The sequence below is a fragment of the Castor canadensis genome, chromosome 10 (genome assembly GCF_047511655.1).
Source record: "Castor canadensis chromosome 10, mCasCan1.hap1v2, whole genome shotgun sequence".
NCBI classification, from domain to species: domain Eukaryota; kingdom Metazoa; phylum Chordata; class Mammalia; order Rodentia; family Castoridae; genus Castor; species Castor canadensis.
This window is the reverse complement of record NC_133395.1, coordinates 374,137-430,072: the sequence shown is the minus strand read 5'-3', so window position 1 is coordinate 430,072 and position 55,936 is coordinate 374,137. Positions and strand designations below refer to the sequence as shown.

At 51.1% G+C, this 55,936-nt stretch overlaps 1 protein-coding gene across 1 annotated transcript; it reads right to left on the bottom strand.

Annotated features, from left to right (window-relative positions):
• Positions 1 to 2,360: 2,360 nt before the first annotated feature.
• Positions 2,361 to 37,162, bottom strand: Gas6 (growth arrest specific 6). The gene is made up of 15 exons (XM_020164483.2): positions 37,004 to 37,162; positions 36,305 to 36,471; positions 22,249 to 22,273; positions 20,861 to 20,923; positions 16,014 to 16,136; positions 15,151 to 15,273; positions 14,053 to 14,175; positions 13,043 to 13,164; positions 11,828 to 11,946; positions 11,405 to 11,594; positions 7,695 to 7,859; positions 6,530 to 6,698; positions 5,094 to 5,266; positions 3,769 to 3,997; positions 2,361 to 2,880 (listed from the first exon to the last, which is right to left on the bottom strand). The coding sequence occupies exons 1-15, from the start codon at positions 37,080 to 37,082 to the stop codon at positions 2,726 to 2,728; spliced, it is 2,025 nt and encodes a 674-aa protein (XP_020020072.1). The 5' UTR covers positions 37,083 to 37,162; the 3' UTR covers positions 2,361 to 2,725.
• Positions 37,163 to 55,936: the final 18,774 nt, after the last annotated feature.

Genomic DNA, 55,936 nt, shown 5'->3' with positions numbered 1-55,936 from the left:
GATCCACAGCACTGAAGGGGTGACTCCCTGGGAGCTCACTCTTGGAGGGGACTGCAGACCTGGCCTCTCCTCAGAGTAGATTCTGAATCCCAGCCTTCCGGGGGGTTCCCACTCACAGACTGAGGTCACAGACCCTGAGCTGAGGCTGGTGGGTGGGTGGCTCAGAGACAATTGTCGAAGTTCAGCTCCCCTCTGCATGGTCACATCAGGTGGGCACTGGAGAGCCTAGCAGGGCAGGGCAGGGTCATTGCAAGCAGTGCTGGGATGGACTGGCAAAGCAGTCAGGTGAGGCTCCAGTCAGGTGGAGGGTCTGGTCAGGTGAGGCTCTGGTCAGGTGAGGCTCTGGTCAGGTGGAGACTCATCAGGTGGCAGCTGTGGACCATGTGTCACTACAGAAGCCTGGCCCCACCTTGTTGGCCTTGCCCGTCTCACATGGCTCAGGTTCCACATTGGTTGAGAGCCCCTGAGGTGCCACCCTCATCTGCTACCCTGCACTTTCTTCCTCCCTCTAACAAAATTGCTTTATTTCGTGAAGGTCACCTGAAGTGCATGTTCTGGGCCTGGCTTCCTGTGCGCCACTTGGGGCTGGTGAGATTTGCACTCTGGTCACCCATTCTCTTGCTGTGTGTGTTGTTCTGTTTTTGAATGTGTCAGCTAAGCAGACACGGATTGTTTCTGGGTCTGTACTGCACAGCTAGCTGATGCACACGTGGGTGTGCTTGGCACGTGTGTTGGGATGTGTGCCATCCAGGGAGCGGTGCCAACTCCTGACATTGGCCTCTTCTGCCCTCACCAGACCAGCAGCGTCTTGTGGAGGGAACTGACTCGTACAGTTTGCCTGCAGGCTGGGAGTCGCTGTAGCTCTGATTCACCAAGACCTGGTATTCTGAGACAGAATTGTGACACTCATGGTGCGTCAAGGTCTCTTAGTTGATACTTGTGGTGCCTCGGGGTCCCTGTGTGTTCCCCCTATGTCTGCAGTTGGTGTTTTCCTTCCTCTGAATTATGGGGAGGGCCACTTGGCAGCAATGGCTGCTGGGTTTCCTTTTCTGCGGGGCCTGCCCACTTCCCTATTGTGTGATCACTCTGCCAATGGACTTGCAGGAAGCCATGATCCATTGTGGACATGAGCCCTGTGTTCCTGTGTGTCCCCACTACCTCTTAGGTGGAACTCACTGCCTTCCTTTACATTTAAATGCACGGTCTGCATTGTGTTTGGGTTATGGAGATGGGATCAAACTATCTGGCTTTAAAGCAGTGGTTTCTAAAAGGCGCCCTTGCTCCCAGGAACACTTTGCTGCTTCTGGAGATATTGTCCTTGTCAAAGTCTGCAAGAGGGTGCCATGCAACCTGCTGGGGAGACAAGGACAGCCTTCAAAAGAAAATATTGCAGATTTGCTAAGCATAAAATAAAATGAAAAACCATTAAGCTTCCTTTCTGAAGGAAAGAAAGAAAACTTTGAAGTCAACTCAGACCATAAAAGTCAGCACCGTAACCCATCCCATCCTCCTCCCCCGGTGGCGGGCACCTCCCTCCTCTCCCACAGCATGGTTGGCACCATCCACCCTCAGGGGAGCCCATGGCTGTCCATGGCCCAGAGGCAGCGAGAAACCACGTGACAGCCATCTGGCACGATGTGCTGCATTGTTTGGCCTTGTGGAGGTTTTTGCTTTGTTTGGCAGGAGATGGAATGAGGCCCGGTGCCCAGTTAGTCTGAGGAAGGTACGTGAGGAAACAGAGGTGTCTGAGCTCTCCCAGACAGAGCGTTGCTGCTCCCCAGGGAGGGCCATGAGTGCCATATATGCTGGCTGCACGCTGGTGTCTGTGTGGGTCTAGCATGGTCCAGCCCAAAGCAGGCATTTGTCCTCTGCTTTGACCTCCTGACTTTCTAGAGAGAACTGGAGCTGGATGGAGGGTGCGCCATGAGAACATTCCATGAGGACATTTCAGAGCTGCCTCCAAAGTGAAGGCAAACCACTGAAGGACAGGGCTGGAGCCAGATCTGGCCCCATGAGGCTCTCGCTTGGGGGCTGCAGGGGCAAAGCAGGGGCGGCATGGCGTCTCCAGGGCCCCGGGCAGGACTGTGCTTCCCATGCTTCTCAGAGCTGTGCCTGGCAGCATTGCTACTGCCCGACCTTTCATCAGGGGCCAAAGAGCATAGTGACTTCCCTTCCCCTCAACAGAGGAAACTGAGGTGCAGGGCACCCTGCCATGTGGCAGCCATCTTCCTTCTGCTACAAGCTGAGGCACAAAGACCTCCCTGGCTGCAGATCCATGGCATGCAACCCTTCAAGCTGGTTTATCCTGAGAGCCATTACACACTAAAAGCATCATGGAGCAGATACCAGCCAACACAGGGTTAAAAAGGTTTCTGTAAATATTTTATTTTTCCATATTTTAGAGTCAGAAAGAAGCATGTGGTAATAAAAATAACAAAGAATTATTTTCTTTAAGTCCACTCTGCTGCAAGCTGGCCCTTCCACACCCATCCCTGTGCCTGCAGCTCACAGGCTGAGTGACCAGTCGTGTGGCCTCTGACCTCCAATACCAGTCCCACTATGTACAGATATGTTACAAGGCAAAGAAAGATCTCAAAGGAAAGCAGCTGGCAAAGTCAGGTGGCCTGGCCCACGCCAGTGTTGGGGCGAGGCGCCCACCTCTCCCTTCCTTCTCCCTGGAGGGGAGCATGTGGGCCTCTTGCTTTTAGGTCCTGGGGCAGCAAGTCTAGGGAGTGGTGTACTCCACGGGTGGGCAGGAGTGTGAGGTGATGTCACTGTGCTTGTACTCAGCCTCATCCAGGTCCAAAAGCTTCCCGTTGACCTCCAGTGTCAGGCAGCCACGGTAGAACGCCGTGACGGGTGTGGAAGTCACCGGCACATCTGGGCAGTGGGAGAACAAACCCTGTGTGACAAGTCCAGCTGAGCTGGACCAGGGAGCACCTGTCGACCACTTCCATGTCCCTTGTGGCCAGCCCTGTGCTCCCTGTGGGGCGTTTGTGCCCTGTCTTCCTCAGGTTAGTGTCCCTCTCTGGAGGCAGACCTGAACCTGGGCATGAAGTGTTTGCTCCTCCACCCACTGCCCGGTTCTGGTGGACATCCCAAGGAGTGTGCATGCATCAGGCCAATCCATTAAAGGGCATCTTCTCAACCCTCCCCCCCAGGCTGGGAGATGCCCATACTACAGAGCTTCCAGCTTTCTCATTCTCCTCCAAGCTTTGGTGATTAAAACAATGGAGCCTGTCTGGTCACCAGGACAGATATTCTGTTATAAGTCACAACTAAAGATCAGCTAACAGTGGGAGGACTTGGGTTCTCGCCTGTACCCTCGGCTCAGGGTCACAAGTAGGGACATCCTTAGTTTAATTTTATCCCAGTCCCACACTGGGTCTGTGTGAGTGAGTGGGTTGCTGCTGGGTCCCCTGCTGGGCATAGGAATGGCCAGTGGCCCCTGTCAGTGTCAGCTGATAACAGACAAGTGACCTCAAGAAGAACTTGACTTGCTTCTGACCAGCTCTCAATGACTTCTGCAGAGGCATAGGGAGGGAAAGGCTGACTCAGCCCACTGTGTCCAGTCTTCTCAGAATCAGGATAGATGCTACACCAGTGCTCACAAATTCTGGGGCAGCTCAGAGGCCAGGGAATAAACCTGCCTCCTCTTCTTCTAACCCATCCTCTTCTGTAACCTCCATCAGAGCTGATGTGGAAAGCAAGTTGGCCCCATCAGCACAGGGGAAGCCCACCCTGGAGACCAGCACATTGAACCCCTACCTGGCAGGCCCCCGATGAAGGTGAGCATGGAGCCCTGCAGGTGTGCCTTGAGCGTGGCCAGCCTCTCTTGCAGCAGGGCAGCACTGACTTCACGCTGACCCTTGGTGCCGTCCACCTCCAGGGTGGCTTCGCCCTCCCTCAGGGAGACAGTGACCGAATGCTCTTGACCATCACACACTTTGATCTCCATCAGGCCCAGGGCAATGTCCTCAACTGCCAGGACAACCAGCTGTAGGGGTTGGGAACACAGGTGCAGGGGTCAGTGTGCCCTGCGTCCTGCCAGCTCTGGTCATCACAGGCCTGTGGATGCCTCCATCCTTCTTGGAGGGTAGGGTATCCCTGTGGCCCTGGGTTTGAAGGGGCCCAGCAGCCCTGGGGGCAGTTGGAAGGTGACAGAAGGAGATGGTACAGCAAAGCCCCCAACTGGGGGGACTTGGGCCACCCCTACCCACCCTAAGGGACTCACTGGCCTGAACTGGCTCCACTAGAGGCTTAGGTATATTGATGATATGATGAAGGACACATCTCACCCTCTGCCCCTTGCTGTCCCCGGGCATGGGTGGCCTAGGCTTGGTTGTTTTATTCCACATGATAGGGGTGGGTTTGGAAGCCAAGAGCACGTGGCCTGGCCCCCTGGGTGGCAAGAATCCATGCACACTGAGTCTGGCAAAAGTAGCCAGAAGCCAGGCAGGCAGACTCAGGGAGAGGGACTGTCTGCTTTGACCCACGTTCTTTTCCTTGGGATAGAGGTAGGGGAGGAAGACCTAGTTCCACGAGGAAACAATGGGAGTCAGTGACTCGAGATCGTCCACCTGACATGGGAAGCTACTGGGCATGGTGGGGACTGTGTGGGAGGATGGTTGTGCTCAAGGGGCAGCTGAACCCAGGGCTTTGCCTGGTGTGGTCAAGAGAAGAAGCCACTGGATGGCAAGGCCAGGTTGCAGGCCTGACTTTGAGAGAAACAGGAAATCTGCATTTGCTAGTGACACTCTGAGCTTACATATGAGAAGCTAGTTGACCATTCTGAGCACTGTGCTGACCACTGTGTAGGGGATGCCCGTGCCCACTGGCCAGCAGAAGTTCCTGTGCAGTCTGCTGGTTTCAAACCCTGGCTGTGCCACTAGCCACTTCAGCCAGCAGCTTGCCTCACAGTAGTGACATGTCAGCCAGAGGGCACATGCCAGGTGTGTACACTTGGGTGGAGGCTCTGGGCTGGGAACACCAGGTAACTTGACTTTCGAGAGCACAGCTAGGACAGCTCTCACTGACTGGTACCCCAGTACCAGTGGGTGTGGATGCCGAGGCTCCACTCATCACAGCCCTACCTGCTTCTTGAGCTTCTTTGTGGAGTGGTAGTCAACCAGGGCCACAGAGAGGGGTACGGTATGGTCATCGGCCACCAGTGCGAACAGCACCCCTGTGTCGGTGGCAGGGCGGATCCGAGCCACAACTTGTACTTCCCAGGTGGTTTCTGTCCCGATGTCTGGGGATGTCCGAGCTGCAATGAGAGCGGCACATTACAAGGCAGTGCAAATGGTGCAGAGGACAGAGTGAGTGGTGGGCAGACAAGCAGAGGGTCCCCGAGGGACAGCTCCACGCACCTGCTCCTGGCAGCAGAGGCACCGCCTGGCAGGCAAGAAGGCAAGTGGGGGGTACACCATGACAGCACTGAGTCTATAGGACCTAGCATCTCTGCAGACAGCCCACAGCCAGGGGGAGATGGGATTGCCAGTGCTGGGCCCAGGCTGCCCACTCCAGGACACTGGGGTACCTGAGGATGGCTGCTTCCACTGGCCAGGCCAGCACCCTACTTCCCAGCATCCTATAAGTGACTCCCAGGCTACAGACTTGACGGAGGGGGGCACAGGGCACAGGCTGGCGTGAGGATCACTACCCACCTTCCTCCCAGATTTTGCCTGTCTACACCGTTCAAGAGTTCACAAATCGTGTATGTTGCAGGCTGTCATCCACCCATGCTGCTCCTGTCCACCTCCAGGCAGTTCTGCTAGGGGGAATTTCACTGAGAGCTCAGAAGCCCATGCGAGCCGAGCCTGTGAACTCATTCCTCCAGCAGGTCCCTAGGCAGGCAGCTTGGTTTATGGCTCTAGAGCCTAGTCGGGTGCTTCTGTACACACAGTGCAGCTGGGTCACACAACCCATCTGCATCGCACACAATGCGCTTTGGCAGACAGGCAGATTCTGGCTCTCCCCTACTCTTCCCCATGTTTAAATCCCAGGAAGCCTAGGAGACCTTGCTCCCTTGGTTTTTAAGTCTCTGCCTTGCAAAGAGCTCCAAAGTGCAAGGAGCTGTGTGGTGCAGTGAGGTGAATCGAGGTCTGTGCAGACTTGCACTCAGCCCTGTCCCCTCTGCAGGCTGGTTGGCCGAGGCGAAAAGCCAGCCTTCCTCTCACCTGCCAAATGCAGGTGAGATGCACTTTCGAGAGTTGATCCGTCGGCTCGGACACAGCCAAGCTTGTCCTGTCTCAGACTTCCTGCCACAGACCTGAGACCTTCTCAGCCTATCAGCCTGCCCCTTTCTGACCATTGTGTCCTCCCCCCTGGCTAACTCTACAGGGAGAGCCAGTGGCCACGCTGGGACCTGGGCCTCACGATGAGGCCCTGATCCTGGGGGGGACGCCAGTTTGTCTCCAACAGTCATGGAGAGAGGAGCTGTTTGCCTGCCTGGCTACTCGAGTTTCACCATGTAGCTGGCTGGAAGTCCTACTACAGCTGCCCAGATGGGAGGGCCAGACCCACTTACTGTAGCCAAGGCTGTAGAAGGCAAACCCGTTCCCTGGGAAGAAGGACCCTTTCTCCGTCAGGGAGAAACACTGCATCTTCGTGTTCGCCTTCACCGTTTCTTGGATGGTGCCGTCCTCCCCGTTCAGCCAGTTCCAGCTCCTCATGCAGCCATCCAGACGAGGGTTAATCTGGAAAGACGTGTAAGTCCTGGAAACCAGACTCGAGGAGAAGGCTACGTGCCTGGTGCTACCCGACCTGCTGGGTGATGCCCTCCTGACTTAGGCATGGGAAATCTACAGCAAATTGGGTAAATCCTCTTGTGGTTATTTCATAAAAGGGTTCTTCACTTTTGCCAATGGCTATATCCACACAGGACAACATGCATTAGGGGCAGCCTGCCTACTTCATCTGTGTCTGGTCTCCCTGCTGAAAGGCAGAGGTGAAGGACGGTTGCCACCTGCCTGCACATGTTGGGAGTGGCACTTTACAGTGGCTGTGTCTGCCCCTCTCCTGGCGCCTGGGAAGCACAGCTGAAAAAGCTGGTCAGGCTCTGGGGATGCCAGTTCCAACTCAGCCACAAACTCACTATGCGGCTGTGAGCAAGTCAGGCCACATGAGTCGCATGAGGGACTATGAAGGTGACCTGGCTTCACGCTGTGCCCAGGACACCCCCTTCAGCCCTCCTGAGTGCTGACCTTCAGACTTATTCTATCCAAGCCTATTTTCTATCTGGTGTGGACACTGCAATCCCCAAACCATGGGTTCTGGCCACTGACACCAGTGAACTGGGAGACAGAGACCAAGGTGCAAAGGTGTGAGGGGCGGAGAGAGACAGGGAAAGGCAGAACTTTGGAAAATGACTAATGCTGTCTCTCATAACAGCTTTTTCCCCTATAGAAATCCTGGCAGGGCTAACAACCCAACATGTTCTTGAGAATAATCCAAAAAGTTCAGTATTCTTTTTGTTAAAAATAAGACATTTTCATTATCAATTTGGATGAAAACTCAAGTAGGCCTCATAAGAAGAGATGGTGAGATGATGATGCCTGGGAATGCTCTGCCCTCCTCAGGTCCACTGCCAGACTTGGGCAATGGGGAGGACCAGGTGGCTCAGAGCCAGACTTCTTCCAGCACGTTGAGTGAGTGCACCATGTGCTGCCCCTGCAGTCAGGGACGGTACTTACAGGCTGGACAAGGTCCTTCTCCTTGAAGGGAACACCTCCCACGGTGAGGTTCAGGTGATATAGGCCCCTGTCCTGCTGAAACAGCTCCCCAGCCACCGCGATCTTCATGACTGCATCCTTGTTGACTTTGATCACCAGATTCCGTTCCAACTCCTCAATAGAGATCTGAAGGAGGTCAGTGCTGTTAGGACAGGCAGGAGAGGTATCCTCTCCTTCTGACCTGTGGATGTCAGGCCCATGACACTTGGGCCAGGAGGCACCCAACCTCAGGCAGGCCACAGCTACAGTTATCTGTGTCCAAGAGGTGCCTAATCCCATGAGGCCATGCTCACTCCCACCTGGGCCAGTACATCTGTCCCTACTCCTGCCTGCCATGCTGTGTGCAGGAGGCCTTGCTGCCACCACTGTGCCTGTCCTTGTGAGCTCTTAGCCAGGGCTGTGAAAAAGGAGTCATGGTCCCTCCAATCTGAAGAGCTGATCTCCCAGCACATTTGGGAAAATAGGATTGTTACACAGGACCTCCATAGAAAGGTTTCATTGCCACTTCTGTCAGTATAAGAACCCATGAGCCAGTGTGGGCTGTAGATAGAGAGATCAGGGCTGCCCACAGTCAGGCCCCGGCATGTCTCATCCAATCCACACATCTTCAGAAAAGCGACATGGGAGACCTGCTCATTCTCCCTCTTCTGAGTAGTTGTTCTCAGCATCTGTGACTCTGGACATTGTAGACTGGGAGGAGCCATCCTGCAGAATAGGTGTGGCTGTGTGGGGAACTGTAGACCACAGGGTGGAACCTGCCCCCCGCCAAGTGCCAAGCCATAAGCCAGACTGAGCCCTAAGGCCAGCTCCATGTTCAAACCCTTCTTACTGCACAAACACAGAGACGTCCATAGCATGCAAACATATGGCTCAGAGGACTTTTACAACACTAACAGCCACACCCCGACCCCCACATGCTCTCCCCAGCTCCCACCGCGGAGGGGCCTACAGCCTTTGCTTTTATTTATAGATTTCTCACCAAGCTACAAATCCCTGAACAGACCAATTTTTTCTCAGTTTTGACCCCAGCAAGTGCAATTGTGAGTGTGCTTTCCTGCTCTGCTGGACCCTGGGGCAGTTAACACCTGGACCACCACTGTCCACTCAGGGTTTGTTTGTGGCCCTTCAGCTGACTCAAGGCTAGAGCAGACCCACATAAGGCTGATAAACTCTGTTGTTTCTGCCCTCTCGCCAGCACATAGCACTGTTCCTTGTCACCCAGGCGTCCCCAGGAGCAGCAGGGCCAAGTCCTTGCCTGGCTCTTGGCCCACATGGCCTGGCTTCACTCCCCCCTGCCCCACTCCCCAGGTTTTGCTGACCCTTTCTCTATGGAGTCCAGAATCCCCTCCTCTTCTCTGGCTGCGTTCCGACCGTCCCTACATGCATTCCCCTTTCTGAAGCTGCCCTGATGCCCTCACAAGGACAGTGCCTTCCTGAGATCTCAGAGCACTGGGTATGCTGGCCTGCCCTGGATGAGGTCTGTGTGACCTGCATGGTCTGTGCACTGCAGGGCCTGGGCTGGTCTAGTCTGTGATGACAATGGGTCCTTTGCTGCCAGCAGAAGGAGCAAGTCAAGGATGAGAAGAAACACAGTACTAGGGTACCTCATTGAGCCAATGCAGAGCTGGCACCCACTGGTGGGTACCACTGTCCCTCGGTGTGTTGTGCAGCCATCCCTGGAATCCCATGATGCAACCTTTGAGCCCCTGCCCTGATCTGGAAGACCCTCCCAACCCATCCCTACTGAGGCCAAGGCTGTTACTGCTGGGTACGAGGCGGTCTCAGCATGTGTGGTGTCCTGTGCTGGGTGCCAAGGTGCAGTTTATTTCTCACAGTTGCCTTTTGAAGGTGTGGTCTCCACTGTGTGCAGAGAAACTGTGGCTCTAGAGAGGGTTAGTTAACCTTCTCAACCAGGACAGAGATGAAGCCCAGCCTGTCCACCCAGACAAGTGACCCACCTGGCTGGCAGGGCTGACTGCAGCCAGGAGCCTACCATAGTCCACACATAATGTCCTCACATGAGAAGAGTCCACACATAATGTCCTCACATGAGAAGAGTCCACACGACTCCCTCACCTCCCCATAGCCTTCACTGGCTTCCCACCTCACCTCCCCATAGCCTTCACTGGCTTCCCACCTTCCATAGGAGAAACCCCCAAATCCCTCAGTTCACCCCAGGCCTAGAACACCAGCTCACCCTCAACTTCCCATTTGTGTGCCTTCAGGATCTCACACCTACATCACCCATGCCACTCCCACCTCTGGCTCACACTGCCCCTGCCTCTGTGGCCCACACCACCTCACACCGCAGTGGCCCATACAACCTCCCAACTCCAAGGTCCACACCACCCCCACGTTTGTGGCCCACACATCTTACACCTCCATGGTCCACCTCTCTCCACCTCAACCTCCCTGCCCCCTCATAGTCTGAGAGTGGCTTCTGGCCCTCATGCCCCTCACAGTGCTGCCTCCTCCACCCACACTTAGCCCAGCGCTCACTTGGAGTCACTTTTGCTGTCTTGGCATCTCGGGGCCCCACTCTCAGCTCCAGCTGTGGAGCTGCTTGACATTACCCTCCACACCAGTGCCCTGGTCTCCACCCCTCAGCTACGAGTGGCTGAAGGCAGGAGAACATTTATTTCTACATTTCTAACAGTTAATTCAGTGTCTGGCACAGACAAATGCTGAATGAACAAATTCCTCAGAAACATTCCATGTAGGGGACTTTGACACCTGAGACTCTACACATGGGACACCTCTCCAGTCTCCAGAGCAGCGACAGTTTCCTTTTGGGCTAAGGCAGAGACACACCAGGTGCCTGGGTCTGATCCAGTTGGTGGTGCGTGGTGGGCAGTGCTGTGGAAAGGGAGGGATTGGTCCTCATGGGCTGCCTTGTTCCTGAGCCACTGGCCGGGCATCAGGACATAGTCTCCCATGCAGGACCCATCACAGCTGCTGCTCCTGACTAGCAATTCTGCCTGGGACCACAGTCCCTGGCCTCATTCCCCATTTATGCCTCTGCGACTTGCTGGGGATGTACTCCAGTCACAGAGACTCTGGTCCCTCTAAGGTAGGAAGAGGCACTGATGGGACTTGGTTGGCTGGGGATGTGATAGATGCTTGCCGGCAAGGCTCAGTGCAGGTTTTTCCATTTTTGTCTTCACTGCTAAGGGAAAGACCACATCTTTCTGTTTCTCTTCCACACGTGGATTTCCAAGCCTGTTTCACTACAGACTGTTTTGTTCATGGCCTGAGATGTGGGATATGAGTCCAAGGTCAAGGAGCTGCTATCTGGCCAGAAGGTGTCTGTGTCCTCTGGAGGCCCATGTAGCCTGGCGGTCACAGAGGCCAAAGCCCCAGGGCAGCACCTGTGCTAGTCAGAAGACTTGCAGCCTCGTGGATATCCTGCAGCCCTCGGGCCTCATCCCCGTTCACAGCTGTCCTTATGTCCTCTAGGCAGATACCACTGTGCTCTCACTCCTTTGTGGAACCACATTTTGTCTCTGATGAAGTAAATCAGCAGCCCACACTGAGCCTCGAGGGTGTAAACTAACTGGGGCTTCGTGTCCTGCTCATGGACCCCCAGTGTCAAGCCCAGAGTCGTGTCCACTGTCAAGTAACAGAGTTAATGCCAGACCCAGCTCAGAGACAGCCCTGGGTACCACACTCACCGTCTGCCACATGCCATGATTGATGACCGGCCCACTGCTGGTGACGCGGCCCACACCATTGTAACGCAGTTGCAGCTCCAGCCTCCCGGCCCGCAGACCCAGGACGACCCAGGTGCTTTCCAAATGGCCTCCAGCAAAGAGGAGGATCCCTTCTGGGTCAAAGGTTCGGAAGTCAAACTCAGCCACCAGCCTGAGAACAGAAATAGACTGCAGTTGAATGCAGGTCAGGTGGCACAAGCTGCCCAGCACAGGGCATTGGCTAACCACAGGCTCACGTGAGCCCTCAGCCCCACAATTCTTTCCAGAACATGGGCACTTGTCTATGGGGCAGCTGTTGTGTGCCCAGGCCCGGATGGCCCTGGACTCACAGAGCTGCGGGGCCTAACTGGGTTTTACTGTCTTGTGATCTGCCTTCTCTCTCACCTGGTAGGTTGCAGCCTCTTGAAGCGTAGTCTGATCACAGGTGTCCCGCTGAAGATGCGGCCCAGGTACAAGGACTTCATGCTCTTGGCCATGCTGAAGGGCACACACGGCAAGATGTCCTGCCACAGGACAGGCAGGCACATTAGCTAAGGTGCCCCTTGGCAGACTCTCGTCTAACCTCAAGGACTCCACTCATTCTTGAAATCCCAGCATCTGGTACAGTCCAAGGCACACATCAATCAGGCCTCCAGGCAGAGAGCTGGCATACCATGGTCACCGTCTGCACAGCCTACAGAGCTGCTCTGTGGCCTTCCCTTGCCTCCTCACCAATTCTGGTTTGCTTGTTTTAAGTTATTAAGTGCTTCAAACCCAGGAAAAAGTAGGGGGCTCATTAAAAATAATCACATATGTGATATTACCAACTGAACAGAACACAAAGGCCTACAGAACTGTTTCTAGAGTGTCATCTACGCCAGCTTCCCCTGCTGTCCTGTAGGACAGGATCAAAGCCGATGGAGCTGACAGAGACCTAAGGTTGAGGGGTCCAGCTCTGCCCACACTGGCTAGTTAGGAGCTGGACAAAGGGCTGTGGAGGTGCAGTGGCCCTTGCCCTGCAGCCTTGGGAGGACACCAGCCCACACAAGGGGAGGTTGAGGCAGAGCTGCCAGATGCCCTGGACTCCTGACCCAGAATTGGGAACACCACTGCTGTGTCCTGCCCTGCACCCCGAAGTCACTGCGGTCTGGTTATCTGAATCGCCCTGTTCATGAGATAAAACACTTGCAACCCTCATTGCTATGCAGTTCCTTGGGCCTGACCCAGGGCCCCAGGTGAGTGTGTCGGGGGGAGGGGGGTAAGCACAGATGCTGGGTACCTGTGGCCCTCTGAGAGCACTAGATAAATGCTGTGTTGCACAGCAACTCACTTGCTCCAGATTGTGGCAGAGGCAAGAGCTTTGCACAGTGTGCACACCTCACGCTTCTGGTCTGCACAAAGGCCAGCCAAGAGCCAGGCGTTGCTATGGAGATTTCATCAACACAACCAAACACCTCCACAGCACAGAACCCTCACTATGTGACTCTGGGGAATCCCAGAGTCCTCAGCCAAAGCTGAACTTTTGGAAGCTTTTCCCCATAAACCCATCATGCTGAAGCACTGAGATAGGGCCCTGTGTGATGCACAAACAGCCGCTTGGTGGGCACCAGGGTCACCCACCTCACAGGTGTCCATGTCTGGAGACAGCTTGAGCCCCCCACGCCCGTCACAGTGGCAGGTGTAGCTGCCAGGGGTGTTGACACAGGTCTGCTCACAGCGTCCCTGCTGGCATTCGTCCACATCTGCTGGACAAAGGAACATGTGGTGGGCATGGAGACTGCTCCAAACCATGCTCTGTCCACCATGGGAAATGTGCAAAGTCTGAAACTTCTCCCTACAGGAGAGCTGAGACTGCAGCTCTGCCCATTCCTGGAGGAATGAACAGCCTTGTGCTGTCCATGGAGAAACAAAGGGCTACGGACATATGAGGATGGGACTCCGACTGGCAGTAGCCTATTCCCCTTTTCCCCCTACTCTGGTTGCTGTGGGGAATGGTGGGGAATGGTCAGAGCCAGAACCACCCCATCTTCTTCTCACTTTGGCTGTTCAGCCCTTAGGGAGTCCTCTCAGGGGCTCCATAGCTGCCCAGCAGGGGTCAGTTTCCAGAAAGGAGTAACATAGAGGGAACATTGTCCCTCAGTGCTCTCAGGACATATGGGCCTCTGCAGTGAGCAAAAGGACCTCCAGGCCCACACTGAGTGTGGCAGTGTCACATAAGGGTCCAGGGCTGGGGAGAAGCCCATGTTGGCCAAAGGCGCTCAGAGTCATTGGTATGTCTATGTAGGCTGGAGAAGGGTGGGCATGAGTGTGCACGTGCATGCATGTTCACATGTGCACATGTATATATGCGCACATGTGTTTAGGTGTGCACTCAGATGTGAGAGCAGGTGTGTGTGGGCAGAGGTAGGTGAAGCCACTATGGAGGTTAGAATGGGTCCTCTTTGACATGGACACACAGGGTAACTCTGGAAGGTGCCCTGGCCTTCCCCAGCCCTCCTGCATGTACAGTGGCTTCCGAGAACACTGGGCCGACGGTTGTCACCAATGCAACACACACTTAGGCAGTGACGTGTGGCTCTAAGCTCTGGGGCAGAAGAGGAGGTAAACTGGGTGGCTGTGGAGTAGGTTACCTCGGCAGGCCTTCTCCTGGTTGCTGTACGTGTAGCCCTTGTCACAGAGGCAGGAGTAGGAGCCCTGCAGATTCTTGCAGCGTGCCTCCCCGCAGGCGTCTGAGTCTATACACTCATCTATATCTATGAGAAAGCCAGACAGCCAGGGCTATACAGATCGGCCCAGGACAGCTGCGGATCTCTGCAGCTGGCTGCTGGGGCTAGCAGGGTGAGGACAGCCCAGAGACAGAGGAGGGTGGAGATGAGGAGGAGGAGGGGCCAATGCCTTCACCAGGGCTGTGGTGAGCCTAGCAAGCATAGTGTCCGACACTGCAGATGTCATTGTTTGGGGTCCACTTAGCAAGGTGCAGGGGCCCAGTCCCTTGGCCAAGACCAAGGTCAGAGTGGAGATGGGAGGGAGCTCCACTCCAGGAGTGAGGAGGATGCATTTCCATGGGAACCACACCAGCTGGGCAGGGAAGGAGCTCTAGGTCATCAGAGCTGGAGCTGTAACATGGTGAAAATGGGACCTGTGTCTCAAAGTGGGTAGTGGGATGCTGTCCCTGTCCTCAAGCTTCTGGTGCTGTCCCCATCCCCCAGCATCCATCTGGGCTATACACACAGGCTGCTGCACTGTGGGGGGCAGGAGACAGTCACTCACAGACAGTGGGATACCACTCCTCTACATCCTATGTCAACACCAGGAACAGGGGTGAGCATCTCTGAAGTGGCCTTCTGGGGTGTCCTCTGGACTCCGAGAAGCCCTGGACTCTCCAGAAGTGGGAACAGGCAATATGGAGGGCAGAGTGGAGGAAGCCAGTAGCTGAGGGTCTGAGAGAAATTGGTGGTGCACAGGGGATGCACGTCTCCCTGCAGGTCTGGGCCCTGAGGGCCTCACAGGCTTTCTGCAGGCTCCACAAGCTAGAAGGAGCCCAGCAGGGTCAGCATGTGTGGCCCCACTAGCTGGAGCAGCCACCCCAGTTCTGTGGTGCTGGGCAGCTCCCTGCAGCTCATTACTGGGCTGGGCTGCCTCCAAAGGATGTTCATCCTCTCCTAAGGACTGGAGAGAAGAGGAAGAGAGAGGCACAGGAGGTGACAGTGGGGCCTGGTGGGCCTTACCTTGGCAGGTCCTGCCGTCGGGGGCTAGTGCAAAGCCACTGTGGCAGGTGCAGTGGAAGCTGCCTGGCTTGTTGTGGCAGACCTGGCTGCAGCCCCCATTCTGTTGATCACACTCGTTGACATCTGGACACAAGGACGGAGTGAGGTTCTGAGGGGCACACTCCCTTACCTGAGCATGCTCCTCCCACAACTGCCCTTCTGCAGGCCTTGCAGTGGGCCAAGGGGATGGTGGGAGGACCTTGAAGGGGAGACCTGAGCCACTATTGGCAGGGAGAGCTGCAGACTCAACTCCAAGGGTCTCCAGGTGCACCCAGAAGTGGGTGGAGGCCAAAAGGGACTCACTGGCCAGTGGGTCCAAGGACAGACATTACCCACCAAAGATTGCATCCGCACAGAGCCTGATCAGAGCCCCAGTACTGCAGATGGACCCATCCCAGACCACTTGCAGGGCACAGCCTGCACCATAGACTGCTCTGAGTAAAGGGCCTCACCAACGTCTGGCCTCTCTCCTGCAGGGCTCTTTACTATGCTGCTAGCTTGCACTCGGATGAGTCAGGGGAGTATCCCTCTTAGTCAGGGTGCTGGACCTATGTAGCACTTCCTTCACTCCAGCCCTGTTCCAAGAGCAGCTCTACCTTCCCCCAGGTCTCTTTAGGAACTCTAGATAAGCAGCACCTCAGGGGCTTTTCACATAGCATAGGGTCCCCACCCCAGACCTGCAGCCTGAAGGCAGCAGTCCCAGAGGAGTGCTGAGGTTGGCCTTAGGGGCCAGACTCAGTGGGGTTGGAGAGTGGGGAGGGTAGGGTAAGAAGACAGCAGGGATGCATGGCAGCCCCAGCCGCATCGTAAAGCTGCAGTCTCACCTTTGTCACAGAGCCGGCCTCCCCAGCCAGCTCTGCACTGGCAGAAGAAGTTGCCCATGAGGTCTTGGCAGACTTGGGTTCCCTCCCTGCTGCAGGGGTTTGGGGTGCACTGGTCAGGCAGGTCTGAGTTGAAAGACACAAAGGAGAAATTAGAGCTGTACCAGAGCCCCTTGCACAGCTGAGGATGTTGGTCAGAGCCTCTACTGGGGCCTCAGCAGTGCTGAGGGGTCTGAGGCAGGCTTGGCTTGGAGCAAGGGCCCCATCTCAGGGCTGTGGAGATGGCCAGGGCCTGGGGCCAGTTCCAGGAAAAGCCAGAGCAGCTGTCCATTTAGCCAGGTGGGGAGAGACAGAGGGCAAAGCAGCAGGACAGGCTGAGGCCCACTGGAGCCCTTAGCCACCAGCCTCAGGTGCCTTCCTTCCATAGGGCATGGCCTCAGTGGAGCCCACATAGGGTGGGGGACCCCCAGGCCCAGTGTATGGGTCTCTCAGCATGAAGGCCTCAGGTCAGGTGTGCATTGGCCACCAAAGCAGGGCACAGGAGATGGCTGAGCTGCACAGCTTCAGCCTGTGGTTTAGGGCCTATGGGTTAAGAGACTTCCAACATAGCTGCCCTTCAAGGACCATCTCTCACAACAGCTGAGGCTTCCAGACAGAGCCTGGATGGTGCCTTGGGTGGGGGCAGGAAAGTGCTGCATGTGCATTACTAGTTCTGGGGGAGTTGCAGAAAGAGCTATTATTATGCCAGGGCTCAAAGAATCCTTTCACAGGCCACTGGCCGAGCAGATGAGGGCATGGGCCTGTGTGCAGAGGGTCAGGCCCAGGCTCTGCTCTCTTCTGGAGGTCTGCATACTGTCTAGCTGGGACGGCTCCTGTGTGCCAGCAGCAAGTCATGGCAATGACAGTTCGGGAGGCTCTGGGACATCTGGGGAGGTGCAGAATACCCAGGGACATGGGTTCTGGAGACGCATGAGTAGAACCAGTTCCTGGCCCTGATCAGTCTCTGTCCTGACCAGATGCTATGTCCAGACCGGCTTGTCGTGTATGCTACTGTTCCATCACACAGACAGTATATTAAATATTTCATTCCTTAATGTTCTCTTGTTTCCTTCTCCTCCCTGGGTGCAAATCTGCCCCCTCTAGAGTTCAACACTGAAGGCTGGTGTTCACTGTTAGAGGATGTGGAATGGAACTGACTCTAGACAATTTACCCAGAACCCTGATCCTGGACTGCTCGATTTTTGGGGAGAGGTGACCAGCCTCATTTTCCTGTTGTCTGTGGTCATCTGCCAACTGGCTACCCAAATATCAGGCCTAAGTGACAGGAGGCCTGCAGCAGAGGGCACAGCTGGGCTAGTCCTGGGTCCAGCATGGCTGGGACCTGGCCACACTTGCATCACTCAACACCAGCTCACAGTATCCTCACACCAGCTCTCAATCCTCCCCTTGGCCAGCATCCACCTAGAAGCTGTGGACTGGCTGGGCCACTCTCCTTTCTGTGTATGAAAGCCTGAGACTGCACCACCAAGGACATGTGGCAGACGGTGCTATTTCTCTTGGGAGGAAGCTGGGAGACTGGTACCTGTTTCCTCCATTATTTCTTCATGGCAAACCTTAAGAACCACACAGTTCTCTACAGCTCTGATTCCTGGCAACCAAACCGATGGCTCTGACTGTCTCCTCTGCCCACTGCCTGTGGGGACTGAAGATGGCCATTCATTCCACCTTGGTCATGGGGAACAGGTCAGGCTAACTCAGCAGGACCTGAGGGGTACCGTGTGTCTGCCCTGGGAGCCATTCTAGCAGGACCCCATGGGTCTGTCAGGACCACCCACACCAATGTGTGTTCCATTCCTGGAATGGGCACTTGTGCCAGGTTTGGAGTACGGTCTTTCCTCCACAAGTGGACTCCTCTTTCTCACATCTGAACTCTGGACAAACCTGGTTCCTGCCCACCTGGTAGGTGCCAGAGTGGCAGGCAGGAGGCAGGGAATGGGCCTCTGATCTCAAAGCTACATTCCTTCAGTTCATGCAGGGTTTGGGGGCCAACCCATGCTTTGGCAGGTGCCACCTGCACCATGCCAGGCAGGGCTGGGCACCAAGCTTGCCAGTAGGCTGAGCCAACAAGTCCAGGCTTCTCAGAGAAACTCCACAATGTGTGGGCTTCTTTTTGTGGCCTCTCCACAGTGTGCCTCAAAGTCTGCTGGTTTTGCACAAATTACAGCCAACAAAATGCTTATGAGTCTTGAAGTTGTTTCGAGACACTGTTCCATGGTTTTTGGTTGTTTGCTGTAAACGCTGTTTATCCTTAAGCATGCAGGGGTTGCATGGTGGTCAAAGTGCCAGGGAGTGAGAAGTGGGGTCAGGGCTCTTCACCATGCACAGCTGCTGTGGCCTGGCAGATCCCATCCCTACTGCTGGCCTTGGCCTCCCTCACATACCACCTTGGCCAGGCTGCACTCAGGGACTGAGGCCATAGGACACTTTGGGACAGGGTGAAGCCCAGCTCACAAGAACTGAGAGGGAGGAGACAGACACACTGGGTGAGCAGGTGGCTCATACCTTGACACTCCATACCACACCACACAAGTCCCCAAAGGGCCCATGTGGGAAGGAGTCTGGATGGTGGTGTGCATTTCAACCACCATTTGCTTAAAGGGTTAAAGTTATTTCTTAAGTACACCCCTGTAAATTTAGCATGAAGGGCTGGCTAACTTGGCCTTGAATTTGCCTGGAATGGCACTGTTGCTCCTTAAAACTCCATCCCAAGGCCAAGAGGCAGTGACATCTTCCACTGGGGTGTCCCCTATACCAAGGCGATGCCACAACACCGGTCCTTCCATCCCTAGAGGAACCTGAACCACCATGCATGCCATTTCTTTCCTATTAGATATCTCCAGGACAAAAGGAAAGACCACATCCAGTATCTGACCCTCAGCAGGTGCCCAGCCAACTTCTGTGCAGTGAGGTTGACACATTCCAGAAAAGCAGGAGCAGGGACAGACCTTGCAGCCCTGAGGATGTCCGTTTAGCCACCCCTCTGGGCACACACAGCAGAGGGCGCCTGCCTGCAAGTCTGCTGGGGGGACATAATGGTTTATCTTGGCACCAGTGTGTAGCTAGGGTGACCATCCACAGCTTGTCTCTCCAGGTGGCAAGTCAGGACCCGGGTGCATGCCCTGTCTACCCAGGCTCTTCTTTCCTCCAGGGGCAGAATCCCAATGGCCGGGCTTCTCAACCACTGCCTGACGCAGTCTGTGGGGAGCAACCTTCTTGGGGACTCACAGGCCAGAGGGATTCCCACTGGACCTGTTGCCAGTGACGGTGGGCAAACACAGAGGCAGAGAACCCTGCACGGTCCATGAAAAAGGAAAGAAATGGAAACTGAGGCTCTTCCTGGCATTCAGAAAGCAGAGTCCATGCTCAGTCCTTGGTGTCCTTCCCGTCAGCTCCAGTCACTGTTGTCACCATGTTGGCACCACCACTGGCTGCAGGGCTCCTGGAAGACAAACTAGTGGCCAAGCCTTGTCTGGGGCTGGATCTGGACTCCAGCAAACTCAGAAGTGGTGTCTAAAGAGCTGCTGCTATAACTGTAACAATGATAGACTATCAAAGAACTCAAGAAGTGCCGTGTGCCCACAACACCCAATAAGACCACCTATGAAGGAGCGAAGGAGCCAAGGAGTGAAAGGCAGCAGCCTGGATGGCTCCTGTTGGGCTCAGGCTGGGGCAGCATCTCCCTGGGGTTCAGTATGAGGAGGTCTGACAGGCAGCTAGCAAGTCGTCTGGGCTCCTTCTTCATGCCAAGAGTCACAAGGGGTACAGACAGCAACAGCCCAGCACATGTGGCTCCAGGTGGGCCCCGTGGTGGGCAGCGGCCAGGCAGGAGTCAGCACTGTGGACAGGGGCTTCATCATAGCCTGTGCAGGGGGCAGGTGAGGCAGCTGGAGAACGCACATGGCCCAAGGCCTATTCTCTAGTCAGCTCAGAAACAATCCTGTTCTGTTCCAATCCACCTGCCCCCAAAGGAGCAGTCAAGGGCCATCCATAAAATGTACAGCATCATTGTAATTTGAAACATCTCACATGGCAACTGAAGCAATCAGCTAGGCCCGTAAGGAGCATGTACAGAAGTCAGTCACTTCAGATACACAAATAACTAGGTCTAATGAAAGAAGTACCATCAAAACAGCCAGAAAAAAACTTAGAGGGAAGGGCTAGACCAACCTGAAAACAACATCCCATGACAATAGCAAAGGCTTTTCCTCATGGAAACGAATGCCTGAGCTAGGGAGGAAACCTCTGTCCAAGGGAAGAGTGAGCACAGGCATGACTCCGGACTCATCTTATGAACCTACTCTGCAGATTACTGGAGGTGTGAGGGTCAGCAGTCACAAGGTATCACTGTAGTTTTGTTTGGAACAATAAAAACTGGAAAAAACCTTGAAGTCAGTCAAAATACACAGGCTGAACCAAGTGTTAGGGTGACTGAAGTCTGACAGGTAATGCACATCCCATTAGACAAAGGATTGAGGAGGTACAGTGCAGTGAGTGAGCAGTATACGAAAGACTCCATGTGCACTTTCACGTGTAAACAGGCAGCTAGGAACTGTGTACTACAGTGGTCTGCCTGGACAGTTGGAGGTGGACGAGCATTTACTTCATAGCCTTGTACCACATGCACTTACTACTTACTATATAAAACCAAAATTTACTTTTTTAAAAAGCAATTTGGTGTGAAGAGAGCAGATGTGGGAAGGCTCAACAGCTCCTTGCTGCTATAGAAATACTCAAGAGCCTCTGCCAACCCAGCTCACAGTCCTGGAGCAAGACAGACAGGAGACACTTACTCTGAACGCATGTGATGAAATCTGGGTCTTTGGTATATGGAGATCCATATTTACTGATGCACTCTGCAGAGAGAAATGGAGAGCACTGTCACTTATCATCCCCAAGTGGGCCAGGCATCAGAGCACACACCAACAGTTGCTGGGTGGCTCTGGGGACATGGGTTCTCTTCCCCTGGGTGCTGCCATCCTCCAGTGACCAGGTGGCCTGGATGTCAAAGTATGAAACACTCAAGGATGACAAGGGAGAAGCATGGCAAAACTCTGTGCCCAGAATCGAGGGAGCTGGAGCCACCCACATCCATCACACAAAACACTGATAAATGTTCAGAGAGCTTCTGACTGTGATCAGAGCTGACTGTTAGTGTTAAGGTGGCTTCTGTTATGAGACACTGCTCTTAATCTGAAAGTCTAGCTGCTCCCAAGCCTCCCTCCTACCTCTGAGGTATTGGGCACAGCTGCACGTGGGTGTCCTAGCAGGGACCCTGGATCTGTGCATTCAGGGATGACTGTGTGAATGGTACTGGCCACTCTATCTGGTCCTTCATTAGGACACTGTTACTTGTCCACGTGTGGGAAGATGGCATAGATAACATAAGGTACTGTGAGGATAGACTCATGGGCTGAGTGTCCTTTGCATCAGCACTCAAAGCTGTCACCTCCAGGAATGAGGTCCCTGGGCTTTCCAGGGCCAGACATGAGTTGCTTTGCTGGCTGCCAGATACAGGCACACAGCAGGTGTCTCTGAGAGAACAGAAGCCAATAAATGTACCTAATGTAAATTACAAGTTAAAAGGGCCAGGATTTCTCTCTCCCAGACAGTACGCATCCAAAGAACTCTGGAGTGGTGTTAACTGAATATGCACTTGTGAGGTGACCCAGGGCTTCTGTTAGGGAGTATGTGGGGTCCCCAAGATTAGGATACCATTTTACTTTTCTCTCTCTCTCCAGTCCACCCCCATGCCTCACCCTCATTGCTGTGTTTGCTTATGCATTCCTGTTCTTCAAACCAAACAGAAACAATGTTTGCAATTTTAATTAATAACGTGGAAAATGTCAATAAATACAGCCTACGTGAGTCTTTGGGGTCCTCAATAATTTCACAAGGACAGAGTCCTGAGATCAGCAACTTTGAGGACACTAAGCTGACCGTTTTCCCAACAGTGGGGGAGTCTGGAATCAAGGCTGAGAAGACACTGCAAGTGATGGCAATGCACCAAGATTCAGCCAATAGGGCATGAAACTATGATGCAAAACACCAAATTCATGTTTTTGACCTGCACGCTCTGGATAGTTCCAAGCCCACCATCTTCCCCAAGGAATAACTTGCTATGTAACCGCAAGTCCTCCTGTATGATCAGCAAAGATAAAGCAAGAGACTTAAAACTTACCTAGGTATCGTGGATAAAAATAGTCCTGTGGAAAGAGAGAAAAGTTTAATGGCACAGTCTGAGGCTTCTCAAACATCATCACAGCTGGCTAATCAACCTTGGAGACAGGGACCCTGGTGGGGCAGGGTTGAGGGAGGCGAGATTGTCTGGCAGCTACTCTTTCACCAGTAGATGCTGCACACAGAGCCACTGCCAAGAAGCAAGATGCTGTGTGGAGCCAAAGCCAGAGGTGGCTTCTGCTGACCTGGCTTCTGTAACGCATCGGTGACCATGTGATCACCTTCAGAAACAAGCAAATCAGTCACTGGAGCTACTTAGGAGGTGCTGTTGGAGTGTCTCAGAGGAAGGCTTACTTAGGAGATGGGGAATGTCTCAGGTGGATGCCCAGTCTTAGTGCCACGACACAGGGTCCCTTGATCCATGGACTTCCTATGTCTAATGCCTGGGGGCATCGGTTTGAGTTCAGTATATTGGTAAAACAAATGTGCTGACCAAGGCGTGAGTCTATACACAGGGGGTCTTGTTCATCCTTGAATGCACACAGTGGACTGTCGAATACCAGAGCCACCTGCCCACATAAGCCAGCACAGAGCCCAGTTGGTAACCTCTTCAGAGTCCTTTGCCACAGTCCACAGCTCCAGGGTCATACCTGATTAAAGCAAGCTCAGGTGTGCAGCTTAGGGTTCATTGCATCAGCCTCAAAAACTCCCCAATTGAGACTTGGTGACCACAGCCAGGAGCAGCAGCTTGTGGATGTGCAGGTGCCAATGGGCTTTGGTGCCTCATTCTACCAAGTCTGCACACCCACCCTCAGGAAGGTCTTTCGAACCCCACTGTGGCAGATGAGGAAACCCGGGTGAAGACGATGGTGGAATTTGCTCCAGATAACCAAAGCTGGGAAGGCTAAGGACCACCAGCTGCCCTTAGGCTCTGGACATCTTACAGAATGACAGGTTGAGGCCTTTCCCTGCACCAGTCCCTGGTGTGCTTATGGCTTCCTGAGCAGGCTTTGCATACATGCCTGCTCCCCCTGCCCCACATACACCTCAGCTTTTGTTCATCGAGCCGGCAGGGGCACCACAGGGGCTGCTGAGCAAGCTGTCAGGAACTGCAGACATTTTGAAAGATGCACTCATGTGTGTTTAGAAAGTTAGGTTCTAGTAGAAATGCAATACTTTGAATTCTTGCTTTTCTATAGTAAGGCAAAGGTCAGGGCAAGCGGGTGTTTCTATTTATGCAGCTGTTGGCAGGTGGCACTAGGAGAGGCAAGGCTTGTGAGGTCTGGGCCTCAGGATTGACTGGCCTGCCTGCCCCTCACTTCCACTTAGTCACAGGTGGCAAACTGTTAGAATAGGAAAGGAAAGCAAGGCCAAATGATTGTTGTAAACTCTGGAACAGGGGTTGCCTCTCCTGGGGAACACACAATCAGCAACCAGGGGCTCATCTCAAGGGGAAGGCTTTGGTTTTAAATGAAGGATTTTGGATGGGTGCAAAAGTGCCTGCTTAGGTTAACCCAAGAACTATATTAGAAAGAACTGAAAACAATGAAGTACATTGAAAACACCCAAGTATATGTAAGTCTTTGCATTACCCAACTTCCGAAGGTGAGTTCTGATTTCCAAATCATGACTAGCCTTATTGGCCATGTACACTCTAACAATGAGCTCTGTTGTTGCAAAAAGGCTGATCTGTGGGAGTCCAAGGGCTCTCAGGCCTCCAGGCAGTGCATCTAATTCTTGTGCTTGACTGTTTGGGGAGTGGGCAGGGCAGAAAGCATGTGCAAATCTGCCTGGCATTCCAGGGAAGGGATAGCTAAACCCTGATTAAAAGCAGAGTTCAGACAAACACACCTGAAAGTGCTACATACCCTCCCAAGAAAAAGACACTCCTCATTGTCCTGAGAAAGCCCTGACATCCAGGAACGCTGTGAGGAGAGGGTGGCCAGTAAGGCTCCATCTGACATGACAGACCAAAGCAAAGCCCTTTGCTTTGGTCTTTGCAGTAACCATCCACCTGCAATGTAAGTTGCTCAGTGCATGCACCTCACTCAAGTCCCACAGGGGTCTGCTCACCCCCAAGGTAGAGGGACAAGACAGGAGGCTAAGACTGGAATCAGGGACTGCCTGACATACCTACTGACCCTCTTTCTTCTGGACCAGGAGGAGCAAGAATGGGGTAGGTAAACATAGGGTTAGGATGGGGCTTTGCCCAAATAGCTAAAGATAGCAAAGTCACTGAAATCTCAGGCTGCAGCACTGTGAACTGATATGGCAAGAGAAGAAATGCCATAGTCAACTGCCTGGCACCGACCCTGGTGCTGACTGTCCCCAAGAAGCCTAGGGGTCACCGATGAACACACAGATGTCATAGATGAATGACAGATGGGCAGTGCAGGAATGAGTGGATAATGGATGGATGGGTGGGTAGATGGACGGATGGATAATAGGATGGACAGATGGATGATGGATGATGGGTAGATGTAGGCAGAGGGATGGATGGTGGATGGATGGATGGATGGATGGACAGTTGAGTGTGTAAAGGAATGGGTAGCCAAGGTCAATTATCACTAAATTGGACCAAGCACTGGATTCTTTATTTTATTGATATCATAGAAAAGTAGCACCCTGGGAGGAAAAAGACCAATGCTCTCAGCTTGTTACTTTTAACAAAATGGAAGCCAACTCAATTTAAAAACATGACTCTCACTGTTACCTGACATTCACCTTAACTTTACTTTGCACCTGGGAAATAGCCATTGAGGGTACAGGGAGGCCAGCTGACCTGCTCTCATCACTGGCTCAGAGTGGTCCTAAGATGCAGGGTTTCCCTGATGGGGGCGGGTCCCTTGTGGATAGCATACCAGCTCCTCCCACACCTGTCCACCACCTTCTTGTGCACTGGGGTTTTGTAACCTGAGGGGTTCATGTGACATAAGTGCCTCCCAAGGAGCCTTATCAGGGATAGGGGTGTAGTCCAGGTGGGGTCTGACAGGAGGCTCTGATGAATTGGCTCCCAGTCACAGAGCCCTGGCTGCATCTTGTTGCCTCTTCTTACTGACCAATCATCACCCACATAGCCCCTGGCTATGAGGGTAAGTGAAGGGGACACAGGGCATAGTGATGTCCTTGAGAAATCCCATTTGTGGACAGACTTCAGCAGCCCTGTGCCCACTCCTCTGCCCTATGCTGACACCAGGGCCTCACTAGCCTGGAAGGGGTTTTGCCCCCCTACTACTGCTGCCCATGTGGCAAAGACCAAGAGTAATGGGGCACCGCCATCCCAGGGCTCAGGGATTATGAAAGCCAGTCCACATGGACCCAGGGTCTTTCAAAATCTTCCTCTACTTCTCCTCCTCCAGGGTGCCACAGTTCAGAACCAGGCAAATGACTCCGTTGCAGGATCCAGCCCATGATGACCCCTCCACGTGTCACTTGGGACACTTTCCTGGCCTCCTGTGGTTAGATGGCCTTCAGTGACCTCTTGATTGAAGTAGGCTTGAAGACAGACTCGCTCTTCACAGCCAAAACCCACAAGAGGACAACATCCAGCATGTACATTATGAAGATGGAAAAACATTTGAGCCCAAAGTGGGCTGAACTGACACCCACTCCCACAGCTACAAACAGGACCCTAGTGAGCTCAGAGACTTCCAAGATGAGGCAGCTGCTGCTTTTGGAGTTTCCTGCCCACTTTCATCTTCAAGTCTGCTTGGACCTGGGGTGGGAAAGTGGACTGAAGGCTCAGCTTCCAGTCCCACCCTCACCTTGTTCATGAAGCAGGAAGCATAGCAGACAAAGCCCTCATCCATCTTCTCACCATGAAATGGCCTTCACACTCACCCACTGTGAGTTCTGAGCCGATGGAAAATGCCCACAGACTCTGCCATGTCAGCTCTAGACACAGACTTTCCTTTGGATGTCTACAATGTAACAAGCCACCCTGTATTACAATGTAACAAGTAGTGACTACTTTCATATAGTACTAAGAAGTCCCTTTACTAAATCACCTCCTTTTGTAAGTAACAGCCTAAATTTTGTTACATCACCTCACAGCAGAGACTGGAATGACTTTAGTCATTATGAACACAATAACAATTTATGATGTTTTTCATGGGAAACAGCCACAGGAATTCACTAATCCCTTGACTGTAAACTGGTTTTGCCAGCAAATTGACTTCAGAGCATGCAGCCCTGGCCCGGCTGTCCTCAGGCTCCAGGTGGAGGCTTCATGTTGTCAACAGCCCTTCTGTAGATACCCCACTTCACAGAGGAAGACTCACATACTTCCTGAGTGGATCACACAAAATCCTCTCTTCCTTTCTCCTCCAAATTCAGCCCTAAGTTTCTCCACTTGGCTGCCTGCTTATGGCTCCACAGAATAGAGACAACCACTGGCCACCCTGACCTTGTGTTCCAGGGCTCCACCCCTTTCTCTACATTCAGCCTCAGGGGCTCTGCTGGTCACAGATGGGCAAGGCAGTATCCCCGTAGTTGTGACATGGCAGCTGGGCCTCCTTGTGTTCTGCTGACAATTACAGGATCCCAGCTGACAGGGACACCAAGAAAGGGACAGTCACAGGAGCAACTGTCACACTGTGAGTTACTTGCTCTTCTTTTCAAAGTGCTGGTAATGCACTTGGCTTTGAGCACACTGGCTCTATGGGGTGGCCACGCCACTTGTCCCTTCAATGATGGCCTCTCCTTTTGGCTACTTGAGCTCCATGCCTGCTGAAGCTGGACCAGCACAGTACTAACTTGGGCCTCTGATCATCCAACCCCTTGAGCTATGCCCGGCCTGTGCATGGGGGAAGAGCAGGAGGCACCTGCCTGCTGGCTGAGAGCTGCTCTTTTGGCTCCTGACACTGAGAAGGATCAGGCATCACTTAATACTCATTCGCCTCTGCTCAAAAATGCACGCGCCCTCCCTGAATCCAGCCCTGAGAGGCCAAGGACGGCTGGTCCCTCCACAAACAGAGAGAAGGAACAGGAAGATAGGGAGGCACTAGCAGAACAGAGCCAGTGCCAGGGGTGCAAGACTCCATCTTAACGCCCCAGACACCCACAGCCTGGACCAACAATTAAGATATTAGCCCTAAATTCTTCTGGCGCCTACTCTCCATATCAAGGTTAAACTGGAAAAGGCAAAGAGGATCGAAGGTGCAGGTATAAAAAGCAAAACAAACAAAAACCTGGGCAGCCTCCCTGTAGTGGACAGACAATTTGGGGAGAGCCACAAAGGGAGGACCCTGATTTTGTGCCACCTAGCAGACCCACCCTATTGGATAAAACTCCAAGCCCAACAGCCTCCAACTGTCGATCCTTATCTGCTGGCCTGGAGCCTGGAGGTACATTTCCCCTGGGCTAGTAACTCTCTCCTTGCTGTTTTCTACTCTCTGTGGTTCTTTTGTTGTACCTGGGCCAGCGTCTTAACTGAAGAACATCTGGACAACAGTCCTGCTGAACCAGCCACATGGAGTCTTTGTCTTCAAACATCTCCCTCGAAGCAGGAATCTGTAGCCTGCTCCACACCCCACATTCTCTTCATACTATTACGGACATAGAGCTGCACACAAGGTGGCCTTGTGACTGAATTCCAGCCAACGAGGGACAAGCAAGCGTGACTGAGTAAGGAAAGTTGGTGGAGGCTGGTCTCCCACTCCTTGCTGAAATGTAGACGTGATTAGTGTCTACATTAGTGCTGGTGCTCCAGCGTCTTGTACTATGCGAAGAGGCCTTGAAGACGAAGGCCTCACGCAAGGATAGTGGAGTACAGGCTGACGATGTGAGTTCCAGGCCACCACAGAGTAGCCCTGGTCTTCAAGTTGGGTGCTAGGGACTCACATCTGTAATTCTAGCTACTTGGGAGGCAAAGACCCTGTTCAAAAAAGATGAAAACAAAATGTGCAAGGGACATGGCTCAAGTGGTAGAGCACCTACCCAGTAAGTGCAAGGTCCTGAGTTCAAACCCTAGTACTACCCCCCCCCCGCCAAAAAGTAACTTCAATCCCACTCTAGTTTGTGGTTTACACAGCCCTAGATTCCCTCTGAATTTGACAAATGACTGCAAACAGAATTGTAACCACCTGCAAAGTGAAATTATAAATCTAACAAGAACAAAGATTTCATTGTGGAGTGAGAGTGTTTTGGGACCCATTCGTGTGAAGACACTGATAAGTAATGATTTAGGCCCATCAACAATAAAAGAACAGAGCTCGCAAGTGTAAACTTGTTCAAAGGAGAATGGTGGCCAGTGGGAATATGGATGAAGCAACCAAACATCTTTTGCAAAAACACTTACCATTTGTGGTAAAGAAAATGTTAGGTGTTTTATTTATTTATTTTATCACTATTGTTTCGGGAAAATTATGTCTTACCCCACACCAATTCTTTCTTTCTTTTTTTTAATGATTCTGGAGATTGAGCTCTAGACTCCTTGTGCTTGCTAAGGTTGGGTGCTCTACCATTTGAGTCATGCCCCAGTCCTTTTGCCTTTTTAGTTTGTTTTTCAGATAGGGTCTTGCTAACTTTGCCTAGGCTGGCCTCAAACCTCCATCCTCCTGCCTCTGTCTCCCGAGTAGCTGGGATTACAGGTGTGTAGCATCACGCCAGCTAGATTGTTTTCCCCTCCACAAATTCTTAATCCAATCTTTCTTTGTCCTATAAATTTCATGCCTCAGTGCACTTACAACCCACATTTTGCAAAGCAAGAGAGAGTAACCTTGTTTGTGTAGCTTACAGTCCACTTCTCAGGGCTGTTATGTGTCCTTGCTGTGTGATTTTAATCTCTGCTCTCAGTGGACCCACGTCACCTGGCCTTCTGGTACTGACTGTGCTCCTGCCATCCCGGTGTTCCTGACATGAACAGCTGCACTCGCCAACACCTGGGCTCTCAAGGACAAATGCAGCAGCTAGTGACCACCTAATCATAGTGAGTGACCACTCAGAGTAGGAGCCAGGAAACAGCGAAGCCCTCGCTGGACACCCCTGGCTCTGCCTCCTAGAAGAGACAGACTCACACACGCAAACTGATGGGAACTGTATCAAATGTGGCCATTGTTTCTTGATGGACTGCTAAATGCCAGGCTGTTTAAGGAGCTCTGTAAGAGGTGGGCAGAGCAGACTGGCAAGGATCCTGTCTCTCATGCTGCTTGGCAAGGGCACTCAGGTTGCTGGCCAGCCCGCCTGGTGAAGGAGACAGTCCTGGATTATTGGGCAGGCACAAGGTCATCTGAATGTGGAAGGGGGGCTGAGAGGAGTCCACCGAGGCAGTAGTTCAGGCAGCACTTGCTCGGCCTTGCTGGAACTGGAGATCTCCAGCTTGAGTACTGGAGATGGTGGTGGCTGGAGCCTGGGACAGGCTAGGAACAGTCTCCCCAAGTCCCCAGACTCAGCTCTACCACTCTGCTTTCAGCCCCAGGAGATCCACTTCAGACTTCTGACCCCAGAGCCAGAAGACAATAAACTTGTGATGTTTTAAGTTACTGAGTTACTGATGATTCAGCAGTATTCATGGACACCCCAAGATACAGATATCCTCTTCTGTGTGGGAACCCTGGCCACAGAGGGAAGGTCTGAGTCTTTCCATACTCTCAGCACCAGGGTTCTTGGGGAAGGAGGCTGTGTGTCCTTCAGGTCCAGGAAGGAGACCAGATGCCCAAGCTCCTCAGCAGCAGGGCAGCACCTGCTTTGATGACTTGGCAGTGTGAACAGGGACAGAGACAGCCTAAGTAGGGACAGGGTGGCTGTTGACAAGGGACAGGATTGAGGGAAGCTGGTGAGGGAGGAGAGAGGACAGAAAAGGAAGGGTGAGTAACCACAGCACCTGCCTGGCTCTGTGGCTCAATCTAGGGGTCACCCTGTACCCAGAGGGAACCCAGCCACCAAAATACCCACTATATGTCTCTATGTCTGTGTGTTTGAGAAAAACAAAATAATGCATTTTCTTAGTGTCCAAAATTGCAAAACAAAATGCTGATGGAGTGCAGGGATCACAAGGAAGCATTAGAGCCACTGCGCCAAGAGCCACAGGTGTCTGTGGACCACGTCCACCTCAGGAGGCCCCAATCGCCACAGTGGAGCACAGTGTTCATTTGCACCTCCTCAAGAGCTGACAAGGGCAAGTCCTGAACAGAATCCTGGGCCTCAGCTCAAGGAGGCACAGGATGGAGGAGCCTGACTCGGCTGACCTAGGGCTCCACGGTTCTGGGACAGGTGTGACTACAGCATTCATACCTCTCTGTGGCTTGTAAAGGAGGTTCACGTGCCTCTGGGGGGTCCCAGCAGTACTCCCATGACCAAGCTCTGGTTGCTGTGGGGTTTAAATGGGCACAGTCCCCTTGGAAGGTCAAGGGCAGCACCCAGCACAACTCAACACAGGGGCCCAATGTGGAGGCCAGGCCTGGGGCATACAGGGCTCTGGTTGTGATGGTTGCAGGGCCCTCAGTGCCCCAGACTGGCCTGCCCCGCTGGTTTGGTGAAGATGACCAAGAGTCAGGAATGCCACACCAGCCAAGTGCCATGTCCTGGGCCATTAGTTCACAATGTCCAGCCAGTCTTGTTCAAGCTGAGCGCTCATGCACCAGAAGACAAGGACCTCACAGATGGGATGGTGGTGTGGTCGAAACGCTTGGACTCCTCTGTCACGGTCACATTGCTTTAGCGAGTCGGCTGACTTGAGTGGTAGTTGGGGCTGGGGCCAGCTCTGTACAAAGCACTTCTCATGGACTAAGTTCACTAGATTTATAATTTGCTGTCCTGCACATGGTTCCTGCTCATGGGCTGACTTCATGTGAATGAGCACACAGAGGCATGGTGGGATCTGGGGTACCATGGAGGCCACCATGCCACTAACCTGCTGCAGGGAAATTACAGATGGAGCTAGATGAGCTGCAGCCCTCGCACAAGCACAGCTTGTGTCTATGCAGTCTGTAGGGCGGGAACTACATAGCAGCTTGGGGTACAGATATTAAAAGGAGAAAACCCCTGTATATACGGGGTACACTGCCAGGATGTCCAGACACACACATCAACCACATCACAGCTCATCCACCAGTACAGACACACTCAGTGTCAGCCTCATCATGGTTCCTCCTCTACTACAGACACATTCAGACTGTTCTAGGAACCCAGGAAGCCCATGGTGATCAAAGTCTGATCCTATTTATTGTTGGTTTGAGGTAAGTGTTCTGTGAACACCTGTGAGGCAGAAGTAACCAGGACTTTGCACCAGAGGCTTGGGAACTTTCCAGGCACACAAATTCTACCATCCTGTGGCCCCCAGGGTGACCTTGGAGAACACTTGTGTGGTGATCCCTTGAAGGAGGGACCAGAGAGTCCAACTGCACATGAGCACCTCCCAGCTTCTCTAGGGACATCAATCAAGCAATTCTAAAACAAGCAGTGTTGGGTGTTGGGTGTAGGTCACAGAAACAGCCCCAGCTTCTACCTGAGAAAAGCAAGAGGGCGTTGCAGCAAGAAGTCAGGCCCTGGCTGAGGACTATAGGGTAGTGATCTGGGAGGGTTTGACTAGCTCTGGCCCAGCTCCAACCTCAGAGTCTTCCCTTAGACACTCCAGAGGCAGGAATGGAAGTTGCACTTCCTAAACCTGAATTTTGTTCGTAAATAGAAGGGAGGTACTTTGCATTTTTTGAATACAATAGTCAGGTTCTAAGAATACTGAGCCCAGCCTGGGGCAGGGTGTTGCCTGTAGTGCCCAGCACTGTGCTGTTACAGTACAGAGCTACCAGAAGGGCCTGCTCCATGCCTGGAAGTGCCAGGACTGCAATGAGTGTCCAGGCAGTGTGGGCACAGGCACGTGACTGGATCCCTGATTGCCAGGCTATCTGCAGGGCTTGAGCCCTAAAGGCCCTCAGTGGGAAAAGGCCCAAGAGGGAACAGCCAGGAGGCAGCTACTAGAGGAGTGGATGCTCCAGAGAGGAGCCAGGGAAGAGAGTGTGTGCAAAGTGTGTCTGTGTGCATCTCAGTGTGGTTTTGTGCGTGTGCTGTGTCAGTGCCTACTTGTGAGTACAGGTATACATGTTTGTGTATGAACGCATACCTGAGTCTGGGTGTCTACATGCTTCTGTATGTGTGTGAGTACATGTGTGGATGTGTACTGTATGAATGCCCACGTGTATGTCAGTGTGTCTGTGCAAATGTCTGAGTGTGTGTATTGTATGACTGTGCAACGTGTCAATGTGTGTATGTGTGTGCCTGTGTGTGTCCATGCGCCTGCATGCCAGGTAGCTATCAGGACAGGGTAGGGTGGGTGGCTCACCTGGACATCCCCTCCCTCACAGGTGCCCTATTCAAAGTCTCTGAGGGTACCTCCTCCTTTTGCTGGGCCCTTAGATCACCCCAAACAACTGAGCCCTGTCCCTACTCAGTGGTTGTCCCCAGGGGGAGGGCCGTCCATCTCCTGAGAGACAGCTCTCCCCAAGCTGCCCCTGTCAAACCCACAATCTCAGAGAAAATGTTCTTAGAGGGTAAATGCTGTTTATAACCCAAGGCTTTTAAAACTGACTGTATCCCAAAGTCCCACCAGAGAATTCACCACCATCAGTGGGGAGGGCCACCATACCTTAGGGAGAGTGAGACAGAGAAGCAGAGAGATAAGAGGGGGGCAGAGAGCTCAGAGAGACAGAGAGGGAGAGGAAGACCTTAGCTTAAGCTCAAGTGGTAATCCTACAGGTCTAATCCCACAGGTCGCCAGTCCTACTGTGAATATTGTACTTTGTATCTCACATAAAACCAGGTGCTAATCAGGAACGGCCCAGAGATTTTCTGTCTCCTGGCAGGCATCCAAGTGCCTGGCAGCCACTATGCTGTGGTTAGCCTCCTGACCAGGATTCTCAGGAAGCAAATGGAAGCAAACATCCTATCCAGACCACTAGGACTCAGTGCCTCAAAGGATTCAGCAAATGAGTCAAAGGTTGCTCTCTCAGAAGTGCGGAGGACAGAGACTGGACAGGGCTAGCAGGACAATAGCTGTGGAGTCTCTAGCATGGGGCCCCTCTGAATCAGCAACTCTGGACAGGGAACCCCTGCCAGGGAGAGTGAAATGTCCGGAAGAGACAGTAACAATGAAAAGGGAAAGGAGATAAGAAGAAAAGCCTGGGGGAGAGGAGGGACAAAGTGATTACAAGTGGCCAGGGCTGGCTGCCCAGGGCTGGCTGCCTGGGGCTGCAAAGGGCCAGGAATGTGGGCGGAGGTGCCATAGGAAGTGTGTAGAGGGAGGACCCTCCCAGAAGAAGGTGTGTGGGAAGGGTGCCTCACACCCACCCACCTGCCCTGGAAGACGGCTGTTAGGTCAGGCACTGTAACTTGGGACCCTCAGACTATGCAGGAAGACCCTGGGTAATCCCAGCACATAGAACACAAACAATTCCTTGAGTAATGGAGCCCGGAGCCCAGACACGAGCACAGAGCTGCCAGGACCACCCAGCTGGAGGGCAGGACCACTCCCTCCCTGGGCTCTGGGAATGGCTGCATTTCACTTTCCAGTCCCCTGGGAGGGAGGTAGAAGTGGGCAGGTGCCCACTACGGCTGGGCAAGGTGTCTGCAGAGCCACAGTGCAGGCTGCTGTCTGCTCCCAGCACTCTAAGTCCTGGAAGGCAGGAAGGAGGAAGGGAGGATCAGTCCCCAGGGGTGGAACCTGCCGGTTTGGGCACTGTGTAGGTCTGGTAGGTGGCCCATTGTTTCACACTGGAGCCTAGGCCACACTCTTTACCACCCAACAGCCTCATCTGAAAATGTGAAGTGAACAACATTTCAAGGTAAGGAATATTAAGCTGATACTTCTCAGAGAGAAACATTTTGCCTAGGAAGGTCTCTGACCACAGCAGGGTCCTGCCTCTTCAGCCATCTTCCTTCCTAGGGGCAAGAGCAGAGTAGTGTTTGGGGAACACCCCTGGATTTAGGTCTCCCCAAGGGTGTGGAGCAGGAAGGACTGGAAACAACGACCCTTGAAAGGTGGCCAGTAGCCACATCCAGAAGCCTAGCAGGAACTCTGCAGGGAGGCCAGGCCGCGGTTGGAGTCTAGGGCAGATTCTCAAGCAGCAGGGAAGCAGCCCAAGAGGGCTGTCCAGTTGGGAACTGAGTCATAAAGGGAAAAGGTAGGTGTTATTTGAGAATGGGATCTGCAAAAGAGGAGAGAGTTCTCCAACATTACAGATGGTTCTGATGTGAATAGGCCTCTGCAGACTCCTGATGGGACAGAACTGTGACAAGACAGGAGGGGACAGTCCTCCTAGCATTATAGCAGCTGGGCCTTAGTGCACACACACAGATGGGAAAGGCAGAAAGCTCCACTGAAGGAAGAGGGGTTGTTTAAGTAGTGAGCTTCTGAGTGTTTTTCTCTTTTTCATGCCTTCATTTCTATCTTTGTAAATAAAACTATAATCAAAACATAAAATCAATTTAAATCAGAGAGGTGTGAGTCAGGGAAGAGCAGCCCTATGTTGGAGCAGCCAGGAAGGCCAGCACAGACCTGTCAGTCCTGGCAAGCAGGGTGCAGAGGGGCAGGGCTCCCTGGGCTGGGTGGTGGCCTTGTAGCTCCTACCGCTTGTCATCACAGGCCCCATCCCACACTCTGCCCAGCAGAATGCTCTAGGTAAGGAGGGGGATGGAGGGCATTGGGCCAGTCACCCAACCCTGGGTGACAGGGGCATGAGAGCCTTGCCCTAGGCTTTGAAAGAGACCTGCCAGCATCATCAGAATTCACTTCACTGGGCCACCAGGATCATCATCAAAGAAACAGGAAAACTGCTGGAGGTGTGGTTCAAGTGTTAGAGTACTTGCCTAGCAAGCTTGAGGCCCTGAGTTCAAACCCCAGTACTACAAAAAAGAAAAGAAACAGAACAGCAAGTTTAGAGAAAGATCAGTAATCTGCTTCCTAAGAGGAGCAAAAACTACACCGGGGAGAGACAGCTTGTCACCGCAGACACAGCTTTTCACCGCAGAGACAGCCCATCACAGCAGACATCCCCATGGGGCTGCGGCACTGGGCAGCTGTGCCAAAGCAGCAGCAGTGGCACTCAGTAGTTCTAACACTTGTGTCAGGAAAGCAAATCTCAAAGGGATTGACCAGTCAACCGATGAGAAACACAAGTGAAAATAAAGGCCCACGTGGGCCACACAGATCCACCCTTTAGTGCATGTGATATCTGTTTCATCCCAGAAGAATTCTTTAAAAGAAAGAGTCCAGTAGAACCAAAAACTTAGCTGACTTGATAGCATCAGGTGACAGGATGTCCACACAAGTCTAAAGCCAAGTGTCCCCTAGAGCCCGAGGGTCCTGCCCACAGCATGTTCGCACCATGGCCCTCCCCCAGGCTCACCTCCTATGGAGATCCAGTGCACATGTGGGCTGCTGTCTGCAGTTGGCGGCTGGCCGGGAGCCCCAGTCCACAAGGAGATTATTAATAGAAATTTGTCCTAGCCAGCACAGCCAGTCTCCCGCAGAGGCCGGGTCTGGGCCCTTCCCCACTTTCCTCCACACCCTCCTGTGTCCATATTCTTTGCACAATTCTATAATCATATTTTTGGACCTGCTGTTGCAAGCAATTCCAGCCCAGAGACCTTTCAATTCCTCTTTCAGGAAAATCCTCCATCTCTCTGGAGGAGCTCCAACCCAGCTCCAGGGAGGGGGCCCCCTCATAAATGTTTGGGATTTTTAACCATTGTATTTCTTTTACACTTTGAAACCTGCTCCTTTTTTTCATTCTGGGGGAGAGCAGGCGTTTTATTTTGAACTTTTCCTTTGAAAGTGCCGCTGTCAAAAACTGCTCCAGGGCCTCCACCCGCTCCAACCCAAGGGCCTGGGGCTGCCGCTGTGAGGGGGAGGGCCTGGGGTCACCAGGAGAATTCGGACTCAAGAGGAGTGGAGGGGTGAGGGTAGGCCTAGGGCGCCTGGGACCCTCACCGTGCCCAGCGGCTCTGTCACCACGAGGCTCCCCGGGACTCCGGGTAGGCGTTAGGGGTGCCGCAGTCCCCGGGTCCCCTAGCCTGAGCTGGGTCGGGAGCCCGGACCCCGCTCGCCCGACCTCGGCGAGGCTTACCGTCTCGAGGTCGTTCTCGAACACCTCCCGCGCCTCTTCTTTGTTGCACAGCTCTTCCACGCACTCCCTCTCCAGGTGGCCCTGCTTGGCCTCCTCAAAGACTTGGTAGGCGCGGCGCTGCCTGGGCCTCAGGAACTGCGCTGCCTCGCGCGCCCGCAGTAGCACGGCTGCAGGAGAGGGGCGCGCCGTCAGCCTGCGCCGGGTAGGGTAGGATGCCCCAGGTTGGGATTCACGGGGGATTGCCTCAGGCCCGGATGCCCGGGTGGGATGCCCCAGGTTGGGGTGCACAGGGGATTCCCCGGGCCGCGGTGCGTAAGGGCCAGATGCCCTGGTGGGATGACGGAGGCTGGGGTGCACGGGTGTGATCTATGGGTCCGAGGTGCCTGGAAGCGAGTGGGATGACTTGGGGACAAGATGTCTAGGGCCCGGATGCCTGGGGCAGGGATGCTCCGGTGCCTGGAGGTCGGGACGCAGTGGGGGAGGAGATGCCCGCGGCCGGGATGTCTGAGACCCGGATGCCTGGAGGCCGGGATGCCGGAGATCGGGATGTCCTGGGCTCCGGGATGTCTGGGGCCTGGACGCTCGGTGGGATGCGGGGTGAGGATGCCCGGGGCCGGGATATCATGGTCACGAGGTGCCCGGAGGTCGGGACGCGCACGGGGCGCGCTTTCTGGGCCGCGGGTCCGGCGCGGTACTCACTGTGCGCGGACTCGGAGGCCAGAAGGAGCAGCAGCAGCGCGGTGCCCAGGGCGGCGGCGGGCCCGAGCGGTGGCGGCATGGCGGGGCCGGGCCGGGCCGGGAGCCGGGCAGGCGGCCGGGAGCGCGCGGTCAGGGCGCCCGGGAGGCCGTGGCGAGCCGCGGGCGCCGCGGGGCAGGGGCTCCGCTCATCCCGTCCAGGCAGCGCTGAAGGTCACATCCCGGCGGCGGCTCCCGGGCTCTCGCGACCGGTCTGGGCGGAGGCGGCGGCCGCGCGGCGGGAGGCGGCCGGGGGCGGGGCCGGCGCGGGCGGCGACGCGGGCGCGGGACGCGCACGGGCGGAGCGCTGCTGGCCCGGCTCCGGGGGGCAGGTCGTGCGCGACTGTTCGACCCATGTGTCCTGCAGAAGGGCTTCTCCGCGTCAGACCGAGCTTCTTTACTCGGAACCGGGGAGAGGGGAAGCAGAGCAAACCGGACCCGGATCCACTTGACCCGTTTCCAGTTACAAGGTGGAGAGCGAACCTTTTCCCTCAAAGACATCCTTTCGGATTTTTCGTTCTTGGGCACATTTTCTCAAGGCAAAAAGCTCACCAAAAATAGATAGGTCAAACCCAATCCCACTAAGGTCCAGAAGAGAGGTTATGTCATTTCCTTTTCCATAAGGATGACATTTAAACCTTGAGGTTTCCCAGTTGGTGTTTAAACTCAAGGCAGCATCCTGGTTGTCCTCAGAGACCAAGACTTTCTGTCTCTTGTCTCAGGACATTTTTGCAAAGTCAAACATTTAGCAGACAGACAGACACGACACACCACCCCTCAGACCACTCAAGGAGATCTAGCAGGCCATAAACCTAGGGCTGCCATCCCCTGGGAAGAAGGGCTCTGCCACTGAGATCCCAACACCCTCGAATGGTGAAGAAGGGCTAGTGAGTCATCCGCAGATCCTTGGGAGTAGGGAATGTCTTTGGTGGTGGAATTCCTTAGGTCATCGGTTGGAAGGTGGAGTCATCAAGCACGAATAGTTAATAAATGTTGTGGGAATGAGGAAGAGAATTAAAATCTGAATAGATAAGCCATCTGTGTCTGTGTCTGAACCAGTGCAGGCACTCCCAGGAAATCTCCCAAACTCCCTGGGCCTCCCTGCAAACACCTGGAGCTTGGAAAGAACCTTTATCATGCTAATTTTCCTGCTGGTTTTCAGATCTGGGTGGGTGATAATGATTTGCTTCTTGGCTGCTCTACCGCCAGCCAGGCCATTCTGGGCATTTCTGGCATTTCCTAGGGCTCTGAACCAGGGGCCATGGCTGGACACCAAGGAGTGTGTAGACTCCCAGAGATTGTCTTCAGTGGTTGCCTGCACATTTGTGGGATTTGAGAGAAGAGTTTATAGAACTCCTGATGTTCTATTATTTGATCCACTTAAGAGTGAGTTAGTGCTCTGTGTGGATGTGATGACCTTCCTGGTCATGAAGCAGAAATTTGGGGGATCCTCTTGCCAGGGATAAATTGGGATGAATTGTAGAGATGGGTGCAGGTGAGGTATTGTAAGAGGTGCTCAAACTGCTTTTGCTGAAAAGCACTGATTCCTTACTTGGGCCCACAAATTAACTAAAAACAGGAGAAACTTGGCGTCCCAGACTCCATTTTATATCTGTCTTTGCTCTAAGCCATTCTCTTTACAGTCACTTTGCAATCACCTTGGATTTCAGAAAGGACAGAACTGATAACATCTTTATGACAAGGAACCAGAGCCACCTAGAGCTGCCACCCTCCCAGTGAGAACCATTCACATCCCAAGCCAGAGTAATGCTCTCAGACAGGAACCAGATTACGCCCTCCAGAAGATAACTTCTCAAAACTGGACCAAACCACCTGCTGACCAAGATTGTGGGCTCCACCACTCAAGAACCCACCAGACCACCTCCCTGACCTAGACTGTTCTGCCAGTCACACCACACCTGGGACTGGGACTGATGAACTATGCATACCTTTGTTCCCTGCCCCCAGTTCTTTTGGCTATTTAAACCCATAACTCATGTCTGTACCCCAAAGATAGCTAAAGATGAGCTGAGGGCTTACTCTGCCTCTTCCCATGGCACGTCCCGAGCCGTGTAATAAACCTCCTTCTCTGCCTTCACCAGGCCTCTTTATGTGGTGCTTAGAGGTGGGTGGCTGGACCTGGCATATGGAATCTCAGGAGTTTGGGCCTTGGGTCCAAAACTCCAGTTTCAGCTTTGGGGTGAACAGTAAAGGTGGGTACAGGTGAGGAGTTGGGGTGAACAGTAGAAGTGGGTGTAGGTGAGGCATTACAGTGAGTGTAGAGGTGGGGTGCTGGTCAGTTGTTGGGATGAAGGTAGAAGTGGGGTACAAGTGAAGTGTTGTGGTAAACAGTAGAAGTGGCTGTAGATGAGGCATTGGGGTGCATAGTAGAGGTGGGTGGGTGCAGGTGAAGTGTTGGGGTGAAGGGTAGAGGTGGGTGCAGGTGAGAGGTCTGAGGGAACAAAGCTCGGCCCTGTCCCCATGATTCCATAACAAGACCAGCCAGTCACTTTCCACTGGATGCACGGGAGCCCACGACCTGTTCTCTTAGAAGGTGCTGTGCTGGATGTTGACCAAACCAATCACAGCATCATGTTGGATTTCTGTTTTTCTTTTCTTTCTTTCTTTTATTTTTTTCTTCCTGTGATGCTGGGGTTCGAACTTGGTTTTGAGCTTACGAAGCAGGTGCTCTACTGCTTGAGCCATGCCTCCAGTCCATTTTCCTCTGGTTATTTTGGAGATGGGGTCATTTGAACTGTTTGTTTGAGCTAGGATTACAGGTGTGAGCCACTGGAGCCTGGCTGATTTCTGTTTATTTTTGTTTCCAGCAGGTATATTGATGTCCAGTGGAAATAGTTGCAAACTGCACTAACAGGATAGATTCTGACATCTCTGTATGTGTGCATAGACCTGAGAAAACATCACAACCATATTAGAGAACAGCCATTATCCAAAAACATGTCCTGTGCTCTTTGCTAATTCTTCCTTCTGATATTCCTTGCCCTTCCCTAAACCCCTATCCCAGGAAGGCTACTGACCAGCTTCCCATCACTGCAGAGTATTTTCCATTTTCTAGAAATTTACATAAAAGGAATCACATAGGACATACACATTTATTTTCAGAGTTATCTGTATTTTGCATCAGTTGTTTCTTCCTTTTTATTGTTCAGTAATATGTCATTACATGCATCATGTCACAATTTATCATTCACCAGTTGATGGACATTTGGCTTGTTTCTAGTTTTTTATTATTACAAATTGGCTGTGAACATTCATGCACAAGTTATTATATGCAAATATGCTTTTGTTTCTCTTTCTGAAATATCTAGGAGAAGAATGGCTGAATCAAGTGTTTTTTTTTTAAGAACTATCAAACTGTTTTCCAAAGCAATCATACCATTTTGCATTCCCACCAGGAATGTATGACTTACTGTGGTCCTTCACCTAACAGCTAATGGTTTTTAGCAAAAAAATTTTTTTTCTGGTACTGGGGCTTGAACTCAGAGCCTACATCTTTTTTTATTATTATTATTGTTTTATTATTCATATGTGCATACAAGGCTTGGGTCATTTCTCTCCCCTGCCTCCACCCCCTCCCTTACCACCCACTCCGCCCCCTCCCTCTCCCCCCCATCCCCTCGATACCCGGCAGAAACTATTTTGCCCTTATCTCTAATTTTGTTGTAGAGAGTATAAGCAATAATAGGAAGGAACAAGGGTTTTTGCTGGTTGAGATAAGGATAGCTATACATGGCATTGACTCACATTGATTTCCTATGCGTGGGTGTTACCTTCTAGGTTAATTCTTTTTGATCTCACCTTTTCTCTAGTTCCTGGTCCCCTTTTCCTATTGGCCTCAGTTGCTTTAAGGTATCTGCTTTAGTTTCTCTGCGTTAAGGGCAACAAATGCTAGCTAATTTTTTAGGTGTCTTACCTATCCTCACTTCTCCCTTGTGTGCTCTCGCTTTTATCATGTCAGAGCCTACATCTTGAGTCACTCCACCAGCCCTTTTTGTGTGAGGTATTTTCAAGATAGGGTCTCACAAACTATTTGCCTAGGCTGGCTTCAAACCTCGATCCTCCTGATCTCTGCCTCCTGAGTAGCTGGGATTACAGCTGTGAACCACTGGTACCTGGCTGATTTTTAGCAAACTTTAATGTGCTTATTACCATCTTAAATATCTTCTCTGATGAAGTATCTCTTCCCTTCTTGTTAGGGTGAACACAAGGACCACCATGTTAGGACCATACCCCCTCCCCGTCACAGGCAGCTTACTACAAACTCCAAACCACTTACTGGAAAGATCACAACTGGCCCCAAAGAATGATGGAAACCCACATTACACCATTGTCACCAGGAGCAAGTCAGTTAAGTAACCGACTGACTTAATTACCAGGTATCTCCCTTAGCTACCCCCAGCAGCAAGTCAATCACAAAAGTTTTCTTGGCCTCACTGGTTTCCCAGAACTTCCCCATTAACCTCCTATATCTACCCCCAGTCTCCAGCTTACTTGTGAATATGCCTTCCCCGGTTTCTTCTACCCAATAAAGCCTGTGTTGAGGTGTTGAGCCATCCTTCTGTTCTTCAGTGTACTCCTCCCTCCCTCCCTCCCTCCTAACCAACCTCCCTTCCTTCCTCCCTTCCTTCCTTTTTTCCTCCTTCCTTCCTTGCTCTCTCCTTTCTTCCCCTCCCTCTCTCCCTCCCTCTCTTTCTTTCTTTTTGCCTGGGATGCTTGCTTTCCCAATTGTTGAGTGTTAAAAATTCTTTAAATATTCTGGATACAGGTCCCTTATCAGATGTGTGATTTGCAAATATTCCCAGTCTGTGGCTTGTGTTTTCAGTCTATTAAAAGTGTCTTTCAAAGAACAGAATTCTTAAATTTGAAGTAGAGCTTTTGATGTCATAAAGATTTTCTTCCAGAAGGTCTATAGATTTACATTTTACATTTAGGGCAGGATTCATTTTGAGTCAGGGGAGTGTGATTGTGCCTGCGCTCTTTACTGAAGACTGCTTTTTCCCCAGTAACTGACCTTTCAATCACCATCAATAATCAATTGACCATATATGTGTGCATCTGTTTATAGACTTTCTATTCTTTCTATTTTGTCTCTTTAAAAGAGAATACCACATTGTCTTCACAACAGATTTACAAGAATTAAAGTCAGTAGTGTAAATACTCAGACCCTCTTCTTCCTCAAAGTTGCTTGCTTGTTCTACTTCCTTTCCACTTGCACGTGAATTTTAGAATCAGCTTGTCATTTCTTATAAAAGACCTGTTGAGATTTTGATTGGGATTGCATTGAGTACAGACCAATGTTGGCAGAATGAACATTTTGACAATATTGGATCTTTTGGATATGGTACCTACCTGCACTTGTAGGTCTTCTTAAATTCTCTCAGCATTATTTCATATACTCAGTATGCAGGATCAGCTCATGCATGGTAAGATTTGTTCCTAAATGTATCACCTGTTGAAAATGACATTGTTTTAACTTCAATCTGAGTTTTGTACATTAGTCATGCACCATACAACTTTGCTTAACTCAATTATTACTTTTGATGCTAGTTTTTGGAAGGTTCAATAGGATGTTTTACATAGGCAATCACTCTGTCCATAAATATAAAATCTTCAATGTGTCCTTTACCATTCATGTGCTTTTAACTTCTTTTCTTGTCTTATGGTAGCAACTTCCAGTACCACATAGAAATGCTGACAGAGCATATCCTGTTTTGCTTGTGATCATAGAAACAATTCAGTCTTTCATCCTTAAGTGTGATGTTAGCTCAGAGATGGTCACAGATATCAGGTTTAGTTACCTTCTGTTGCTAGTTTTCTGAGAATTTTTCTTTGTAAAATTAGGAACTTGGCAAATGCATGTTCTGTATGGTGGTCATTTGTTTTCTTTCCTATCCATTAATACATGGGTCACCTTGACTGATTTTCAGATGTTAAATAACCCTCTCATCCCTGGGATAAGTCCACTAGAGTATGATGCATTATCGTTTTAACTTGTTAAGTTTAATTTGTAAGAGTTTTGTAAAGAACCTTTGTTACAGCCAGTGTGAGACAAGACGTAGCCATGAGTGTTCAGTAGTACTTTTGTGTGGTTTTTGGGGGAGAGCGGTTTTATTGGGGTCTGGGACATGTATTTGATAGTGCTGTGGGCCAGGTACACTTGCCTTCTAGGTGCTCACACACTCAAACAGGTAGCAATGGTGCTGAGAAAATCGCAGTGAAAAGTTGTGATAGACCAAAATAAAGTTTCTCATGATTAAAGAAATGAGTGCAGAGCACATGACCCACCACTAATCAGTTAGGAACTTCAGCAATTATTATTTGCTCCTTAAGGGTAAGATTTTACCCTGACAACCTGAGACTTACTATGTCGAGTGATAAGCATTTTGAGAGTCTACATTTCAACATTCTTTGGCAATTGAGGGTGGTCTTGGGCAGGCAAGAGCGTCAGGTTTATGATCAAAGGATTGAGCCATATCTACAGCCTTGAGGAATAGAGTTTGCCTTGCCTTCTAACTTCCTGTTTCTGCTCCTTACACTAAGCAAAATGTGACATGTAGATTTAGAGGAGAACATTTTATTCAGCAACAAAGAAGCAGGATTCATTCCAAAGAAAAGATGCTGTACAGCGAAAAAGCCAGCTGACTGTGTCTTGTACAGGACTTCATCCTCCTTCCCACAAGAGAGAAGTTAGCTATGTCCTCAACCTGGGCAAGTATTCCTATGGTGGGGCTGTGATATTGCACAACGCAGACTTAGGGTAGAGGCAACGAAACCACAGCAATGTCCCTTAAAGACCACTTAGACACTTGGGTCAATGCAACAGCATTTAGTGACACTTCGAATGCACACTTACAAGGTCCAAGAGGCAGTCATGGCACACAGTTGGTCACCTCACCTCACAGTTAACGCTTGTGTTCCACAGGGGAGCCCCACCAAGCAGTCAGTTCATTTGGGCTGAGATTGCCCAGAGCTTGATCCACTCTGGAGGGAGACCTCTCTTACTCAGAGAGAGAGTTCCTCTGGCAAGGAGAGGTGCATGCAGGAAAGAGCCTCTTGATGCTGGCGTACGTTGCTCTTGCTGGTGAGTGTCAGAGGACATTGGAGAGCGCACTTTGCTGGGTCTTCAGCAGGTACCCAGCAATATCTTTTTCCTCTAGGGTGTTCCCCTCTTATGTCATTTAGTCCTCTGCTGATTGGCTTCACCCTTGGGTGTAACCTGAATGGGGGTCCATGGCAGGCTGCTTTAGATGTCATCATGTCTTAGCATGAGTATCACCATATTGGGCATTTCTTGGCTGCATGCATTATCAGTCCTGTCCATATAGACAGAGTCCTGGTGTTGGTGGCAGCTGTTTATCTATAGTCCAGAGGTCTGATAGTTCACTGATTCTAAACTGCTCTATACCCAAAGTACAAACTTTGCAGTTCATTAAGTAAGACTTTTTGATCTCTGGATTTTTCTATCTTGTCAGGTTTTTCATACCAACAAAGAACAGTTAGCATATTTATAAAGGAAATCCAAGGCCATGTTTAATAACCAAGGTCCAAGAACCTTTAAGCCAAAATTCACTATAACTCTTGATCCTCAAGACTACATTCCTTGGAATAATTTTTCTTATCTGTTAAGAATTTGAGACCCCAGATTGTGTAGGCTGGAGTGTGTTGTTATTTCTGCCTGTGTGTTGCCATTTCCACAGAAAGCTGATACTTTATAGTCCCTTCACTTAGGCTGTGGTTCTGATGTAAGAATACGTAAAGACACTAAGATATATTGAATATATTGAATACATTGTGCTGTTGAGGCTGGGGACAAGTATATTGTCATTACTTCCTGTATCAAATGAGATATATTATTTTGCTGCAAGCACAGTGTGTTGGTCAGCTTTCTGTGACTGTGACAAGTACCTGAGATGATCACCTTATAAAGAGAAAAGGTTTCAGTCTATGATTGATTGGCCCCATTGCTTTAGGTCCTGTGGCAAGGCAACATATCATGGTGGCAGTGGGGTAGAGCAAAACTGCTCACCCCATGGCCAGAGAGTTAAAAAGAAAAAAGACAAGCTGGGCACTGATGGCTTACGCCTGTGATCCTAGCTTCTCAGGAGGCAGAGATCAGGAGGATCGTGGTTCGAAGTCAGTCCAGGGAAATAGTTCATGAGACCCTATCTCAAAAAAACCCACCACACAAAAGGGCTGGTGGAGTGGCTCAATGTGTAGGGCCCTGAATTTAACCCCCAGTGTCACAAAAAAAAAAAAAAGAAAGAAAGAGAGAGAGAGAGGGAGGGAGAGAGGAAGGAAGGAAGGAAGAAAGAAAAGCCAAAACTGGAAGACATGGCTTCATTATCCTAAACACTCCCACGGAAGGAGTTCTTGTTTGAGGCCCCACCTCTCACAGTTTCTACCACCTCCCATTCATTTAAGATCCAAACTAAAGCATGGAAATATGTGTTTAACTCTAGGGAAATCTTTGTCACAGCAAGGCACTTATAGAGATTGGGTAGAGGTTTTGTTGGATTTAACTCCACGTCATAACATAGATATGCTACATCATCAAATAACACTTTTGCCAGTTAATTTTCAGAGAAAAAGACCAAAAGACATGAGTATACATGAGCATTTGTGTACATATATGTGTGTTCTATAAAATGAATGATTTATGGCAGGCCCCATCTCTAGTACAATATCTGCTGTTAAGGAATGGAAGGATCTAAAAATAGCAAAGTGAAAATGGTTCAAATATTTGGTAAACTAGTCACTTTAGTTTTTAACCATTATTTCTTGGATTAATCTTACAAAACATGAGAAGATTCTTCATTTTCCCCAACAAAATCAAAGTGAAGGTTAACAAGGAGGGTCTCTGTGTCGCCAGGTCTGTTCCTTCCTAGTTCTTGATTTTCCCTCCCTTGATGTTCTTTGGTCTTTAACTGATTCTGCTGGATGCTGGGCAAACCAGTATGTAATAATTTCTTAAATTTTACATCAGAGGTATACTTTCCTTGTTTAGAATGTCATGTTTTAGTGTTGAAAATTTTATTTGAATGCATATTATAAAACCTGATAATCAGACTTAATATTTTGAGGTGCCCAACATTATTATCATCCTCCAATATTGGGCACAGCTGAAGTGCCAAGAATAACAGAATTTATTTTACTAGGAACTTTTCTGTAAAAAGCAACTCTCAGAGAAATGGTTCTGACAGAGCTCTGAAGGATTTACTGTTTGATGAGTTGTTCTTTGACAGTATACAACAAAGAAGAGTACCTGGTACTCTGATCCAACTTACACAAGAGTTGTTCACAGTCGACACGCATAAAGAGCCTTACTAAAAATGAAATGTCTCAGTAGAAACAAGGGTACTGACCTGCTGTTTTCTTTTCTTGCATTTTGTTTGTCCGGTGTAGAATTGGCATGATTTCTTTCTTAAAAGATTGGCAAAATTCACCAGTGATGCTGTCAGGACCTGGAGTTTTCCATATAGGGATGTTTTTACCCATGAATTTAATTGCCAGGTGCAGATGTCTCACCCCTGTAATCCTAGCTACTCAGGAGGCAGAGATCAGGAGGATTGCAGTTTGAAGCCAACCAGGGCAAATAGTTTGTGAAACCTTATCACAAAAAATTGGGCTGGTGGAGTGGCTTAAGGTGAAGGCCCTGAGTTCAAGCCCCAGTACCACAAAATAATAATTAATAATAATAATTTCTGTAATAGATAACAAAGCTATTCAGATTTTCTTTTTCTCTGAGTGTGTGCCTTTCAGGAAGTTTTCCCATTTCATCTGTTATCTATGTTGGCATGAAGTTTTTCAGAAGTCCCTATATAGCCTTCTCTCTGTGGCTCAGGAGAGATGACACCACTCATTCCTGATGGTGATAATTGGCATCTATTCTGTTTTTCCATTGATCATACTGGGTAGAGATTCAGTCACTTGACTGATCTGAAATAACAGCTTTTAACTTTGTTGTTTTTTCTCTACTATGTTTGTTTTCTCATTAGTTTAATAACTTCCCTTATTGAATACTAATAACTTCCCTTAGTATGCAGTTCTGTCATTTCCTTAAGTAGACTTAGACTTGATCTAGTACCATTTTCCTTAAAATTTTTTACAAGTTCATGAGCAGAGGTCTGTTGGTGATGGATTTTTTTTTTAAGAAGTCTTAAAGTCTTATTTCCCTGTGTCCACTGACTGGGCATAGAATTCTACACTGACACTTTCCTCTGCCTCACTAAATACTTTAGGGAACTTGACCTTAGTGTGTTTTAGATTGAGTTGTCTCCAACAAGAAACGTGCAATTTTTCTGTTCTTTGTCCCTCTGTACATAGTGTGTTTTTCTCTGGTTGCCTTAAGATTTTCTCTTTATTGCTGATCTTAAGAGACTGGGTTATGACAAGCATTATTGGAGTTCCCTTCAAGTGTCTTATGCCTGTAGCTCACTGAGATTCTTGGATCTGTAGGTTTGTAGCTTTCATGGATTTGGACAGTTTTGACCATTCTTCCTCTAGGTCTCGTTTTCTGCCGCTGAACTTCTTCTCCTTTGGGCGCTCCAGTCACACCTGAAGGTGGTTGCATGGTGTTTCTTCAGTGCTCACTATTGCTGTGTTTTCTCTTGCTTTGCCTTCAAGTTCCCTAACCTATTCCTTTGTGATGTTGTATCTGATCTCAATTCCATCCAGTGTATCCATCATCTCCCTAAACATTTGCTTTTATTTTTTTTTCTTGGTGGAACTAGGGTTTGAACTCAAGGCTTTGCACTTCCAAAGTAGGAGCTCTGCCACTTGAGCCACACCTTCAGTCTACATTTCCCTGGTTATTTTGGAGATGAGGTCTTGCAAACTATTTGCCTTGGCTGGCCTTGAACTGCAATCCTCCGATCTCAGCCTTCCAAGTAGCTAGGATTACAAGCATGAGCCATGGGTGCCTGGTTGCTTTTATTTATTTATTTATTTATTTATTTATTTTTTTACAGTACTAGGGTTTGAACTCAGGGCCTACACCTTGAGCCACTCCACTAGTCCTTTTTTGTGATGGGTTTTTTTGAGATAGGATCTCACTATCTATTTGCCCAGGCTGACTTTACTGAAATCCTCCTGATCTCTGCCTCCTGAGTAACTAGGATTACAGCCGTGAGCCACTGGCACCCAGCAAAAATACTTTTTTTTTGGTGGTGCTAGGGTTTGAACTCAGGGTCTCACACTTGCTAAGCAGTGCTCTACCACTTGAGCCATGCCACAAGCTTCTAACTTTTTCTAAGTGAAAGCAGCTTGTGTTCAGGGCCTAAGTTCCCTCCACTTAGACAAACCCTTTTGAATACTGTACCCATTGCCACCTGTGAATGACAGTATTTCCACTCTGTCAGATGAAATGAGAACTTTACCAGCTGTGAGAGCTGTGGCTTGGTCCCTCTGACCCTTTCAGGTGGTTTTCTCTGAGCTTGATCAGTTTCTTCGAGAACTGGAATGACTTAGCTGAAGACTGGAGATCCCCTGCAAGCCCCCAAGGTCCACTCTTGCTCCACTCACACCTCTTCCCTATGCTCTGCTACCTCAGCCTCTCCTCACTGGATTTACCCTGCTCTGGGGTCAGCAGACCCTGCCTGCACCCCTCCATGCTTGGCAGTGGGCAGTGGTTAGGGAGGTCCTGCCTGGCCTCACCAGTTTATGTCTCTTGGGATCCACGTTCCTCTGTGACCCATACCTCAGAAACTGTCATTTCACATATTTGTCTATTGTTAGCTGTTTTGGGCAGGAAGGCAGGATATTTTTCTAACTCTACTTTGCAACCTACCATAAGTCTTGAAATTAACTTACTTTTGTAATCAGCAGCTTTTTAATGAGCTAGACTATAACCGAGGACCTCAGGTTTATTGTAGGAATTCTTTTCTACTCTATCTACTCTTGTGAGTATGCATTGGTCATGAGGTAAAATGTATTGATTTCTGTGGGTTAAAGTCAAAACATTTGAAAAACACAGCTCACCATAGTGAATGAAAGTGGTCAGGCCACAGTGAGGAGAAAATTCTTTTGTGGAAAATACAGAACCTGCTCTGCCCAGGGTTCCAGCTTGTCCTGGCTTTCCAGGGTTGTTCCCAGTGTCAAAATCCAGAGTCCTTCAGGAATGGGGGAAGAGGCATAAAGGAGAATGATGGAGGGGGTGAATTCAACTGTGATATGTTGTAAGAACTTTTGTAAATGTCACAGTGTACCCCCAGTACAGCATAAAAAGGAAGAAGAAACAAAACAAAAGAAAAGCAGAGTCCTGGTCCCAGGACTCCCATGCTTGGCCTCTGCCTCTTGGGGTCCCCTTACAGCCAGCCACTTACAAAGGGGTTTTGTGCCAAATGCCCAGACATATGAGGTTTTGTGGACTGTTAGGCTGATCGTCCAACAGAAACAATATCTGTTTTCAGGCAAAGCTGCTGACTGCAGCCTGGTTGACCCCTCCTTTCCCTGACATGTAATCCTGGGTCAGGGGCGTTTGAAAACATGGAGGGGGTGGGCAGAGGTGGGGTGCAGCATTTGGTAAGCCACTTTCCTTTTCCATGTTCAAATGTCTGTACGTGACAAAACAGCACAATTTCTCCTAACTTTGAGGCATGGTGACCTAATTAAAGCAGGCGAGCGTGAGCGACTTAGCTTTTGAGGATGGAAGCCGTTACTCTCATCCCTGCAGCCCTGCTGCAGCCAGCACAGTCTCCCCACCCCAGGCTTCCCAGCTCCCTGACTGCCCTCAGGAGATGAAAAAAGGACCAGCAGGTGCTCTGCTGCTGAGGGCCAGGGCTAAGCAATGCCTGGGTCCCCAAAAGGTTCCGTGCTTAGGTCTGCACAAACACATGAGCTGTGGACCAGAGCCATATTCTGAAGTCTCACCCCAAGGACATGGCACCAGGTGGGGGGGGTCTTCAGGAGCGGAGAGCGGGAGGGTAAGAGGAGACACGGCAGTTCACATCCTCTCTCTCCCACATCATGTGAATGCACACCATAAGGAACTGTCCATGAGCCAGGGAACCTCACTGGTCCTGATCTGTGCTGTTTCTGCTTGCACTTTCAGCCTCCAGCACCATGGGAAGTCATGTTTGAGCTGCCCATGCCTCCTGCTGGAGCTGCTGGGCTCTGCTTGTGTCTGGCCAGCTCCAGGATTGCCAGGTATGGGGACCTGGGAGCAGGCAAGCAGGGCACAATTGGCCAAGTCTTCTGATACACTGAGTTTGGGGAACAGGGTCAAAGGAGGGGGAGGTAGCCCTTGGAGTTTGGCTAGTCCTAGATGGGTCATTCACATGGTTTTATAACAACTTTTATTTAAATTTAGAAATGAAGGTGACAGTCTTCACAGTGTGGCTGCATAGTTCAATACCAGCAGTGGTGTCACTGTGGTCATCTTCCAGGAGTTTCACAACACAGTGACCACCACAGTTGGCCCGGGTCACACACTGTTCTGATGACCTTAAACTTGCGAGTACACAGGGTTCTTGGTAACTCTGGGATTTGCAGGGAGGGAAACCGAGGCACAATTTCAGTATTTCTTGCCCAAGGCCTTGCTGGTATGTCCTGTTGGCTGCCCTCAGCTGGTCACACCATGCATCACCTGCATGGGATGAGGACATCTCTTGTCAAACCATAATCCATCCCAAGAACTTTAAGACTGTTAAGAAAAATGTCTTCATAAGGTGAGAACTGCTTAAACTCCTTTGATGTTAAAAATATCATACTTCACTGTAAGAAGTTTGGAAAACCCAAAAAACATGAGGGCATTTCCCACAGACGAGGCCTCCTGTGACTACTGCCCCTCCTCAAGGGTCTTTGGGAATGTCTTTTTTTATTATTATATTCATATGTGCATACAATGTTTGGGTCATTTTGGAAATGTCTCTTAAGCCTAGAGGGGATGAGGTATCCCATGTAAAGAGAGCAGGTTCCCTTTGTTCCCATCCTCTGGTGAAGGAGGCCCTGTCCTTCTTTGGGTGCCAGGGGTCTGGGGGTGGTGGAGTTTCAGAAAGATGACAAAGCACAAAAATATAATAACTCCCAGAACCCTAGTCATTGGTAGCAAACTGACTTCTAAGGGTGTCAGGGGCTCTGTGGATGGCCTGGAGGGCATATCCGGGTTGCAAATTGTGCTAGTTTTCTTTCGGGGTGTCAAGTTCAGGTCTTATCCAGTGTCCTCAGTATACAGAGAAACCCTGGCTACCTGACTTTGTGATCTTGGCCTGTGGGGACCACCTGCTACCTGAATCCTTGGGATGGGGACAGGAAAGTCACTTTTCACTGCATTTTTACATTTCTGTACCTACTGAATTTTTACAGTAGCTTATATTGCTGTTATATCAAGCATGATTTAAAAATGTCCAGATGACCATTCTGAGGGTGAGTTTATCCCTTGCATAGGGAGACTTTTACAGAAACAGGATTTATGTTAGTCATGGAAGAAGCAGAGGAGCCTGTGCCCCAGCACCCTACACAGGTTCAGATGGGACTCACTGGCCATCCTTTTTCCCTGTGTGGCTGGAGAGGCCATTATCTTGGACAGAGAAAAGCTAGTGAGTGGTCTATCCCCTTTCTCCACTATGGTATCATCAGGGTCATTGCAAAGTCACACGATTCAGTCTACCTGAGTAGAAATCCTTCTGGAATTGTTTGCTGGCAAATGCCCATGGAGAAGACCGAGGCTAGTCCAATTCCTGCCAAGCCTTGGAAGGTGATTGCTACTTTTCTAGGGAGAGCACTGAACAGGAATTCTGAGCCCAAACCTAGTAGCTTAGATCACTTCCATGGGTCACCAAGATGGGAGCTGCCATGGGCAGGGGACATGTTTGGTGGTCTGGGTCACAAAGTTCAGAGGTTGAGGTTGTAGGAGGGTTGACTACAGAGAGCCAGGTGAAGCTGTCCTCACACACAGGATTGGTCCAGAGGCTGCTCTTTACTTAAAGTTTTCATGATGGAAATAAGTGACAGTGTAGCAAACGATGCATGAGGACCCTGAGCCTTCATAGGGAAGCTGGGGTGCAGGAAGAAGTCAGCTGTCCCCCCTCATTGTAAGAAGGATGCTTACAGGCCAGGAGAGCCAGGATTTGGGTTTCCCGACACATGCTCTTCCCCCACCCATCTCACTAAGACAGGCACCTCCCGTCGGTCCCTTTAGGGCAAAGACTCAGGGCAACAATGCCATAGTGCAGTGCAGATCCACACCTCGTCCGACCTGCCCTTCATGGCTGGCAGCTTAGCCAGGCAGTGACCTGAGCAATGCTGACAGATCAAGCCGGTGCCGCAGGAATCAAAGCCTGGCTGTGAACACCGGTGGAAGCGTAAGCAGAATGGTTGAAAGGAAGTCATAGGCCCTCGGTCTCCTGCCAGGTGCTGCAATGTGCTGACCCCAGCCTTAAACAGTCAGATGAGCTTTGCTTTAATGAATTTTAAAAAAGGAACCTGGCTTGACACAGAGCAGGAAGAGGCCTATAAATATGATTTTGGAAGGTATCCAAAGCATTTATAGCAACTGTACAGTTCCTTAGAACTGACGCAGCTACTGTCACGGGACAGAGTGTTTTTAATCTTCCAGGACCCACAGCAGGGTGAAGCTCTAGGGCAGCTCAGTTCTGCCAGCCAGACCTGCGCCCTTGAGAAGGTCGTGGGCACTCTGTGTCCGTGTGCTGGTGCAGCTGGGCCAAGCCACAGACTGGAGAAGGGGGTGTGCTTAAAACTATTTTCCCTCCGTCCCGGAGTCTGGAAGCTGGAGTCAGGTGTGTTCCAGGAAGGACCCTTCCAGCCCCATTCAGCTTCTGGGGCTCCAGGTGTCTCTGGGCCCAGTCTGAGCCTAATCTTCACAGGAATCCTCCCTGGCCTGTCTGTGACTCTCTCCTCTACAAGGACACAGTTCGATTGGATTAGCATCCACCCAGTATGGCCTTACATCTTCAGCTGCTCTGTTCCAAATGAAGTTGCTGTCCCAGGTGCTGGGGCCCAGGTTATGTATCTTGTGGGTGACAGACTGACGGGCTGGCAGAGATGGAAGAGACCCCTGGAGCTTGGCCTTCACCCTGCTGATCCCAAAGGTGTGATCTGCAGGTGTGCGTTTCCTGAGGGCAGCTAGGCTGGACCTGGCTTGTCCTCTGAACGCTCCTGCCCTGCAGCTGCCTGGGCTGGTCTGTCCTTCCATCTACCGGGCAGGGAAAAGCGTCACTTTGTAATCTTCAAGCCAGAGAATGAACAAGTAATCTTCACGCAGACAGAGAATGAACAAGTGCCGAGGTTAATGAAGGAGGCAGAAGGCAGGTGGAGTCGGTTCCAGGAGGATTTTAAGGAACAGGGCGTTCTCTGGCACTGTTTAGAGAGGTTGTGAAGGCCTGATGGGTGGGTTAGACACAAAGTGTGTCCCCGTTCTTCAAGGACATTAAATGTAAAGACACATAACTTTTAGAGCTATCTTTTCTTGTGAACAAACTTTGTTTGCCTCTTTATTGGAAAGGATTTGTGGGTTGAGGTGCAGCTTACAGAGCTGGGGTTGAAACTGATAGCAAGAAGCACAGTGGAGACAGCACTGGCCAATGACAAGTGTCCTAATGTGGCTTATGGGGAGTGGGAGCAGCACAGCTCAGGGATTCACAGGAGCCTGGCCGTCCTTCCAAGTCAGGGGTATATTCTTGACAGACACTAATGCGCTCTATCTGTGAGAGGCCATGGTACTATCACAAAGCATTTAGAAAAACTCTTTACACAATGCAGGGTATTAGTCTGTGTTCGATATGGGTGGCTGAAGTAACAATTCTAGAAAACATCAAAAGACTTTTGGCAGGACAAATTCCTTCACAATGCAATTCCTGGTTTACAAGGTTCTAAATTCAATCACCTACTTTGTGGATTCCACCAAGGTGAGTGAGTGTGGAGATGCCCTCATGACTGCTGGTGTCCCAAGGGGCCTGTGCTGCACGACTCTTCAGATTCCTGCTGAAATCATGGAAGCCTAGACTAGACATGTAGAACACCTTCAAAACAAAACAAACAGCTACCATACAAAATGCAGGACAGCAAGTTGATAGGGTCAAGTTCTAAGGATCGGTGACAGCCACCCACCCCACCATGTGAACATCTATGATGTTTCTACAGGGCTGTCTTCTGTTTGTGGACAGGAGCAGAACAAGGATGTGAGCAGGGCTCTTCTCCAACTTCTCTCACTTGATCTCCTGCCAGCTTTGTGGCACCTGCTCCACAGGTCTAATTCCCCATGTGGAATTCATTGTTCTGAGTCTTTCAGCTAAGGTGACCTTCTGGCACAGGCAGTGTCTTGTGTCCCTCAGAGGTAGAATGTCCATCTGAGAAGACTGTCCCTTCCCTCCTCCCTGGTATCACCCTCTGAGTCCCTGAAACTCATGAAATCCAAGGGTACAGCTAGGCCTATGTGTAGATGGAGCTGTGCCGAGGACTCAGTGGAGCTGACCTGGTCGAGACATGGAGTCTGCTTCTGTCAGTGATGACTGCTAGCCTCGCCTGGCCTTTGAGCAGCCAGTGGTCATCAGCAGAAAGAGCAGCATGCAGCCATGGATGCTGCAGTGGCACATGTGACATGGCTGTAACAAGGACACGTCTCCTCGGTCCAGGTGGCCAATAGCAATTGCTCTCCCTCCTGCAGGAACCATGGCCATGCTCCTAAGTTCTCACGGATGGAAGCAACAGGACCTTGTGGGCTGAACCCTGGGCCAAGCATTTTCCCACCTCCTCAGAGGCACCCACATACCACTGAGCAGAGGCCTGAGAAATGGAAGAATTACAAGACAGGAGGAGCTGGACCAGGGTGACTGTGTAGGGCAGTTGTCCCCCAAACCCGTGTCTCCAACAATCACAGCAAGAGCTCCACACCCCTAGAGGTAGCTGTATGTTTGAGGCCTCATTGTCACTGCAGCTCAGATGTGACTCCAACCACCCTCTGACCAATTCAGTGGCAGGGCTGGGGATGGAGCCCGGAGGGTCTGACATCAGACAGGACCTGAGATGCTGCAGGCTGGACCACAAGGCCCCCGGAGTCACCTGGCTTTCTGCCAGGCGTGTTACCCCCACAGCCAATGGACCGCTCCTACCTTACTTGCTGGCCAGCTCGGGAGGGCACCTCAGCCCTGCCTGGGCCTCTTGACTCAGCAGAACTGGCTTTGGGACGCACTGTGGAGAGCATATGTTAGGTCCTGTCTGTCTGCTGGGGCTGCAAAAATTAGAGCTTCATCCTGACCGAAATCACAGATTTGACACTTTCTGTTTCTGTTCCCAAGATGTGGGTAAGCTGAGTGTCTGTAGTCCAAGGACATCTGACATCTGCACCATGGCAGAGAGAAGCAGAGTGGTGCTCACCAAGTGGGGAAAAGAGCCATAAAGATTTTACAGCTTGTTTGATACTGTGGGCTTGGTTTTTACAGCCCAAGAGAGACCTGCCTGTGGGCTCAGACATGTCTGCTCTGATGGTGGCTGTACGAGTATGGCCACTGCTGCAGAGCCCTGAAGGGGTAGGGAGACTGCTGGACCACTCCCTCAGCCTTCCCAGAGGAAGGGCAGGGGCTCAGGCACACCAAGATGTGGAATGCTAGCAGGAGGTATTTTTGTGCAGCCCTTATCTGCCTTCCCAGCATGCACCTTGGGGTCTTCACAAGCATCTCCCTCGGACAGGGCAGTGGGGTAGGGGGGAGGGGAATAACATAGTTGCTAAATCAGCAGTCCCTGGTCCTCAGGGTGTTGATACCCAATTTCCTGATTGGGGTGGGACACCTGGTCTGGGTCTGGGTGGTGAGTCCTCCCTGAATGTCCCAGGAGAGACAGGTGAGTGGCCTGTGTATTACCCAGGCTGCAGGCCTGGAGTCCCCAGCAAGACTGGGTGTAGACTTGGGTCAGGCCGTCCTTCAA

Bases quoted from the DNA above. Each gene is read 5' to 3' on its own strand.
- Gas6 (XM_020164483.2), bottom strand. From the start codon at position 37,082: ATGCCGCCACCGCTCGGGCCCGCCGCCGCCCTGGGCACCGCGCTGCTG. The intron at 16,137-20,860 runs GTAAGTGTCTCC...CTTTCAACTCAG, and splicing joins TTTCATCACATGCGTTCAGA to ACCTGCCTGACCAGTGCACC. The intron at 6,699-7,694 runs GTAAGTACCGTC...ACGTCTTTCCAG, and splicing joins AGAAGGACCTTGTCCAGCCT to ATTAACCCTCGTCTGGATGG.